This window comes from Bufo gargarizans, chromosome 7 (genome assembly GCF_014858855.1).
Source record: "Bufo gargarizans isolate SCDJY-AF-19 chromosome 7, ASM1485885v1, whole genome shotgun sequence".
NCBI lineage: Eukaryota > Metazoa > Chordata > Amphibia > Anura > Bufonidae > Bufo > Bufo gargarizans.
Window position 1 is genome coordinate 166,917,849 of NC_058086.1, and position 72,089 is coordinate 166,989,937.

Genomic DNA, 72,089 nt, shown 5'->3' on the forward strand with positions numbered 1-72,089 from the left:
GAATGCCGATAAGGTTGTATGAGCCGCGCAAATCGAATTTTGTGAAGACGTTAACTCCCCGGATCCTGTCAAAGAGTTTGGAGATTAGCGGAAGAGGGTATTTATTCTTGACTCTGACTTTATTCAGACCTCGATAGTCAATACAGGGCCGTAAGGATCCATCTTTTTTGTGCACAAAGAAGAACCCGACACCGCTGGTGAAGATTTCCAGATAAACCCCCTCTCAAGATTTTCCTTGATGTTATCAGACATCGCTTGGCTTGGGTCTCGGGAAGTGAGAGTGGGTAGACTCAACCACGAGGAGGAGTGGCACCAGGCACAAGGCCAATACCTCCTTAGAACGTTCCCTGAAACGCATATCTATCCTTGTGGCCAAGGTGATCAGTTCATTCAGAGTAGACTGTCGGTCGCGACCAGCTAATTCATCCTTAATCCGGTCAGAAAGACCCTCCCAGAACACCGCCAATCGAGCCTCATTGTCCCATGCAAGTTCGGCAGCCAGGGTACGAAACTGGATGGCGTACTGCCCCACAGACGAGGAACCCTGTCGTAGACGCAGCAGAGCTGATGCAGAGGAGGACGTGCTACCGGGCTCTTCAAAGACCAGCCAGAAGGTAGCCAGGAAAGACTGCAGATTAGTGGTCTCTGGATCTCCATGTTCCCAAAGGGGTTTGCCCAAGCGAGGACCTTATCAGACAGCAGGGACACAATGAAGGCAACCTTGGAACGCTCAGTGGGAAACTTCTGCCCATGCAACTCAAAGTGGATCAGGCACTGGTTCAGGAATCCACGACAGGTTTTTGGATCTCCACCATAGTGGGAAGGCAGAGGGAGTTGCACACCAGCGGCACACAAATCCGGATTCACTGGTGTGGGAACTGCACGAGTAGCAGTGGCTACTCGTGCAGTTCCCACACCAGCCTTATTTTTTTGTGGATCTGTGTTTTGCAGACAGCAAAATACATACTATCGTGTGCATGAGCCTTTACATTGCATGTGGCTGGACATTCCCCCATTCCATCAGGAACAATGCCAAAATGGGCAGAAACGCACTCCTTTGTAGCAGATTTGCATGCGCTCCACCCCTGAGGTCCGGTTTGTAGGACCAGCTCCATGCTGCCAACCCTGCTCTTAAAGGGGTTGTCCTGAGTGTTTAATACTAATGATATAACCTCAGGATAGGTCATTAGTAGCTCATTGGTGGGGTCCGACACCTGGGGGGCCCCTACGATCAGCTGTTTGAAGAAGCTGCTACACTCCAGTGAGCACCTAGGGCTCTTCCTAGGCCAGTGACGTCATGTTCATTGGTCACACGGCCTAGGCACAGCTCAGTCCCATTCAAGCAAAAGGGACTGAGCTGCTATCCAATGGACGGCGCTGTGCTTGGTATGCTGTGAGGAGGCCTCAGCGCTCACTAGAGCACCGCGGCCTCTTCATACAATTGATTAGCAGGGGTCCTGGATGTTGGACCCCCACTAATCAGATACTGGTGATCTATCATTGGAAAACCCCTTTAATAGTCATAACAGTCCATCAAGGATTGTTTCCAGACCTATGAGGGACCCTCTCCATTGAAGTCTATGGGGGTTACAGAAAGAGCTGCGTAGGCCCCTAGTTCCCCATTATCTCAATACGTGGGGGCTCATATGGCATAGACATAAATACTTAAGGGGGTATTCCGAGTACAATAAGCCCAGGGGAGGACAGATGAGGATAGGATATGAGTCATAGTAACAAGAATGGCGGCTGTAGTCACTGCTCACTTTGACGCTCCCCTCGGTCATGCAGTGATAGGAAGGGCGCCCCTTTTCTCCATGGGGAACACCCTGGTCTTGGGGTTCTACTGCCTGATGGTGGTTCGGGGTGTGCTGGGTGGTGATGAGGTGCAGGGTCCCGTGCAGTGGCAGAGGAGGCCATGATGAAGCAATTGTGCAGTTCTTTGCTGGAGATCCAAGTTCAAGCACATCAATTACAGATCTCAGCATGCACAGAGTGGCAGATGTTATACAAGTGCACTTTCCACAGTTCTTACAGGATATACCGGTGCAAAGGTAGGTAATAGGCCAAGATGTCTCTCTAAAGTGATTTTCCTAACACTACACTTCGCTAACTGAATCTTGCACAAGCAGATATGTCGTGTTCTCTTTCTTCAATGCAACCTCAGGGCAGACCCTAATGTCAGACTACACTCTGCACCGTTTTTAACAGGTTGCTGTACTTACAATGTACATTTCCACAATGTTCTCTGTGAGACATGGATAGTTTCTCCTATGCAGGCAATCTTTCTCTCAAGCGTGTCCAGGGACCGTAAGACTTTAAGGTCCTCACCTGGCAATGGAGACTTAGTGCAGACAGCAATTCTCCACAGAACTTCTCTCGACACCTCCTCTTTCATATCTGGCATGCTTTTTGAGTGTGCAAAGTTCTATTCTGGCTTTGCTCTGGCTGGCAACTGATGCAGGGATGGCTTTATTTTCAACTTGGATTCTTAAAGGGGTATTAAAGTTGTTTCAAATAATCCCCTATCCACAGGATAGTGGATAACTATTAGCTCAGTGGGAGTCCTACCGCTGGGATCCCCACCAATCACAAGAAGGGGCCCCGTACCCCCTACACCGCATTGAACAGCGCTCGGCAATCTCTAGAGCTCCCATAGAAATGAATGTAGCGGCTGCTCCGCTCATTTTCAGGGGACTGAAGGGGGTATGGGTGATCAGTGGGGGTCCCAGTGGTAGCATTCCCACCGAGCTAATAGTCATCTTCTATCATGTGGATATGACGGAATGCGAAACGGAAGCCTTTGAAAGGCATTCCGTTTGCTTACTGTCCTAATAGAAGTCTATGGGAATCAAAAGACAGCACTTTGTTTTCCGTCTTGCATAACGGGACCCAGACGGATCCGTTATGCTTTCCCATAGACTTATATTAGGACGGAAAGGAAAACGGAATGCCTTTTAAAGGCTTCTGTTTTGCATTCCGTCATAATACAAGTCTATGGGCAGAATAACGGATCCGTCCTTCCGTCTTATGGATTCTGTTATTTTCCGTTATAACGGAAAGCCATAACGGAATCTCTAACGCTAGTGTGAACCCACCCTTACTCTGCTCTGTTCATTTGGATCTTCATGGTAATCAATAAAATGCCAGAACTGCAGTAAAGACTGACACACAGACAGAAGAGAGGGCAGAGCAGAGAGAGTTGGGGGGGGGGGGGGGGGGGTCTGTTGCAGCTACATAATAACGGTGTAGATTTTTATGAAATTCAGGGTTTGGGGAAAGCTGAGCCCCAATATAGTTACACAATGTTTGGTGGAATTTTTTTTACCTATTTTATTCAGGAATTTTAAAACAACAGAAAATAACTGGATGGATGGAGGACGAGGAGGACGATCCTGTGATCAGAAGTATTCTATTTACTGATTTTGTACAATATGCGGAGCTGTCGCCTTCTGTTAAAGTCATTACAAATATGATGAAGCCATTTCTCTGTTATATCTGTTCCTGGGAAAGCTGGGTGACAAGCAAAACGGCCTCCATTACCGCTGCCACAGAGGTGGACCATCCGCTTTCCCACAGCCCTGAATGGCAGATCTGCGTCGTTATGCAGCAATAGATATCTAGGCAGATTTACCTTTCAGATGGGGGAGGGCTGTGATATTTTTTGTTCGTCTTTAATTATATATATACATAATTATTATTTTTTTAATTTTCTTATAATTTATTACATTTATTTGCATAGCGTCCCAAGTAGGGATGAGCGAGCCCGGTGAAGTTCCGGTTCGCCGGGTTTGGCCGAACTTCAGGTCAAAGTTCGGGTTCGGGACCCGAACTTGACCCAAACCTGGACCCCATTAAAGTCAATGGGGACCCGAACTTCACTTTATTATTTTCCGTTATAACGTGGTTATAACGGAAAAAAATTGCATTCTTAAGACAGAATGCTAAATAAAATGGACATTGAGGGGTTAAAAATAATTTAAAAAAAACTCTATCTTCATCCAGCAGGACCTGTGGTGACGTCATCACCGCAGGTCCCTTTGCAGGTCCTGAAGAAAGAAGACGTGCGCGATCAAGTGGTGAGTTTTTTTTAAATTATTTTTAACCCCTCAATGTTCATTTTATTTAGCATTCTGTCTTAAGAATGCAATTTTTTTCCGTTATAACCACGTTATAATGGAAAATTATTATTATTAAAGCGCCATTCATTCCATAGCGCTATACATATGATAAGCGGCGCACACACATAATACAGACAATTGCACTAATCATGAACAAGACGAGTTACAGGCCGGTACAGAAAGAGAGAGGGCCCTGCCCGCGAGGCTTACAATCTACATGGTATGGGAGAAGGACACAGTAGGTGCGGGTGAAGCTGGTCATGGCGGTATAGAGGCAGCAGGGTCACTGGTTGTAGGCTTGTCTGAAGAGGTGGGTTTTCAGGTTTCTTTTGAAGGATTCCACTGTCGGTGAGAGTCTGATATGTTGGGGCAGCGAGTTCCAAAGTATGGGGGATGCACGGGAGGAATCCTGGAGGAGATTGTGGGAAGAGGCGATAAGAGGAGAGGAGAGAAGGAGGTCTTGTGAGGATCGGAGAGTGCGTGTGGGGATGTATCGGGAAAGTAGCTCAGAGATGTAGGGAGGGGACAGGTTATGGACGGCCTTGTATGTATTTGTTAGTACTTTGAACTGAATTCGCTGGGCAATGGGGAGCCAGTGAAGGGATTGGCAGAGGAGTAATAGGGTGAGAGGTGGATTAGTCGGGCAGCAGAGTTGAGGATAGATTGGAGGGGTGCGAGAGTGCTAGATGGGAGGCCACAGAGGAGAGTGTTGCAGTAGTCTAGGCGGGAGATGATGAGGGCATGTACAAGCATTTTCGCTGATTCAAAGTTAAGGAAAGCGGGAGATGTTTTTGAGTTGGAGGCGGCAGGTGGTGGAAAGGGCTTGGATGTGCGGTCGGAAGGAAAGGGCAGAATCCAAGGTCACTCCAAGGCAGCGGACTTGGTTGACCGGGGAGAGTGCGCAGCCATTGATCGTGACAGATAGGTTTGTTGGGGGGGGGGCGGGGGGGTGAGCAAGATGGGGGAAAGATGATGAATTCTGTTTTATCCATGTTAAGTTTTAGAAAGTGAGAAGAGAAGAAGGAGGATGATATAGAAGATAGACATTGTGGGATTCTTGATAGTAAGGTGGTGATGTCTGGACCAGAGAGGTAGATTTGTGTGTCGTCAGCATAAGAGTGATACTGAAAACCATGGGACTCTATGAGATGTTTCACGCCAAAAGTGTAGATAGAGAAGAGCAGGGGTCCTAGGACAGAGCCTTGCGGGACACCAACAGAGAGGGAATGAGACGAGGAGGTGGTGCGGGAGTGGGAGACGCTAAACGTCCGGTCTGTGAGGTATGATGTGATCCAGGAGAGGGCCAGGTCAGTGATACCAAGAGAGTTTGCAACAGAAGGGAGTGGTCAACAGTGTCGAAGGCAGAGGACAGGTCAAGGAGAAGGAGGACAGAGTAATGTTTTTTGGTTTTGGCTGTTAGTAGGTCATTGGTGACTTTGTTGAGGGCAGTCTCAGTCGAGTGGTGGGGTCGGAAGCCAGATTGTAGGCGGTCAAAGAGGGAGCAGGAGGAGAGGTGAGAGGACAGTTCAGAATGGACATGTTGTTCAAGTAGCTTTGAGGCTCATGGAAGAAGTGACATGGGGCGATAACTGGACAAAGAAGATGGGTCAAGTGAAGGCTTTTTGAGGATGGGTGTAATGGTGGCATGTTTAAAACCAGAGGGGAAGACCCCAGAGGTTAGTGATAGGTTGAAGAGATGAGTTAGGGCTGGGATAAACACTGTAGTGAGGTTAGGGATGAGGTGGGATGGGATTGGGTCAAGTGCACAGGTGGTCAGATGTGATCTGGAGAGTAGAGTGGAGAGTTTTTCTTCTGTAATGGTGGAGAAGTAGGTTTTGGGAGAAGAGGGCTGAGCGGTTGTGTGGAGGGTCTGTGGGGAATGTGCACTGAAGCTTTCTCTGATGTTGACGATCTTTTGTTTGAAGTATTTGGCAAAGTCTTCAGAGGAGATGAGAGGAGAAGGTGGGGGCGCCGGGGACGGAGAAGGGAGATAAAAGTGTTAAAAAGTTGTTTAAGGCTGTGGGCCAGGGAAGATATGAGAGATGAGAAGTCGCCTGTTTTTCATCAGTGAGTGAGGACTTGACTATGAGGAGGGATTGTCTGTATGCGGTTAAAGGGAACCTGCCACCTCCCAAAACCTTCCCAAGCCGCCAGCAGTACCTGCGTGTGGCGAGCAGCGTGTTTCTGATGATGCCTTTCTTCCTGAAGGCAGATGCAGCAAAAGTACTGAAAACGTTGTTTTATCCCCGGCCTGGCGCGCTTCTCCACACATGCCTGAAGTCAAGGGGGCAGCGGCCTCCTTGCTTCAAGTCACGGTAACCACGCCCCCTGCCCTGCCCCTTCGCTGTGACTGACAGCCGGCAGTTCGGATGGCTTTGCCGAACTCTCTGCATAAGTGCTGTCAGTCACAGCGAAGGGGCAGGGACGGGGGCGTGGTTACCGTGACTTGAAGCAAGGAGGCCGCTACCCCCTTGACTTCAGGCATGTGTGGAGAAGCGCGCCAGGCCGGGGACAAAACAACGTTTTCAGTACTTTTGCTGCATCTGCCTTCAGGAAGAAAGGCATCATCAGAAACACGCTGCTCGCCACACGCAGGTACTGCTGGCAGCTTAGGATGGTTTTGGGAGGTGGCTGCTGATTTTTTGGGTTTTGTTGTGTGCGAGGGGGGGGGGGGGGCAACAGTGTCCAGAGCTGTACTTACGAATAGAATGCTGGAATGATAGTAAGCACTGACACAGAGATCTGTTTCTTGAGGTTACACCTACAGTAAGCCCCGAGGCACAGAGCAGGAACACTTTCCTATATAGCTCATATCTTTATATTTCCCCAGGGAGAGACCACATCTTGTATCATCTAAAAGACCGACAACTCAGCGAGGAAAACCGAGAGCGATCAGCGCTTAAATTAAAATCCTTTCTGCTTTATTTATGAGCTATTAAAGCTGCCACAATGGCTGACGCGTTTCATAGCCGGGAAAAGACCTCTTCTCCAAAACACATCGGACCCAGGGCGGTTTAAAGGCTAATAAATACGGAGAATTTCAATTTCAGGTGCTGGCCTTTCTCTCTTTTATTGCTCGTCTTCTTGAGTGCCATAAGAAACAAGCGTCTACCTCATCCTAACACCGAATATGTCAGAGACTGTGGAATGCTGGGTGACAGCCAGTATGGGCGCTGCAATGCTTGCCACTCGGGTTGTCACCCAGAATCTGTTACTTACAATGTATTTTTTTTCTATTTTATGACTATTTTATTATTATTATTTATTATTAAAGCGCCATTCATTCCATAGCGCTGTACATATGAGAAGAGGTGCACATACATAATACAGACAATTGCACTAAGTATGAACAAGACGAGTTACAGACTGGTACAGAAGGAGAGAGGGCCCTGCCCGTGAGGGCTTACAATCTACATGGTATGGGAGAAGGACACAGTAGGTGCGGGTGAAGCTGGTCGTGGCGGTATAGAGGCAGCAGGGTCACTGGTTGTAGGCTTGTCTGAAGAGGGGGGTTTTCAGGTTTCTTTTGAAGGATTCCACTGTCGGTGAGAGTCTGATATGTTGGGGCAGCGAGTTCCAGAGTATGGGGGATGCACGGGAGAAATCCTGGAGGAGATTGTGGGAAGAGGCAATAAGAGGAGAGAAGGAGGTCTTGTGAGGATCGGAGAGTGCGTGTGGGGGGTGTATCGGGAAAGTAGCTCAGAGATGTAGGGAGGGGACAGGTTGTGGACGGCCTTGTATGTATTTGTTAGTACTTTGAACTGAATTCGCTGGGCAATGGGGAGCCAGTGAAGGGATTGGCAGAGGGGAGAGGCAGAGGAGTAACAGGGTGAGAGGTGGATTAGTCGGGCAGCAGAGTTGATGATAGATTGGAGGGGTGGAGAGTGCTGGATGGAAGGCCACAGAGAAGAGTGTTGCAGTAGTCTAGGCGGGAGATGATGAGGGCGTGTACAAGCATTTTCGCAGATTCAAAGTTGAGGAAAACGCGGATGCGGGAGATGTTTTTGAGTTGGAAGCGGTCGGAAGAAGAGGGTTATTTCAAGGCAGCGGACTTGGTTGACCGGGGAGAGTGTGCAGCTATTGATCGTGATAGATAGGTTTGTTGGGGGGTTGTTAAGTTTTAGAAAGTGAGAGAAGAAGAAGGAGGATATGGAAGATAGACATTGTGGGATTCTTGATAGTAAGGTGGTGATGTCTGGACCAGAGAGGTAGATTTGTGTGTCGTCAGCATAAAAGTGATACTGAAAGCCATGGGACTCTATGAGATGTCCCAGGCCGAAAGTGTAGATAGAGAAGAGCAGGGGTCCTAGGACAGAGCCTTGCGGGACACCAACAGAGAGGGAATGAGACGAGGAGGTGGTGCGAGAGTGGGAGATGCTAAATGTCCGCTCTGTGAGGTATGATGTGATTCAGGAGAGAGCCAGGTCAGTGATGCCAAGAGATGAGAGCGTTTGTAACAGAAGGGAGTGGTCGACAGTGTCGAAGGCAGAGGACAGGTCAAGGAGAAGGAGGACAGAGTAATGGAGAAGGCAGAGGACAGTTCAAGGAGAAGGAGGACAGAGTAATGTTTTTTGTTTTGGCTGTTAGTAGGTCATTGGTGACTTTGGTAAGGGCAGTCTCAGTCGAGTGGGGGAGTCGGAAGCCAGATTGTAGGCGGTCTAAGTATAGGTATATGGAAGAAGATAAAGAACTAGCTGACTGCCTCAATGAATACTTCTGTTCAGTTTTTACAAAGGAAAATGAAGGAAAAGAACCTGAGTTAGGAAGGAAGACTAATGAATCTTTTGATGCATGTGTGTTTACAGAGGAAGAAATTCTAAGTCAGCTGTCTAAAATGAATACAAATAAGTCACAGGGGCCTGATGGGATACACCCAAAGCTATTAAGAGCTCAGCGGTGAACTAGCAAAACCATTAACAGATTTATTTAACCAATCACTGGCAACAGGAGTCGTCCCAGAAGATTGGAAATTAGCAAATGTTGTGCCCATTCACAAGAAAGGTAGTAGGGAGGAATCGGGCAACTATAGGCCAGTAAGCCTGACATCAATAGTGGGGAAATTAATGGAAACCATACTGCAGGAGAGGATTGTGGAACATCTAAAATCCCTCGGATTGAAAGATGAAAAACAGCATGGGTTTACTTCAGGGAGATCATGTCAAACTAATCTTATAGATTTTTTTGATTGGGGGACTAAAATAATAGATGGAGGAGGTGCAGTAGACATCGCTTATCTGGACTTCAGTAAGGCTTTTGATACTGTCCCACATAGAAGGCTTATCAATAAAGTGCAGTCTTTGTGGTTGGACTCCCATATTGTTGAATGGATTAGGCAGTGGCTGAGGGACAGACAACAGAGGGTTGTAGTCAATGGTGTATATTCAGACCATGGTCTTGTTACCAGTGGGGTACCTCAGGGATCTGTTCTGGGACCCATATTGTTTAATATCTTTATCAGCGAAATTGCAGAAGGCCTCAATGGTAAGGTGGGTCTTTTTGCTGATGACACAAAGATGTGTAACAGTGTTGATGTTCCTGGAGGGATACACCAAATGGAAAAGGATTTAGGAAAACTAGAGGAATGGTCAAAAATCTGGCAACTAAAATGTAATGTTGATAAGTGCAAGATAATGCACCTGGGGCGTAAAAACCCAAGAGCAGAATATACAGTCAGTGATACAGTCCTGACCTCAGTATCTGAGGAAAGGGATTTAGGGGTCATTATTTCAGAAGACTTAAAGGTAGGCAGACCATGTCATAGAGCAGCAGGAGATGCTAGCAGAATGCTGGGGTGTATAGGGAGAGGCATTACCAGTAGACAGAGGGAGGCGCTCATGCCGCTCTACAGAGCACTAGTGAGACCTCATCTGGAGTATTGTGCTCAGTACTGGAGACCATATCTCCAGAAGGATATTGATACTTTGAAGAGAGTTCAGAGAAGAGCTACTAAACTGGTACATGGATTGCAGGATAAAACTTACCAGGAAAGATTGAAGGACCTTAACATGTAGAGCTTGGAAGAAAGACGAGACAGAGCGGAGATGAGAGAAACTGCTAAATACATAAAGGGAATCAACAAAGTAAAAGAGGAGAGAAGATTTACAAGAAGGAAAACTGCTACAAGAGGACATAGTGTTACATTAGAGGGGCAAAGGGTTAAAAGTAATATCAGGAAGTATTACTTTACTGAGAGAGTAGTGGATGCATGGAATAGCCTTCCTGCAGAAGTGGTAGCTGCAAATACAGTGGAGGAGTTTAAGCATGCATGGGATAGGCATAAGGGCATCCTTCATATAAGATAGGACCAGGGACTATTCATAGTATTCAGTATATTGGGCAGACTAGATGGGCCAAATGGTTCTTATCTGCAGACACATTCTAGGTTTCTATGTTTCTTAGTTTCTAAGAGGGAGCAGGAGGAGAGATGAGAGGACAGTTCCGAATGGACATGTTGTTCAAGTAGCTTTGAGGCATACGGAAGAAGTGATATGGGGCGATAACTGGACAAAGAAGATGGGCTCGAGGGAAGGCTTTTTGAGGATGGGTGTAATGGTGGCTTGTTTAAAACCAGAGGGGAAGACACCAGAGGTTAGTGATAGGTTGAAGAGATGAGTTAGGGCTGGGACAAACACTGTGGAGAGGTTAGGGATGAGGTGGGATGGGATTGGGTCAGGTGCACAGGTGGTGAGATGTGATCTGGAGCGTAGGGTGGAGAGTTTTTCTTCTGTAATTCTGTGAGGACCGAGCAGTTGTGTAGAAGGGACGGAGAAGGGAGATAAAAGTGTAAAAAAGTTGTTTAGGGCTGTGAGACAGGGAAGATATGAGAGATGAGAAGTCGCCTGTTTTGCATCAGCGAGTTAGGACTTGAATATGAGGAGGGATTGCTTAGAATGGGATTTCTTTCATCGCCGCTCAGCAGCCCTGTTTTTTGGTCAGGTTGGTGCCAGGTTGGTCTGTTGATTTTTCGGGTTTTGTTGTGTGTGAGGGGGGACAACAGTGTCCAGAGCTGTACTTATGGTGGTGTTATATAGGGTGGTGGCAGCATCTGGGTCTTGGAGGGAACAAACAGTAGAGAGTGGCAGAAGAGAGTCAGAAAGCAGGCAAAAGTCGAGAGGTTTAGGTTTCCTGCGGGGGTGTGCTGGTGTGTGGACCGGGGGAGCAGCAGTAGAGACCAGTGAAGAGAAGGTGAGTAGGTTGTGGTCAGATATGGGAAGAGGCGAATTAGAAAGGTTAGATAGGGAGCAGAGGAGGGTAATAAAATCCCCCGAACACCGAACCCGTACTTCAGTGAAAAAGTCCGGGTTCAGGTCCGGGTACCTGAAGTCGCAAAGTTCAGTACGAACCCGAACTTTGTAGTTCGGGTTCGCTTAACCCTAGTCCCAAACGTTTCTCTTTAAATTCATCTTTGCTCAGAGCAATGATTTGACGGTTTTTATAAGACGACCCTATACACGGTGGCGTCCTGTTTCTAGTACTCGATAGTAACGGCTTTCGTCTTTAGATATTCATTCAGCGCTTCTTCACCTGCATAAGAAAAAAAAGCATTAAAAGTAGGATTTTTTTTTTTTATTGGGTGCAGTACCGCGCTAGGACCAGAAGGTGGCAACAGGAAATAAAAAATGTGAAAATCCTCATATGGTTCTGGGATATAAAGCTCCAGCTGAGCGCTGCTGCCCCCTCCTGGGGATGGGGCCCTCAGTATCCGGACCCCGCTGATAAAAAAGGTCTGACATGTCACTATGACAATGTGGCCTCATTCCCTGAGTGGGAAACTTAGTACAAAGTATGATGCGGAATCCATAGCTAATCATATTTGCCATGGATACATGTTTTGCACCCCCCGTATTTGCTTTTCAGGACCCCAAAAAAGCTAGGTGGTACCCCCTATAAGAGACCTATTAGTCTCTCTATTGGTTGTCACCCAACTTTCCCCAGACAAGATCAGATATGTAATATAATAATGCAGAACGACATTGATCCTCACCTAAATCCTTCCCAAACCCGGACTGTTTGAAGCCCCCGAATGGCGCAGCGACGTCGGTTTTGTTGTAGGTGTTGATGAAGACGGTGCCGGCCTGGAGCTTCTCGCTCACGTACAGGGCCTTGCCAATGTCTCGGGTAAATACTCCAGATGCCAGACCAAACTCGGTGTCATTCGCCCTCTTCAAGACCCCGTCAATATCACTGGAATAAAAGGGGAATGATGACCCAGCAGCAGCAGCGCCCTCTAATGGAAGAACAAGTCATTGCAGGACTAGGAAATTAGACAGGACATATCCCTATAAAATAGGGATCAGCAACCTCTGGGGATCCAGGAACTACAACTCCCAGAATCCTCCTCTCACTTCTATAAGAGTTACAGGAACAGCCGCGTAAATGTGCATGCTGGTAGTTGTGGTTTTGTAGCAGCTGGAGTGCGGAAGGTTACAGATCTCTGCTATAAAACATCTATGTGATTCCCCAAGAGACCTGAGGAAGAGGATGCATGTGCATTTAAAGGGATTCCTCCAAAACAGCTCCACCTCAGTCCGTGGGTTGTGTCTGATATTACAGCTGTAATACTGCAGTGCCGCTCACAACCTGTGGACAATAGTGGCGCTGTTGTTGGAAGAAATCAGCCATGTTTTCCCAGATCTGCAGTAGTCTAGTCCTTACATCAGGGGGCGCTATTGTCTGTTTGCCAAGAATGGTTACTCTGTAGCAAATCTTTTTCTATATTCAGTTTCTATGCCGGTCAGGCTGATTATAACCTCCTACCCGTCCGAAAACCTCGAGATGATCATTACGGGACCAAACGACTCTTCTTTAGCGATGAACATGTGATCTGCCACATCTGTGAATATGGTCGGCTCGAAGAAGAAGCCTTCAGATAAAAATAATGAGATTTAGTCAGACGGGAAATGACGATCAGAGGATATTCAGCAAGAGAAATGTGGGGGGGGGGGTCACTTATGGAGGAAGATATATTGATACATTATTACATTTTCTACACTGGATACAACTGTAGCATCCACTCAGTATTAAGGGCTCATGCACACGAACATTGTTTGGGTCCGCATCCGGGCCGCATTTTTTGCAGGTCGGATGCGGACCCATTCACTCCAATGGGGCCACAAAAGATGCGGACAGCACACGTTGCTCCGTTCCGTGGTCCGCAAAAAAAAATGAGCTTGTCCTACCCTTGTCAATTTTGCGGCCAAGAATAGCCATTTCTATTATGGGCAGCATCCTTTTTTTTGCAGATCCGCAATTTGCAGACCCCAAAACACGGTGCGATCGTGTACATGAGCCCTAAGTCTGTACAGGATTTTAACTTCTGGACATAAAGAAGCATGCTCCCATTTACTGGCAGCAAGCAGAGATTTTGTAATGGTGGGGAACTGAAATGCATGGGAATCATGCAGCGTCCTTTCAGACATGTTTTATGATGCAGCTTGATGCGAAGTCTGATGGAGCAGATTTTAGTGTCCCGCTGGTCTCGCCGGCTCGGTGTACATTCCAGCCGCCCTGTGTTCTGACTTTCTCCCCTTCCTGCATTAATGCTGCACATGGGGTTCCTGGCAGGATACCCGCCGCCTGGCGCACAGATATGACCAGACTGGCAGAGGATCCTGACCCAGTCCAGGAATCAGTGAGCGGTGCACAAGGCAGGAGGTGAGCGCCACCTAGAGGTATTTCCCATCACTGACCCTATAGCATGATGTCTATGGATGGTCCCTGTTGTGACTGTCGAAGCACTACAAGTCGCAGCATGCCCCATGAACCAGGGGATAACAGGACATACCGGTTCTGACATACATGGCCACTTTCATTAGGTCTCCTAGCTCAGAGCTCACCTGGTCTTGGGACCTGTTTTCCACCGTACACCAGCGTGGCGCCCTCCGTCACGCCCATTTGGCAATACTCAATTAGTTTATCTAGGTGGGCCTTGTGGTTCTGGGGTCCGTGGTCTGTGGACCTGTCCAGTGGGTCTCCAATCTTCATCTTTTTTACTTCTTCCACCTGGAAAAGTTGCGATTATGGTTGTTGCAGACCAGAAGACGTGTCTTCATGTGTCAGTTTACTCACCACTCTCTTCACAAACTCATCATGAATTGAGTCCTCCACAAATAGCCGCCCGGCAGCGATGCAGTTTTCACCTTTATTAAAGAACACGGCACCCATCCCCTGATGGAACAGGAAAAAAATCATCCATATCACTGCAGAATTTCATACAGACATCAAATAAAGCAAAATGGGTCATTGTGGGTTTAGTCCAAAGCAAAGAAAGAAAAAATGTGCAGGAATGGTCCGGAGCGCCACCTAGTGGCGATGCACCGAATAAGAAGAACTGCTACTGCATTGCCTTTTATCAGCTCCTAATAAAATTCTTGGCCATAAAACCTTACCATCCGTACAGCTTTGTCCAGGTCAGAGTCACTGAAGATGATCAGAGGAGATTTCCCTCCGAGCTCCAGTGACACCTTCTTCACATTACTCACTGCACAACTGAAAGAGGAAAGAAGATACTTAAGCTGGTTTTTAGATAGCCGAAAGCTACTCCCCCTGACAGCCCCATACACATGCATGCTCGGACGGCTGAGCATGCATGTGTTCTCATTAGGGAGGGGGGGGGGGGGGATGCTGCCAGACGCCTCCCATCGGCAGTTTACCTTCCTTATGCTGAAATCCAACAGCCCTAAATATATTAGATGGTCAGTCCAATGAAATCCGGGGGTCCATCTGACATTCATCTAATGTGTATAGCCACCTTAAAAAATATTTAAAGGCACTCTGTATAGTGGCATAATATTCTCAGGATAGGTCATCGATATCAGATCGGCGATGGTCTGACGCCCAGCACCCCAGCCATGAAATATTTGAAGGGGTCACAGCACTTGTGTGGGCGCCGCGTCCTCCTCACTATTTACCTGTGACTGGACCCCAGACACGTATCCCCTATGCTATGGATAGGGGGTACTTTTGAATCTTGGGACAACCCCTCTAATACATGACACCTCAAAACTTCTCAAATACTTCTCTATATGTTCAAAAATATTTTAAGAATCCTCGAAACTCACCTTTTCATGATATGCTTCCCTATGGGGGTGGACCCTGTGAATCCTAATTTCCTGACATCAGGATGATCCGAAAGACGTTGTCCAATAAGAGATCCTAAGTGAAGTGAAAAGAGCAGTGAGTTTCATAGGCTGGGTTCACACAAACGGATGCCTCCGACAGATTCCGTACAGTGGCATCCGTTCACCATAGAGTTCCATTGTAAAAAAATAAAATAAACGTATACTTTCTTTTTACCGGACTGTGCAGGATACAAGAACGTGATGTGCTGCGTTTTTGTAACCTTTTTTTCTAATGTATACGTCAAATGGAGGCATAAAACAGGATGTGAACCCTCCCTTCCCTATAATTTTCACAGTGCATTTTTCTAGAGAAGAATCTGATTTATTTATTTATTTATCTTGTTTGTTTATTGAGAGGTTTGGGTTTGTGATCATGGGTGTACGGCACCTACCAGCTCCAGGCAGGATATTAACTACTCCTTTAGGAAATCCGGCTTTTACAGTTAATTCAGCAAATTTCAGAGCTGTTAATGGGGTCACCTGCCGAAAATGACAATTATAAAATGTAGATTTCTAATTTACACACAGTACAATTTGGCAACTGATTTACATTAGCTGACCTTCAGAAGATGGCATGATGGAAAACAATGTTATAATAAATAAAGTGCATTACATTACTTATCCTGTACTGATCCTGAGTTACATCCTGTATTATACTCCAGAGCTGCACTCACTATTCTGCTGGTGCAGTCACTGTGTACATACATCACTTATCCTGTACTGATCCTGAGTTACATCCTGTATTATACTCCAGAGCTGCACTCACTATTCTGCTGGTGCAGTCACTGTGTACATACATTACATTACTTATCCTGTACTGATCCTCAGTTACATCCTGTATTATACTCCAGAGCTGCACTCGCTGTTCTGCTGGTGCAGTCACTGTGTACATACATTACATTACTTATCCTGTACTGATCCTGAGTTACATCCTGTATTATACTCCAGAGCTGCACTCACTATTCTGCTGGTGCAGTCACTGTGTACATACATCACTTATCCTGTACTGATCCTGAGTTACATCCTGTATTATCCTCCAGAGCTGCACTCACTATTCTGCTGGTGCAGTCACTGTGTACATACATTACTTATCCTGTACTGATCCTGAGTTACATCCTGTATTATACTCCAGAGCTGCACTCACTATTCTGCTGGTGCAGTCACTGTGTACATACATTACTTATCATGCACTGATCCTGAGTTACATCCTGTATTATACTCCAGAGCTGCACTCACTATTCTGCTGGTGCAGTCACTGTGTACATACATTACTTATCATGCACGGATCCTGAGTTACATCCTGTATTATCCTCCAGAGCTGCACTCACTATTCTGCTTGTGGAGTCACTATGTTGCAACTTGTTTCTAGAAATGTCAATGTGCACCCACAGAGCTGAGCACATCTGATGTATCTCACCTGAGCCGGCTTCAGCACCACCGTGTTACCTGCTGCCAGACAAGCTGCTGTTTTCCATGCCAACATCATGAGTGGGTAGTTCCAGGGGATGACGATTCCACACACTCTGCGAAAAAAAAACAACATATTTCATTGCCACATTATGTTATGTTACCAGTATATTATTATCATCTATCTCACATGTACATAGGGCAATATTTAAAGGAGACACACATGAAACCAGAACTGTCTCTTTAAACTAAAACAGCTCATAGATGTCCCTAGAGGGTGCCCTAAAGTGCCAACCATATGGCAGTAAAATGGTGAATAAGTTATGCTAATATATGTATATATTCCCCGCCCCCCAGGAGCCATTGTGGCTACACAGAAGAGCCAAGAGGACCTGTAAAATGTAATCACCATTGCTGTGACTTTCTGGAAACATCAAGAGTCTCCGGGGGCCGGAAACAATGCCTAAGAGTCCACCGGTGACTGAGCATAGCAGAAGGGGCTTCTGGTGGCAGGTAGGGGGCACCACAAGGTTCGATGAGGTGCTGTTGCATTTCCATCAGTGCCTCTCATACATTTTTGTCAAGATGCATCAGTCATGGCATTGTGTGGACCACCCTAAGATATTGGTTGCTCCCTTACAACATGCCAAACCTTTCATGGTAATGTCAGGAAAGTTTCTGTACCAGGCGTGCAGTTTACCCGGGCGCTGCATTCAGCTCTGCGTGGCACACTTACCCAATGGGCTCTCTCTTGGTGAAGGTCAAATTCCGATTCGGTCGAGCTTGATTAATTGGGATGGTGGAGCCCTGGAAAACAATTCCATGCAATATTCTAATTATCGCTAAGTACATGGAATAGCGCCCCCCTATGGTCAAATTGCCATGAAGAATATAGGATCCTAAGCCGATTTCATCCTCTTCTGTTCCCATTTGCTCTCTTTGCCTAATGTTGACATTGTAAATCTGTCCTGCCGTGGTCCTCAGATGTCACAAGTCAAGTCTTCTGGCAGCTTTAGGGTCAAGGGTTGACCGTTACCCAGGTCCCAATCTATTGCAGACTGCCCCGTTGCCTCCCCTCACACCTGATGCTATATAGATCTAAAATGGTGCCATGAGGAGAGGCTGTTACTTTCTCGGGCATCACCTGAATTTTATCACACCAGCCGGCAAAGTATCGGAAGGTCTGTATGGACATCCCCACGTGAGTCTTCAGCGCCAACGTGTACACGGCGCCCGAGTCTATGGACTCAATGGTGGCCAGCTCTTCCTGGTGCTCCTCCATGAGGTCAGCAAGCCTGGGACAACACAGAAGAAAGGGACACTGGGAAATAGACTTTACAGTAGCCTCCCCCCACCCACCATACCGTCTCCCCCCACCCACCATACCGTGCCTAGCTGTAAGTGCCATAGGTAATGGTGCCTAAAAATCTGTTCCATACAGTAGACTGAATAGCACTGTACAGTAAATACCTCCATACTGTGAAAAATATGCTGTGTGAACCTGGCCTAAAGATTTTTGGTGGTCCCAAGCCAGGGATGTCAGGTCATCTGTGGCACTCCCACTTTCAGCAAGACCAGCAGATGACCCCTATGCAACCTAAAGGTGGCCATACACATGGGCTGAACCCACCAATGGGATCGGCAGACCATCTTCTTATAATATGTTCACTGCTGTTCATGCAACTACTGTCGAGGCAAAGAAGGATTTCAACATCTCCAATCCTTTGTTCCCAAGGCAGTCAAGTCACCTTCAGAGGAACAGAGTTGTCTAGAGGGGACAGAAGTGTCTGGAAATGGCTTTATTCCCCATCAGGAATACATGTACCCCCAGCCAAACCGAGCATGCATCCGTACGTGGAGATCAGGACACTTGTTCAGCCTTCAGCTATTGAAGTTCAGACACCCAATATACCTGCCCTGACCTCCCACAGGTGCTTACAGGAACATGCAACGGAGCTCACCTGTAGATCAATCGGCCCCGATCCCTTGCATTCATTTTGCCCCATTCACCGTTCTCGAAGGCGTCGCTGGCAGCAGCCACAGCTTTATTGATATCAGACACCTGGGCCAGGGACACTTTGCAAATGGCCTGTTAGAAGGAAACATGGATGAACCCGGGGGTCACCTGGCCATACTGGTCCTCGGAGGAAGCTCCATACTGGTGGGAGGGGTTACCATTGGGAAGCCCCTGCAGAGCCTTCACTGTCTCTCAGCTTCATCCAGTTAGGAGAATTTTTTTATTTTTTTTTATTACACTTACCTCCCCGTCCGTGGGGTTAATGGTGTCGTAGGTTTTCCCACCTTCCGCATCCACAAACTGTCCATTGATGAAAAGCTGATGAGGAATCCTGATCTTCATATTGTTAACGTCCTTCTCCACCTGCAGAGGGACAGAAAAAGCATCTCTGCAGTGTAAGGACCCCATCAAAAAGTGACCCGTATCTCAGCTTCCTGAACCCCTGATATAGGAGAGGGAGGGGGATACTAGGGGGGTAACTACACAAATTCATGTTCAGATGAGTATTTCCCCATCTTACGTGATCTATGAGTATTTCCTCCTCCGCATCGTCCCCTCGGAGCCTCCTCACAAGCAGCTGAATGAACTCCTCAAACTTGGTGGCCATATAGACGTCTTCATTCTGAAGCTGCAGCCCCTTACACTTCAGCTTCACTTCCTCCACCAGCCTGGAGATGTGAGCGCAGGAAGAGGGAAGATGGTCACCAGGGACGTACACAGGACCCCATTGTAAAAACACCCCCAAAGGGATTTAAGGTGCACGGATAACACTCTATAACCAAACCAGCCATAGTCCATATCTAATACCAGCCATTGTCCATATCTAATACCAGCCATAGTCCATATCTAATACCAGCCATAGTCCATATCTTATACCAGCCATAGTCCATATCTTATACCAGCCATAGTCCATATCTAATACCAGCCATAGTCCATATCTAATACCAGCCATAGTCCATATCTTATACCAGCCATTGTCCATATCTTATACCAGCCATAGTCCATATCTAATACCAGCCATTGTCCATATCTTATACCAGCCATAGTCCATATCTTATACCAGCCATTGTCCATATCTTATACCAGCCATAGTCCATATCTAATGCCAGCCATAGTCCATATCTAATACTAGTCATAGTCCATATCTTATACCAGCCATAGTCCATATCTTATACCAGCCATAGTCCATATCTAATACTAGTCATAGTCCATATCTAATACCAGTCATAGTCCATATCTAATACCAGCCATAGTCCATATCTAATACCAGTCATAGTCCATATCTAATACCAGTCATAGTCCATATCTTATACCAGCCATAGTCCATATCTAATACCAGCCATAGTCCATATCTAATGCCAGTCATAGTCCATATCTAATGCCAGTCATAGTCCATATCTAATACCAGCCATAGTCCATATCTAATACCAGCCATAGTCCATATCTAATACCAGTCATAGTCCATATCTAATACCAGCCATAGTCCATATCTAATACCAGCCATAGTCCATATCTAATACCAGCCATAGTCCATATCTAATACCAGCCATAGTCAATATCTAATACCAGCCATAGTCCATATCTAATACTAGTCATAGTCTATATCTTATACTAGTCATAGTCCATATCTAATACCAGCCATAGTCCATATCTAATACCAGCCATAGTCCATATCTAATACCAGCCATAGCCCATATATAATACTAGTCATAGTCCATATCTAATACCAGCCATAGCCCATATATAATACTAGTCATAGTCCATATATAATACTAGTCATAGTCCATATATAATACTAGTCATAGTCCATATATAATACTAGTCATAGTCCATATATAATACTAGTCATAGTCCATATCTAATACCAGCCATAGTCCATATCTAATACTAGTCATAGTCCATATCTAATACCAGCCATAGTCCATATCTAATACCAGCCATAGTCCATATCTAATACCAGCCATAGTCCATATCTAATACCAGCCATAGTCCATATCTAATACCAGCCATAGTCCATATCTAATACCAGCCATAGTCCATATCTAATACCAGCCATAGTCAATATCTAATACCAGCCATAGTCCATATCTAATACTAGTCATAGTCCATATCTAATACTAGTCATAGTCCATATCTTATACTAGTCATAGTCCATATCTAATACCAGTCATAGTCCATATCTAATACCAGCCATAGTCCATATCTAATACCAGCCATAGTCCATATCTAATACTAGTCATAGTCCATATCTAATACCAGCCATAGTCCATATCTAATACCAGCCATAGTCCATATCTAATACTAGTCATAGTCCATATCTAATACTAGTCATAGTCCATATCTAATACTAGTCATAGTCCATATCTAATACTAGTCATAGTCCATATCTAATACTAGTCATAGTCCATATCTAATACCAGCCATAGTTCATCTCTAATACTAGTCATAGTCCATATCTAATAGCAGCCATAGTCCAGCACTTGCAGGAGCAGAACCTGACAGAATAAAAGTTCATATCCACACTACTCCTGATTATAAAAGCTCCAGAAAAGTTAAGTTTGTCCTGCTCTCCCCAGCCACTACCTAGTGCTATAAGCAGTTTAGCCTAGTCAGAACTGCTGACGGACACTCTTTAATGACATATTGATGGCGATGAGCCCACCTGATTACATCCATAGATGCAGCTCCAGCCTTGAAGAAGTCAGTGGAGTCTTCAATCTGAGGAACATTGGTGAGGATTCTCTTCCAGGCAGCCTATGACACAAACACAGAGGTGGTTTACCTACCGACTTTCTACTGGTCTACTGGATGTTCATGGAGGCTGGTTCTGGACTGACGTACTCGCATTTCATCCGCTACGGCTTGCTCCTCTGGGGACAGCTGTAAGGTTGCATTGTCCGACGACTTAAAGTATTGAGATGCTGGAATCATCTTCCCATCTTCAAACTGGATGTTCTTCACAGTCAGCTGCGATCAAATACAGAGACCTGTGAGACATGGGCCTGGGGTTGGGTGAGGCCTCCTTTTGGGACAATGACGAGCACGTGCCAAGGACTTGCAAGTCATATTCTCCCCCAGGAAGTAAACTACAGAGAAAGAGGAGGTCATGACAATCGGGAGGAATCGTCCCACAGTTGTTTGGAAAGTTGGATAATGGGGGACAGGGGTTCGTTACAGTGTAACAGGTTTGAATATATAATAAGAATATATAATGAACGGCTCATCTTATACAGTAATAATGAAATAAAGTTAAAATTATGAAATAAACTTATATAACTATGTTTAGCTCGATATGACTCTACCTATAATATAGTCCGTGGCATCTCACGTGTCTGGTTCCAACAGACAAAAAAGGACACTATAAATATAGAAAGTGAGTGCCTCAAGGAGTATATATAAAAATAAAAATAAATTACAAATAAACTGCAATATAATGTAGCAATAGCCTAGATACAATTAACAAAAATTGCAGTCCAGAAATATATGCAATAATGCTGGGGGCCCAGCAGCTTATAAGGTGACGCTGTATCTCACAATGCAGGTAACGGCAGGTAACGTGTACTTCACCAATCCTTATAGCCTGTATGTGGATCTGTGGAACTAAAGCGCTCAGCAGACCAAAGATTACCACGGAGCATGAATGCAACTCTGTTCACACTTGCGTTAGGGTATTCCGTTAAAGGTTCCATTTATAACGGAATTCGTAGACGGAATGCAAAATGTAAGCCTTGAAGAGGCATTCCATTTTGATCTGTCATAATAGAAGTCTATGGGCAAGCAGAACGTATCCGTTTCCAAGTCCTGTGGACTCTCCGTATAAATGGAAATACCCTAAAGCAAGTGCGAACCCGGCCTAAGCAGTAGCATGAAAATATCACTAACAATCCAAAAACAGCACTTACAGTTTTTCCATCATTTCCATAAAGCACCAGGCCGTGCTTTGTGACCACAGCTGGTTGTGACGCCCCAGGAATCTCCAGAGGTTCTCCATCTGGGTTTGGTCCATTAGACGTGAAGGAGGAACCGAAAAAAGTCAATTTCTGGATTAAGGAAACAAAAGTATTAAAGTATCTACCTATCTATAATACAAATGATGTGAGCGGTAGAAAAAAGGGAAGGTTGGTGTCCCAGCGGCTGCGGAGACGATCCAATATCCAAATAAAGAAATTCAAAGAAATTCCAGCGCACTACCAAAAAGTAAATTAAAAGATTTTTAAATTACCGTGGTCTGGTGATTATAGAACACTACTTTCAATTTATCTGTGCTGTGGAATTTCTTTGAATCTATCTATCTATCTATCTATCTATCATATATCTCCTATCTATTATCTATCTATCTCCTATGTATCTATCTATCTATCTATCGTCCCCCTCCCCCTAGATGTCCTTCTTTCAGATCTGCACTTACACTTCCATTGACCTCGGTCCAGGCTCCGGGCACCTTATCATTCCCTCGGATGAAGTTGTGTATTGCTTCTGCTGGTTGGTCCCAGTTAATCTACAGATTGGCACAGAAAACACCAGTGAGTGAGGACGACCAGCCCAGAAATTCCATATCTGGACACTAGGATTTGTACAGACCTTTGCATTATCCTTCTTTTGTATTGGGTCATACGTGGCCCCTTCACTTGGTTGTGGGATCCTGGGAGCGGAGCCTTGTGCAATGAGCTGCACGACTTCCACCTGAAAGATAGACCCCTCATGAGCAAAGCAAAGTATCTGCACCTTCACAGAATATTCTATGGTGTTAACTTGCATCAGAGCAGTCACCGCGCACGGTTATTATATTATTGTGTATGTTAAATGTCTCCAGGGACACAGCTGAGAGAGACGTCAGCACCCTGCACGCCCAGCTGATCACCGAAACGCTACATATCCTAAATATATACATCTTTCCTCTCAGCATATGCTGTACGCTCTGAGCCATTCAGATGTGTACTCCCTGCAGCTCCCTCTCCCCTCTCACGGCATGCAGCCACACAGAGAAGCTACAGCTGCAACCCCCTCCTTCCCCTGTCTTCTAATTACTGTCCGTGTGTGTGTGTGTGTGTGTGTGTGTTGGGGGGTGGGTGCAGCTTTAGCTTCTCTCTCTTTGTCTGTGAGGCTGCATGCTGTGAGAGGGGAGAGGGAGCTGCAGCCTCACAGACACATAGAGAGAAGCTGCAACCCCCTCCTTCCCCTGTCTTCTAATTAATGTGCTTCTGTGAGAATACATGATGTGAGAGGGGAGAGGGGTGCAGCTGCAGCTTCTCTCTGTGTGTCTGTGAGGCTGCAGCTCCCTCTCCCCTCTCCCAGCATGCAGCCACACAGACACACAGAGAGAAGCTGCAGCTGCAACCCCCTCCTTCCCCTGTCTTGTCCTTCTGTGAGAGGGGAGGGGGTTGCAGCTGCAGCTTCTCTCTGTGTGTCTGTGAGGCTGCAGCTCCATCTCCCCTCTCCCAGCATGCAGCCACACAGATACACAGAGAGAAGCTGCAGCTGCATCCCCTTCCTTCCCCTGTCTTCTAATTACTGTGCTTCTGCAGACATGTTTTCAGGGGGTTGCTGGTACTTCTCCATCGGTTGCACCACCTGGGGGCCCACATCTCCAGCAACAACATAGTCCCATGTACATAGTGGTTCAATGGTTTGGAATTTCCAATAATCCAGCATGTCAGTGGCGTGCCGAGTTACTGGCATTTTACTATAAAGTCACATGAGGGGGAAAAAAATGCTGAGCATGAACTGCCGCTCGGTCTCTGATCATGTGACCCTGACTCCTCCAGCAACGAGCCAAAAAAAATATTTACTCAGCCTGGAAATAAAACAGGATTCTCATACGGTTGGGTCCATTTCATGTCAAGGATGTTTTACTGTTGTGCAAAGTAAGTACCCCCACAGCTGCTCAGTCCTCTTTAATCTACCCGTCCGGTTCCAATCATACATTATACTCTAGTCACATCCAAAGCTGCATCAATCATTCTGCTAAATCTGCTGTATTCCATGTAGCAGAATTCTGGATCTTGGAGCAGAATATTTAGATAAGAAAATCATGTTAAAAAAAAACGTTCTTAAGCTTGGACTGAGTGAGCACCCCGAAAGTGAGCCACTGAAAGAGTTAATCCTGCCCGACCACACTGACCGCAGCCAGTAAAGGATGCAGAATTAACGCAATCTACGATTAATAACACATGGCTGCTTTCTTCCAGAAACAGCGTCTCACTTGTTCATTGGTTGTATCTGGTATTGCAGCTCTGCTCTATTGAAGCTAATAGGACTCAGCTGCAATACCACACACAACCTGTGGACAAGTGTGGCGCTGTAAATGAAGAATGCAGGCATGTTTTTCTCATGATGAACATTCCCTTTAATATGTGACGAATGATATACCGACCATGCCTTTAACTCCCTCGGGAAAGAGGAATCTGTTGTATAGTGAATTGACGGTGTCATCTGGGAGGACGTCGCACTCTTTCTGCAGGATAATGTCGCCCGTATCCAGCCCGTCATCTGCCCAGAATATGGTGAAGCCGCCCTTCTTATCTCCCTGCATCAGCGTCCTGCAAGAGAAAAGTCATATGAGCGTGAAGGGCACAGTCCGCAGTGGGGCTTGGATACCCGGGCCCTTGTACCAAGGTGATACCAGGGTCCTCCGTGACTAACCCTATGTGATAAAAGGCTATATACACCATGCATAAATGATACAGTTGTGTGGTACGGTATGCTACGTGGCTGTGTGGACTATGGGTCACAAGGAGTTAGGGCCATGTGGCAGTTGTTTCTTTTTGTAGACACTTTGTTGAATGCCATTCTCAAGCTGGCAGAATTCTGAATTCAGCTCTGGATGTAACTAGAGTTAATCTATGGTATACAAACTATCTAAACCCCAAATGTAGGTTTGACCTGTTATGAAATGTACAATCAGAATAATTACCAGTTAATGGCGGAAGCCCCCCGATGTCGCGGCAGGATGGAGGGATGATAGATGACAGATCCATATTTTGGAGCATCGATGACTTCCATGGGGATGAATTGAGAGCAGAATGGAAGGACATTCAGCTCGGCCTCCACTGATTTGTATTGCTCCACCACCTCCGGAAGCGCCTGACCCTTCACTCGCCAGCGCGGGAATTTGAAGACAGGAATGCCATCCTTCTCCGCTTCTGCTCCTACAGATACAAGGAATGAAATGGAAATGATTCATTAGATGGAAAATCCAGTAACACTGGGTCAAATGGACAACCGATGTTACCTCAAAAACGAGACCTCAAAAATGTAAGGTGATAGGGGCCCATCCTAGAGATGAGCGACGTTCTTGAAATCCATTCTGTATCTGATTCATCAAATGTTTTTTATTTTATTTGATTTGTATCTGAATCGATTCTACAGGAATCAAGTATGCTCCAATTGGCCTGCAAATTGGTATATGATACTCTGAGGTCTTCTAGGACTTTCATTATCTCTCTCTCTCTTTTTTTTTTTTTTATACATTTTTGTCGCATGTGTTATGCTTTTTCATATTAGAAAGTTTCCCAAAAAAATCATCTCTTATTGACAGCAGATGGTGTTTAAACATGTTATGGGGGGAAAAAACAGTAGCTTGTTGGGACCAAGCATCCAAAAATGATGCCTTAACAGGGGCAGATCCTCACACATGTTAATGTGAGAAGAAAGACTGTCAGGTTCTGAATAAGGCTGGAAAAAGTCTTCCTTTTAATTGGGAGCAGCAGCAACACAGTGTGAAAGTGGAAAGGGTAGGGTAATAGTGGCATGTGGTGGCAGTAATAGTAGCACAGCAGAACAGACAAGGCTGTAGAAGTGTGTGCCTGTGTTTAGGGGTGGTAGTCGTAGTCGTAGTAGTGATGGCTGTGTACTGGTATTGGTAGTGGCAGTAGGGGATTAACAGCAGGGAGTAGCAGCTGCAGTGGTGACAGCAGCAGGCATATAGTACAGAGCATGATAATAGGCAGCCAGCAGCACAATGACTGCAGCAGCGGTAGCAGCCATATTGTATGGAACATGATGGTAGGCAGGCAGTGGCATGATGGTGGCAGTAGCAGCCATACGGTGCAGAACATGATGGTGGGCAGGCAGACAGCGGCAGTGGCATGATGGCGGCAGCAGCAGCTATGTGGTACATGACATAATTGTAGGTAGGCAGGCAGACAGCACTGTGGCATGATGGCGGCAGCAGCAGCTGTGTGGTACATGACATAATGGTTGGTAGGTAGGCAGGCAGACAGCACTGTGGCACGATGGTGGCAGCAACAGCCATACAGTACAGGACATGATGGTAGGCAGGCAGACAGCGGTATAATGCCCCCCTCACAGTAGTTATGCCCAGATATGTGCTCTCTTCACAGTATCTATGCCCAGATATGTGCCCCTTCACAGAAAGAAAAAAAAACAGTAAATACTCACCTAGTTCCTCCGATGATCAGAGCTCAGCGGCCGATGCTCCCCAGCAGCAGCAGGCAGGATACTCAGCGGCCGATGCTCCCCAGCAGCAGCAGGCAGGATACTCAGCGGCCGATGCTACCCAGCAGCAGCAGGCAGGATACTCAGCGGCCGATGCTACCCAGCAGCAGCAGGCAGGATACTCAGCAGCTGATGCTCCCCAGCAGCAGCAGCAGGCAGGATACAGTCACACAATGCGCTGCTGGGCTGTGTAGAAGGAGCAGAGGCTGATTCCTGGGCCGGCATCGCTCCTCCTACACAGCCCAGCAGTGTGATAGTGGGATCTCTGACCGCATCCTCCCTGCTGCTGCGGAATGCCGACTGATGAGCCGAATGGTGAAGCCGAGAACGGACAGTTCCCTGCCTCACCGTTACAGGCAACTGTCTCTGCATCCTATATATGCAGGGACAGCTAAGAGCGGGAGATATCTCAGCCATTCCGGGACTATGGGACTGCCACCAAAATCCGGGACTGTAGTGCCGGATGCGGAAAGGTTGGGAGGTATGTAAATGGTACAGCAGAGACGGCACCTTCAGCAACTTAGCCAGGTGGGAATTAAGCTTACGCACCAGCAGATTGCTGCCATCAGCATGTAATGATGATGACAACAAGAACACTGCACTGCCCCTGGCGGAGGTCTGTCTGCTGCAAAACAGACCGGGAGAAGGAGGACACTTTTGCTGAGCTAGCTGGTGGCTACCTCTATTTTCCCACAGTAACTGGTGATCCAGCATCATGTGCTGCGATAGAGACCTCTTTGTATTTGAATGCATAAGGCTTATTTTAATCCTGCAGATCTTGCACACGGCGATGGATTTGTCTTCCAGCACTTTGGAGAAAACCTGCCAGGTGGGATATACTCTCACAGAGCTGGCAGCGGCCAAGCTTGGCCTAGGCCTGGCATGTTTTGAGCCTGTGCCCACAGTATAAGCAGCATCACCTGTTTCCAAGCTGACTAAAATAGAAGCAGATGTGGCCCTTCAGTAAACTTAAAACGTTTTCAACAATGCGGGTATAAAAATGATGTTATTGCATTATTGCTTTTGCTCTAACTAACCACTAATCTTGCAGTAATATGCAACAAGTTCAGTAACACAGGTATCATGCACTGATACGCCCAATTACAAATGATACATTTAAAAAAAAAAGTGCAATTGCTCACCTTTTGTTGCAGCTCTATTAAACACAAAATCCTGTCCCTCACTCTGTATATGCTTTCCCTGATAAAAGTCCCTAAAATATACTATCCTTAAAATGTCCCTATCACACTGCATTAGTGGTTTGTGTCTGCAGCTGTGTTTTGGCAGACACTACAAGAAAATTTAGACTAGCACATTCATATACATAATCACAGGTGCATATCCATCAAGCAAACATGGTTGATAATAAAATAACATTTCACATACAAACAATAGAGCTGAGAAATGGGGCTCATTCTAAATTAAAGTGGTATTATACCTACTATAAATGGAAAAATAGAAGCTCTTTGTGTACATTTTTGACGCATTCAAACGTGTGTCGGGCCCATCTACAAGGCGTCAAGGTGCCTTCCGCAGATGGGTACCTAACACTAACAGCCTCTCTTGGACTTACCTAAGCCTACAATTTTCAGGGCAGTGTAGGAACCAGGCATAGAATGATCCCCATTTCTCAGTGTTCTTTGTGCAGTCATTTTATTATCAACCATGTTTGCTTAATGGATATGCACCTGTGATTATGTATGTGAATGTGCTAGTCTAAATTTTCTTGTAGTATATATTGAGGGTAGCGCCTCTTTTAGACTGAGCAATACCCATCTACCTGGGGCTTCTGAGCAGAGTACAAATGTAGCTGATTCCTACACTGCCCTGAAAATTGTAGGCTTAGGTAAGTCCAAGTGAGGCGGTCTGTTAGCGTTAGGTACCCATCTGCGGAAGCCACCTTGACGCCTGGTAGATGGGCCCGACACATGTTTGATCAAAATTGTGCGCAAAGAGCTTCTATTTTTCCATTTATAGTAGGTATAATACCACTTTAATTTAGAATGATCCCCATTTCTCAGCTCTATTGTTTGTATGTGAAATGTTGTGCAGCACTTTTATTATCAACCATTTTGGCAGACGCTGCCATAACACATCCTTCCAGATCACAAGCTGAAGGCAGAATGGCATTCTATGACTTTCCCAGCAAAGAACTTTCCTGAATTCTGCCCCCGATTGGCTGATCATGCTGCCTGTCAGCCTCTGAGCCAATCAGGGCAAGCTCCTCCCCCACACACACTTTCTTCCAGCATCATGTGATTCTCAATCTTCTTCCTCTCTCTTGCAATTCTTCACCAATATTCACAGTAAAATGGTGCTGGGTGCATTTTTACGCAATTTGTCCAAAACTAATCGCAAAAACTTGTTTTTTTTTTTGGCGGATTAATTTTTGTGAAATTTGGGATAAATTTCGACTGCAAATGACTGGTAATTCATGTAGCAATGAAAGTAAATAACGATGGAGGTGATGATGGAGCAAATACCTAGTGGGTCTGGCTTGCCGCCAGCTTTATCAGGAATCGTGAACACTCCCACCACTTGGTGTCCCTCCTTCACCAGCTCTTTATATACTTCTTTACCAAAGATGCTCTGCCCAATCACAGCTATCCGCATGACTATAGTTGTTGTGATGGACTGATGAAGACATATAAAAGAAAAAACAAAATTATGAGGAAAATGATACATTTTACATCACTGACTGCAATATTTACAAATAATAAAATCTGGTAAACCAGTGCTAAGATCAATAGGTGAATGGGAATTGCTGGATAACACAGTAAGGGTACATTCACATGCTCTATCTCTTTTCTTTTTTTGCGGGGCCGCGGAACAAAACTACAGATGCGGAGAGCACATCTTTTGCAGCATCATAAAAATTAATGGGTCTGCATCCATTCTGCAAAATTGCAGAATGGATACGGACCCAGAAATACGGACCCAGAAATCGTATAAATGTACCCTAAGAAAAAGGATCTGTGAATTGACTTTTTATTATTGATTATTTATATATATATTTCATCCTGGGAACAGCTTTTGCCTGTACACAGCATAGCCCTGGGAAGGATAGTGCACGTGTACATAAGCTGCCATAAGAAGTGGCGGAAAGAAAAGACAAATATAATACTGCTCCTTTGTACATGAATATAACTACTATAATACTGCTCCTATGTACAAGAATATAACTACTATAATACTGCTTCTATGTACAAGAATATAACTACTATAATACTGCTCCTATGTACAAGAATATAACTACTATAATACTGCTCCTATGTACAAGAATATAACTACTATAATACTGCTCCTATGTACAAGAATATAACTACTATAATACTGCTCCTATGTACAAGAATATAACTACTATAATACTGCTCCTATGTACAAAAATATAACTGCTATAATACTGCCTCCTATGTACAAGAATATAACTACTATTATACTGCTCCTATGTACAAGAATATATCTACTATAATACTGCCCCCTATGTACAAGAATATAACTACTATAATACTGCCTCCTATGTACAAGAATATAACTACTATAATACTGCCTCCTATGTACAAGAATATAGCTACTATATTACTGATCCTATGTACAAGAATATAACTACTATAATACTGCCTCCTATGTACGAGAAAATAACTACTATAATACTGCCTCCTATGTACAAGAATATAACTACTATAATACTGCTCCTATGTATTAGAATATAACTACTATAATACTGCTCCTATGTACAAGAATATAACTACTATAATACTGCTCCTATGTACAAGAATATAACTACTATAATACTGCCTCCTATGTACAAGAATATAACTACTATAATACTGCTCCTATGTAAAAGAATATAACTACTATAATACTGCCTCCTATGTACAAGAAAATAACTACTATAATACTGCTCCTATGTATTAGAATATAACTACTATAATACTGCCTCCTATGTACAAGAATATAACTACTATAATACTGCTCCTATGTACAAGAATATAACTACTATAATACTGCCTCCTATGTACAAGAAAATAACTACTATAATACTGCCTCCTATGTACAAGAATATAACTACTATAATACTGCTCCTATGTACAAGAATATAACTACTATAATACTGCTCCTATGTACAAGAATATACCTACTATAATACTGCTCCTATGTACAAGAATATAACTACTATAATACTGCCTCCTATGTACAAGAATATAGCTACTATATTACTGCCCCCTATGTACAAGGATATAACTACTATAATACTGATCCTATGTACAAGAATATAACTACTATAATACTGCCTCCTATGTACGAGAATAGAACTACTATAATACTGCCTCCTATGTACAAGAATATAATTACTATAATACTGCTCCTATGTACAAGAATATAACTACTATAATACTGCCTCCTATGTACAAGAATATAACTACTATAATACTGCCTCCTATGTACAGGAATATAACTACTATAATACTGCTCCTATGTACAAGAATATAACTACTATAATACTGCCTCCTATGTACAAGAATATAACTACTATAATACTGCCTCCTATGTACAGGAATATAACTACTATAATACTGCTCCTATGTACAGGAATATAACTACTATAATACTGCTGTTTATGTACAAGAATATAACTACTATAATACTGCTCCCTGTGTACAGGAATATAACTACTATAATACTGCTCCTATGTACAAGAATATAACTACTATAATACTGCTCCTATGTACAAGAATATAACTACTATAATACTGCTCCTATGTACAGGAATATAACTACTATAATACTGCTGTTTATGTACAAGAATATAGAAAGAAATAGTTAGGAATGTAACAAGGGCAGACACAATACGACGTATTTTATAGCTATAGCAGTATAAATGTTATTTCTTGAGCACTTTGCCCTCTCCCTCTAAAGTAAGACACATAATACCGTATAGATGTAACAGGTGATATAAATTCCCTAATACCTTTGACACATACTTTACATAGAGGTGTGTGCTTCGGGCGCTGTCTTATGTTCACCAATCAGGAGCGAGCTCTATCCGAGCCTCCTGAGAGGTTTGCCCAATCAGCGACTCTCATGCAGTTACACCCTAGTTACCCTCGGGCGATGACCCTGACACTTCCACTGGTTTACTTTTACTTATAAACTGTAAAATACATTGAATCAGGCAATGAAATTAGATAAAACTTTTCACCATTCCTGAGTTGACCCTTAAAAGGGGAACACCGACTATAACAAGAGCATAACCAGAACTATTTCCAGAGTTTCCTAAGGCATTAGTTGGTTGCATCTCATTGCTTTGTTATCTGAGACACAATAATTGCAAAAACATAAAGGGGACACAGGGACAATTTAAGGTGCATTAACCCTCAGTGCCTATGACAACACCCACGGTCAACAGTGCCGTCCACATGTTTTGCAGCCCTATTGAAGTAAATGGGTCCGCATCCGACCCATAAAAAACGTGGCTCAGGTGCTGACCCAAAGCACGGTCATGTGCATGAAACACTATGCAACTTTGTAATACACTGCATGCTTCAATTTCTCAGTTTTCAAGAACTCTGGTTGTTGTCAGTGAAAGAGAACTTTCTTGTTGACATCTACAGGTTGATACCTTTCTTAATAAAATTATAGCCAATCACGTAGGCAAACACAAATCTCTCCCCTGTCAAGATTGTATGCTACAATGTATCAGTGCAGGAAAAACATGTACCGGTATACCGTATCTGAATTCCATTGCAGACTAAAGATTGCTCTGTGACCTAAAGAGAATGGACCTCAGGCTGATACAGTTCCCCTGCACTGATACATTGTAACAAACTTTCAGGGCAGAAGAGAGAATTATGCAGACTGCACAGAGGATTGTCCAGACTGGATGAAACTGTAACAAAGCCTGCGCTGTATTTGGCCAGGAAGTGTTTTCATTATCTGGAGGTAAGCAAGATAAATTTCATTCACTGACAACATGCAGAGACCTTGAATATAATGAACCATGGACACAGAATCTGCAACGTTTTCAGTGAGTTTCATTTATATAAAATTAAAAAATCCCTCAAATTTACAAGGGTCAAGAATAAAGCCGTAGGTGTGTACAAATAGTAGACAACCCCCAATAACTCACCTGGATGCAGGACACAGGAAAGGTTCTGCTGGGCTAAGTCTCCCGGCGCAGTGAGAAGCAGGTGAGAGAGAAGCGGAGGAGGAGTCTGCGAGAGGGACAAGATCCAGGGAAGTATCACTGATAACTGCAGTAACACACAGGGCAATGTATGAAGAGGTCACAGCAGAATATTCAATAAAACTCAAGGCCGCAGGTAAAGAGCAAAAGATAAAAAGTATAAAGCGCAGAAAGATATTACCAGGGATAGACACAAATGTCTGCTGCCATAACAAGGGATGGCACCAAAGCACATTCCAATACATGGCCCTCAGAATCACCACCGCTGACAGAGGTTCCTGGTCAGCTGCATCAACATTAATCAAGTCACCTAGTACCCCAGTGATCTCCAATATAAGACTGTCTATCTGTTCCAGAACAAAAAGCAGAAAATTGTGTAACAAAGAAAATACTGATGACTTTGACACACCATAATATTGCCTCCTATGTACCAGAACATAACTACTATAATACTGCTCCTATGTACAAGAATATAACTACTATAATACTGCCTCCTATGTACAAGAATACAATAATGCGTCTTCTTCGGTACAAGAATATAACTACTATAATACTGCCTCCTATGTTCAAGAATATAACTACTATAATACTGCTCCTATGTACAAGAATATAACTACTATAATACTGCCTCAAATGTACAAGAATATAACTGCTATAATACTGCCTCAAATGTACAAGAATATAACTAATATAATACTGCTCCTATGTACAAGAATATAACTGCTATAATACTGCCTCAAATGTACAAGAATATAACTGCTATAATACTGCTCCTATGTACAAGAATATAACTACTATAATACTGCTCCTATGTACAAGAATATAACTAATATAATACTGCTCCTATGTACAAGAATATAACTACTATAATACTGCTCCTATGTACAAGAATATAACTACTATAATACTGCCTCCTATGTACAAGAATATAACTACTATAATACTGCCTCCTATGTACAAGAATATAACTGCTATAATACTGCCTCAAATGTACAAGAATATAACTGCTATAATACTGCTCCTATGTACAAGAATATAACTACTATAATACTGCTCCTATGTACAAGAATATAACTAATATAATACTGCTCCTATGTACAAGAATATAACTACTATAATACTGCTCCTATGTACAAGAATATAACTACTATAATACTGCCTCCTATGTACAAGAATATAACTACTATAATACTGCCTCCTATGTACAAGAATATAACTGCTATAATACTGCCTCAAATGTACAAGAATATAACTGCTATAATACTGCTCCTATGTACAAGAATATAACTACTATAATACTGCTCCTATGTACAAGAATATAACTAATATAATACTGCTCCTATGTACAAGAATATAACTACTATAATACTGCTCCTATGTACAAGAATATAACTACTATAATACTGCCTCCTATGTACAAGAATATAACTACTATAATACTGCGTCCTATTTTAAAGAATATAACTAATATAATACTGCCCCTATGCACAAGAATATAACTACTATAATACTGCCTCAAATGTACAAGAATATAACTGCTATAATACTGCCTCAAATGTACAAGAATATAACTAATATAATACTGCCTCCTATGTACAAGAATATAACTGCTATAATACTGCCTCAAATGTACAAGAATATAACTGCTATAATACTGCTCCTATGTACAAGAATATAACTACTATAATACTGCCTCCTATATACAAGAATATAACTACTATAATACTGCTCCTATGTACAAGAAAATAACTACTATAATACTGCCTCCTATATACAAGAATATAACTACTATAATACTGCTCCTATGTACAAGAATATAACTAATATAATACTGCTCCTATGTACAAGAATATAACTACTATAATACTGCTCCTATGTACAAGAATATAACTACTATAATACTGCCTCCTATGTACAAGAATATAACTACTATAATACTGCTCCTATGTACAAGAATATAGCTACTATAATACTGCGTCCTATTTTAAAGAATATAACTAATATAATACTGCCCCTATGCACAAGAATATAACTACTATAATACTGCCTCCTATGTACAAGAATATAACTACCATAATACTGGTCCTATGTACAAGAATATAGCTACTATAATACTGCGTCCTATTTTAAAGAATATAACTAATATAATACTGCCCCTATGCACAAGAATATAACTACTATAATACTGCCTCCTATGTACAAGAATATAACTACCATAATACTGGTCCTATGTACAAGAATATAGCTACTATAATACTGCGTCCTATTTTAAAGAATATAACTAATATAATACTGCCCCTATGCACAAGAATATAACTACTATAATACTGCCTCATATGTACAAGAATATAACTACCATAATACTGGTCCTATGTACAAGAATATAACTACTACAATACTGCCGCTTATGTACAAGAATTTATTGATTATAATACTGCTCCGTATTGAAATTAAAGGGGTTCTCTGGGGTTCACTACTGATGATTTATCAGTGCATATCCCACTCCCTGGACACCAGACGATCCGGTGTACAAAGAGGCTGCGTCCTTCTGTCAGTGCTTAGGCCTTTTCCTAGGCCATGTGACGTGTCATCTTCTTTGGTCACATGGCCTAGGGACTGTTCAGCCTCATTCATGTGAATGGCACTGAACTGCAATACCAAGCACGGCCACATTACTATGTATGGCGCTGTGCTTGTTAAGCTGCATGAAGGCCGCTGCACTCACTGGAGCGCTGCAGCCTTCTCGAACGGTTGATCTTTGGAGATTCCGGAAGTCAGATGCCCAACTATCTCATAGGGATAGCTATTCATGACCTATACTCAGGATAGGTTAAAACCCGGAGAACCCCTTTACTGTGTAATCATGTACTGCAGTTGCTCGGTGCTTAGTTAGTGTTCATAGTCCTATGTACAAGAATATAACTACCATAATACTGCTCCTATGTACAAGAATATAACTACTATAATACTGCTCCTATGTACAAGAATATAACTACTATAATACTGCCTCTTATGTACAAGAATATAACTACTATAATACTGCCTCCTATGTACAAGAATATAACTACTATAATACTGCCTCCTGTGTACAAGTATATAACTACTATAATACTGCCCCTATGTACAAGAATATAACTACTATAATACTGTCTCTAATGTTCAAGAATATAACTACTATAATACTGCCTCTTATGTACAGGAATATAACTACTATAATACTGCCTCCTATGTACAAGAATATAACTACTATAATACTGCTCCTATGTACAAGAATATAACTACTATAATACTGCTCCTATGTACAAGAATATAACTACTATAATACTGTTTCTAAGTACAAGAATATAACTACTATAATACTGCTCCTATGTACAAGAATATAACTACTATAATACTGCCTCCTATGTACAAGAATATAACTACTATAATACTGCTCCTATGTACAAGAATATAACTACTATAATACTGCTCCTATGTACAGGAATATAACTACTATAATACTGCTCCTATGTACAAGAATATAACTACTATAATACTGCTCCTATGTACAGGAATATAACTACTATAATACTGCCTCCTATGTACAAGAATATAACTACTATAATACTGCTCCTATGTACAAGAATATAACTACTATAATACTGCTCCTATGTACAAGAATATAACTACTATAATACTGCTCCTATGTACAAGAATATAACTACTATAATACTGTTTCTAAGTACAAGAATATAACTACTATAATACTGCTCCTATGTACAAGAATATAACTACTATAATACTGCTCCTATGTACAAGAATATAACTACTATAATACTGCTCCTATGTACAAGAATATAACTACTATAATACTGCCTCCTATGTACAAGAATATAACTACTATAATACTGTTTCTAAGTACAAGAATATAACTACTATAATACTGTCTCCTATGTACAAGAATATAACTACTATAATACTGATCCTATGTACAGGAATATAACTACTATAATACTGCTCCTATGTACAAGAATATAACTACTATAATACTGCCTCTTATGTACAGGAATATAACTACTATAATACTGCCTCCTATGTACAAGAATATAACTACTATAATACTGCTCCTATGTACAAGAATATAACTACTATAATACTGCTCCTATGTACAAGAATATAAGTACTATAATACTGCTCCTATGTACAAGAATATAACTACTACAATACTGCCGCTTATGTACAAGAATTTATTGATTATAATACTGCTCCGTATTGAAATTAAAGGGGTTCTCTGGGGTTCACTACTGATGATTTATCAGTGCATATCCCACTCCCTGGACACCAGCCGATCCGGTGTACAAAGAGGCTGCGTCCTTCTGTCAGTGCTTAGGCCTTTTCCTAGGCCATGTGATGTGTCATCTTCTTTGGTCACATGGCCTAGGGACTGTTCAGCCTCATTCATGTGAATGGCACTGAACTGCAATACCAAGCACGGCCACATTACTATGTATGGCGCTGTGCTTGTTAAGCTGCATGAAGGCCGCTGCACTCACTGGAGCGCTGCAGCCTTCTCGAACGGTTGATCTTTGGAGATTCCGGAAGTCAGATGCCCAACTATCTCATAGGGATAGCTATTCATGACCTATACTCAGGATAGGTTAAAACCCGGAGAACCCCTTTACTGTGTAATCATGTAGTGCAGTTGCTCGGTGCTTAGTTAGTGTTCATAGTGAGATGTCACACATCAGATAGTTCTAGTTAGGGCTGAGTTTCTGTCTCGGTTCAGGTTTTATATTATACAGGTATATGGCGGTATTACTTGTGTCTGGCGGGGCTGTAGTTACTCATTCACAGATGGTGTGACTGGCACAAGGTCGGCTCTCTTATGTACACTGAGGTTTTTCAGGTTTTTACTGTAAAGTTCTGGGGTCAGGGTCAGTGATCCGGCGACTTTCCGAAATAATATCTGATCGGCGCGGTCTTCAGCTGTATTTCTCTACTGCCCATATGGTCCAGGGTTGGACAACCTCCTCTAAAGCCCATGATGGAGCAGAGAACTTCCTGATGGGGGTTATCCTCCTTTTCAGGACTTCCCCTAACTCTGCTTAGTGTAATCATTGGCTCCATGAAATGTTACGGCGCAGTGATGGGGCCCCGCAGATGAGGGAGGACCCATGAGGACGCACGGTTGGCGGGATGCATTATTCTTATAGGACGCTGATCTCCCAGTACAGTCATATGGAGCCATCCCCAGATTTTCTGCAGCAGATAGACCCGTGTGAGGGTCGCCCAGAAGACAGCGTCCATAGGGCCACAGTATACCGTATGGGGGGGCTCTGTGATAGCCCCCCGCTCTGTGGGAGACTCTCAGCTCCTGCCCATGTGTTACTCCTTGTTTTTCCTTCTTTACAATCACTGGGAACCTTGACACAGAAAAACAGGACGGAATTAACCCTGAGATGATAACTGCACCTCCAGCGTGTAGATGGTAGAGCGCCGCACAGCGACCCACCTACCGGCCCAAAGGTGACACTACATAGTACATACCCCCCGACCGGGAACAGAAAAACTGCATTCACTGTGCGCAAGACACCAGACAAATCTATCTATCTATCTATCTCCTATCTATCTATCTATCTATCTATCTATCTATCTCCTATCTATCTATCTATCTATCTATCTATCTATCTCCTATCTATCTATCTATCTATCTATCTATCTATCTATCTATCTATCTATCTATGTCTTTTCTTTCTTTCTCATATCCATCTACTCCCTCCCTCATATTTATCCATCTATATGTTTACCTACAGGGGTGTAACAAGGACCCATGGGGCAAAACCTAGAATGCAGCAACACCATGACCGCCTTCAGTAGCTTGATTATGGGAAGAATATGATTATCCGTCTAAGGACAACATCTGCATGGAATCTGTATGTTCTCCCCGGGTTTGCGTGGGTTTCCTCCGGGTTTTCCGGTTTCCTCCCACACTCCAAAGACAGACAGATCGGGACCTTAGAATGTGAGCCCCATTTGGGGACAGTTGGATGCTAATGTCTGTAAAGCTCTGCGGAATATAGTAGCGCTATATAAGTGCATTAAATAAATAAAAATAAATAAATAAATGTTGGTTTTCATAATGCACACAGTGATGTCACAATGGTGGGATGTTGTGCACAGTGATGTTCACAGTGAAGTCAGAGAACAGCAATCAGGCTTAGGCCTCATGCACACGACCGTTCCGTTTTTTGCGCAAAACAGACAAGAATAGGACATGTTATATTTTTTTGCGAGGCCACGGAATGGAGCAAAGGATGCGGACAGCCCACGGAGTGCTGTCCACATCTTTTGCAGCCCCATTGAAGTGAAAGGGGCTGCATCCGAGCAGGAATAATGCAAAAAGGTCATTGTCTCTTCTATTGTCCATATTTAGCGCATGTCTGAGTTGAGATGAGCCCCTTTAGTTTTTGGGGACCCAGAGCAGCTGCTATGCCTTATAGGTACACCCATGGTCTATCTATCTATCTATCTATCTAAAAACAAAAATAGTCAGCAGCACTCTATATGACACCGGGTGCAAATCCACAAAACGCTCCTGGACAGGGAACAGTGTAGTAGAAATATCAAAAACTGGGCAGCACTCCGGTCTTGTGAAAGTTCAGTGACGTTTATTCACACCCCAAAGCGATGCAGCATTTCCGCGCTCTCAATGGAGCCTTTGTCAAGCTCGTGAACACAGTGCTCTCTGCAAATAGGTGGATCTCATCAGAGTAACAGGATTGCTCATTACAATACATTCAACAAGTATCAATACAAAACATGATTACAAAATTCATCAAAGTGCATCAATATACATAGACCATCATAGTATTAACCCAATGTGTAAATGATGTGAAAATAACTTTAAATCACATGTAGAAACCAGTATTACATACATAAATACTACTGATTATCATATAAAGTGCGGCTGTGCTCAAGTGTGTATCAATTAAAAACGTAAGAGAAGGACAAACCACGTCACGAAATCTCATATTGCGATCCAGCGTTGGCGTCCCCTGGCACATACTGCGCAGGCGCCAAAGTCTATCAGTGAAACGCGAGATCCTGCCGCGTCCCGCGCATGCGCACAGACCGCCTGTACGCGAATGCCGGAACGCACCCAGGGCTCGCGAGTTCTCTCCACTTCTCGCGCATGCGCATTACAGCCGCCTCCAACTCAGTGTTTAACATCTGGCTCCACACTGTCTCCATTGACGACCGCAGGAAGCGGGGATGTAGTTACTGGAGCCATGGCTATAATCAGCCTTGGTTTCCTGTGACGGTGGGGACTGTGCACTGGATTCATCCCCTGTGTACATTTCTCCATAGACATCACCCGGTTCCTGATGGCCACTGTCCCATTAGACCGCGTACGAACCCGTTACCATGGTCACATAGTGACAACCACATTGGTTCTCGATCCTCCGGATTGACATGCGCAGTGGAGTAATTGCCGCTGAGTTGGAGGCGGCTGTAATGCGCATGCGCGAGAAGTGGAGAGAACTCGCGAGCCCTGGGTGCGTTCCGGCATTCGCGTACAGGCGGTCTGTGCGCATGCGCTGGACGCGGCAGGATCTCGCGTTTCACTATCTATCTATCTATCTATCTATCTATCTTATCAGACTTTGTAGGCTATCGAACACAATTGTTTTCATTCACTGTATTTATCCCTCTCCATAAAGTAGAACTCCTCCTCTTATCGAGGCTCCTTTCTTTGTACCTGCAATAGTTTCCTGATTATATTTTTTATCATTATTATATATTTTTTCCTTATACTTTATTATTAGTTTTTGATTGTCCTTGCACACAGCAGCCAATCTGAACAAGCAGAACTTCAGTGCAAAGCATGGAGGATGGACAGAGCACAGCTGTGATACAGGAAAAAGAGAAAGCAGATTCCATTTTCCGCTTAGATCACCCTGCAAGGAATTTGCAGTTCCCGATCACAGCTGAGCTTCGATGTAGCAGAGCTAAGTGTCAGCCAAGACTGAGACAAATGTCTGATATCACCCACGGGGTGTAATGGCTAAATATGGCTTAGACTTTAACTAGAATCATATTTCTTTTTCATGAGGTGAGGTTTTTCAGCAGGACACGGCCCTCACCTCAAGTCTAAGTAATACAAATAATAATGTGAAATTTTCCACTTTAGTGGAAACTATTTAACTAGTGTCATTTTTGTCTTGGCCACTAGAGGGCAGAAGGATACTGTTGAATGTAAAGGACCGCGCATACTGGGCTTGTAAGATACACTTGTCACCAGGGGCCTGGCTATAGGGGTCACAGCAGTCGCAATTGTGACCAGGTGTCATGGTGCCCACAGGGCCCCCCTTGCCAGTGGCACACCGCCAATTATAACGGTGATACAGTTAGATGCTGCAGAGGGGCACAGGAGCGATGTCTCCATGCCTCACCGTTACCTCTGATAGGCTTCAGGTATAGTGCTTGTAGCCTATCAGAGGCCGGCACAGGTGGTGCGATAACTTAATCATCATCACATCACTGTTAGGCCTCTTTCACACGACCGTATGGCTTTTTCAGTGTTTTGCGGTCCGTTTTTCACTAATCCGTTGTTCCGGTTTTTGTTTCCATTGTGTTTCTGTTCTGTTTTTCCGTATGGCATATACAGTGTACAGTAATTACATAGAAAAAATTGGGCTGGGCATAACATTTTCTAAAGATGGTTCCGTAAAAACGGACCGGATACGGTAGACATACAAGATGCACTTCCGTATGTGTCCCATTTTTTTTGCGGACCCATTGACTTGAATGGAGCCACGGAACGTGATTTGAGGGCAATAATAGGACATGTTCTATCTTTCAACGGAACGTAAAAACAGAAATACGAGAACCGGAATGCATACGAAGTACATTCAGTTTTTTTTGCGGAACCATTGAAATGAATGGTTCCGTATATGGACCGCAATACGAAACGCAAAAACTGGCCCGTAAACGGAAAAAAAAAAGAGGCCTTAGCCGCAGGGAGGTAGGTATTTGAGAGTGTTGCTTTTTATTTGGCACCATGCTGTTGGACCACAATGGTGCATTTTGTACTGGCACACATTATGGGGGCACTATGGGGACATTGACTCTACTGGTGGCACTAAGAGGGGGCATTTTTGCACTGGCACACATTTTAAGGAGGTATTTTTGTTGCACTGGCACACATTTTAAGGAGGTATTTTTGTTGCACTGGCACACATTATAATGGGGTGTTTTTATACTGGCACACATTATAATGGGGAGTTTTTATACTGTCACACATTATAAGGCTACATGCAGACGACTGTATGTGTTTTGCGGGCCGCAAAAAAAAATACGGATTACAGCCGTATGCCATCCATTATTTTTTTGGGTGGATCCATTGAAACAATGCCTAAAATGGACAAGAATAGGACATGCTCTATTTTTTGGGCGGGGCTACGGAACGGACATACTGATGCGGACAGCACACGGTGTGCTGTCTGCATTTTTTGCGGACCCATTGAAATGAACGGGTCTGCATCCTGTCCGCAAAAAAAAACGGAACGGAAACAAACAACGTTCGTGAGCATAAGGCCTAAGGAGAATTATCACTACTGGGGGACTATGGGGAACGTAATTACTAGTGTGGGCACAATGGGGGCATTATTACTATCGGGGGATTCTGGCGGATAATTATTTCTATTGGCAAGATTTTTGGGAACACTATTACTGGGAGGGGGGGGGGGGGTTGGGGGAGCAACACAATTAATTTTGGGACCATTATGTTTACTATTTCACTGCCTGTATAGATACTAAAAATAAAATGAATAAATCGTTATTACCGGAGGTGAGGGGCCGCGCAGATGAGCAATGCACGCTGCCCCTGCTGACAATGAGGGATCGCGCGTAGGGCTCTGTCGTATGCGCGGCCCCTCACCGCCAGTAGGGGTTGCGCCCTTTTTTGTTCTTGTTTTATTGTGGGAACCGAAACACGGAATGTTTGCGCGATCTCCCAACACCAGGGAGCATCGCGTCCTTTTCCACGTGCATCACTCTGATACATTGTGTGTTAATAACTGACACATTGTATCCGTTGTGGTTCATATTGCTCTTCAGTGTCGCCTGTTCATATCTGAGGCTCCTGATGATCCGGTGACAATCAGAGAAACGTGTTGAGCGCGATAGATAGAATGGCTTAACAACTACATAACACTTTCAGAAGATGCATTTAGCTAATTAACCGTATTAGATCTGCACTGGTGGAAGCCGGGGTTGTTCCAGGCAGTCACCACACAAATATACCAGACCTCTGCATGTGGTGCTGAACCATACTGGATCCGGGGACATGATCTTTAATCATTACTAGGGATTTACTATCCCATTGATTCTGGTGAACGGACAATTCACATAATCAGAAAATACGGATCTAGCCCCGGCTATTATCTATCTATACCGCTACACTCACAACAACACAGGCTTTGGATTGTTGCACCACCTTATAGCCCCTTTTATAAATATTAAGGGACCTAATAGTTTAGAGGTCCGAGCCTGTGATACGAGGGCAGCTGCCCATCGAAGATTTTAATAATTTACATTTAAAGGGATTCTGTCACCAGGTTTCACCCCTGTCAGCTAAACACATGCTGATGTTCAGGGCCTCACCAGGATTCCTAATGTGGGCTTCTAAATGTGATCCGTAGCCTTATTTTGCTAAAAAACAGGTTTTACTAACCTGTCACTCAAAGAAATAAGGTGCCCAAGGGGATGTCAAGGGATGCAAGGTGCCGGCCGCACCCACTGCCGTTCGTGCCCAGCTCCGCCTTTCCAGACTTCTGTGCCGCCTCTCGCTCTCCCTCCCTCCCCCTCCTCCTGCTGTAAGATCTCGCACGTGCGCACAGGGCTCTGAGAGGCTGGCTCCAGAGTGAAGGTCATACCTGGGTTGAGCGAAGTGCCGGCGCATGCGCACTTCGCTTTAAGAAGCCAAATCGAGATGTTCAAACTGAGTATAACTATATATTTTATCTGATGTGTACTAAATCATACTAACCACTAGATGGCGGAAGACACCCGTTCATGTGCAGATTATTATAATAAGATATTTATCAATTCAGATCATGATAATAAGATAAAAACAAAAGAATATGCAGCTAAGAGCAAACTGGAATTCCAGTTAAAGTCTCAAGAAAAACTCAAACCGCTACCTCATGGGTGCCGCATATCTGCAATTTATGTAAGATGCCTTCTAGTACCAATTTATTAGGGAGACTGAATTATTAGGGGTACGGATCGGGCGATCTGTCACAAAGACCGTAATTGCTGAACAGTGTGTTGTCTTCCTGCCGCTCGAGTTTCGACACATCGCGGATCGGGTTGAAATTAGAGTGTCGCGGTATCCTTTTATGTCCTGAGTGGGAATAACTGAGACACGGCTGGATGATGGCTATGACTGTGGGAATAACTGAGACATGTTTGGATGATAGCTATGACTGTGGGAATAACTGAGACATTGCTGGATGATAGCTATGACTGTGGGAATAACTGAGACACGGCTGGATGATGGCTATGACAGTGGGAATAACTGAGACATGGCTGGATGATAGCTATGACTGGGGGAATAACTGAGACACGGCTGGATGATAGCTATGACAGTGGGAATAACTGAGACACGGCTTGATGATGGCTATGACAGTGGGAATAACTGAGACATGGCTGGATGATAGCTATGACAGTGGGAATAACAGAGACATGGTTGGATGATAGCTATGACTGTGGGAATAACTGAGACACGGCTGGATGATGGCTATGACAGTGGGAATAACTGAGACATGGCTGGATGATAGCTATGACACTGGGAATAACTGAGACACGGCTGGATGATAGCTATGACAGTGGGAATAACTGAGACATGGTTGGATGATAGCTATGACAGTGGAAATAACTGAGACACGGCTGGATGATGGCTATGACAGTGGGAATAACTGAGACATGGCTGGATGATAGCTATGACACTGGGAATAACTGAGACATGGCTGGATGATAGCTATGACAGTGGAAATAACTGAGACATGGCTGGATGATAGCTATGACAGTGGGAATAACTGAGACATGGTTGGATGATAGCTATGACTGTGGGAATAACTGAGACACGGCTGGATGATAGCTATGACAGTGGAAATAACTGAGACATGGCTGGATGATAGCTATGACAGTGGGAATAACTGAGACACAGCTGGATGACATGGCTATGACTGTGGGAATAACTGAGACATGGCTGGATGATAGCTATGACAGTGGGAATAACTGAGACACGGCTGGATGATGGCTATGACAGTGGGAATAACTGAGACACGGCTGGATGATAGCTATGACAGTGGGAATAACTGAGACATGGCTGGATGATAGCTATGACAGTGGGAATAACTGAGACACGGCTGGATGATAGCTATGACAGTGGAAATAACTGAGACACGGCTGGATGATGGCTATGACAGTGGGAATAACTGAGACACGGCTGGATGATAGCTATGACAGTGGAAATAACTGAGACACGGCTGGATGATGGCTATGACAGTGGGAATAACTGAGACACGGCTGGATGATAGCTATGACAGTGGGAATAACTGAGACATGGCTGGATGATAGCTATGACAGTGGGAATAACTGAGACACGGCTGGATGATAGCTATGACTGGGCAGTTAATGTACGGGGTTACAGTCTGTTTAGAAAGGATCGTCAAAACCGGAGAGGGGGGGGGGTCTGCCTTTATGTAAAGTCCTGTCTAAAGCCCACAGTCCGAGAAGATATAAGTGAGGGACATGGACATGTGGAGTCTCTGTGGGTAGAGATACATGGAGCTAAAAACAATAATAAATTACTAATAAGAGTTTACTATAAACCACCTAATATACCGGAGTCCACAGAAAATCTACTACTAAACGAGATAGACGAGGCGGCAATTCATAATGAGGTGGTTATTATGGGGGAACTCCGCAGATATAGACTGGGAAACTGAGACCTGTACATCTCATAAAGGAAACGGGTTCTTGGCAATAACGAAAGACAATTACCTCTCCCAACTGGTTCCGGACCCGACTAGAGGGACGGCCATACTGGACTTAGTATTAACCAATAGGCCTGACAGAACAACAGATGTGCAGGTCGGGGGACACCTGGAAAAAGTGACTAGAAAGTAATAACCTTCCAATTATCATTCAAAAGAGCGTTTCTACAGAGAGGAACAAAAATACCAAACTTCGAAAAAGCTAAATTTAGCCAACTAAGAGAGGCCATAGGCCGAACTAACTGGAACAAAGTGCTCAAAAATAAAAATACAGCCACAAAATGGGATATTTTTAAAAGCATCCTAAAATCTAATTGTGAGAGGTACATACCGTATGGGAATAAAAGGTTAAGGAACAAGAAAAAAACTATGTGGATAAATAGAAATGTAAAGAAGGCAATAAATGAAAAAGAAAGCATTTAAATCACTAAAACAGGAGGGTAGCGAGGAAGCACTGAAAAACTATAAGGAAAAAAATTGAATATGTAAAAAACTAATAAAAGCGGCCAAACTAGAGACCGAGAGATTTATTGCCAAAGAGAGCAAAACTAACCCAAAAGTGTTCTTCAATTATATAAATGGTAAAAAAGTATAAATCTGAAGGTGTCGGCCCTCTACAGAGCAATGAGGGGGGAGTTGCAGAGAGCGACGAGGAGAAAGCAAAGCTATTAAATATTTTCATTTCCACTGTATTCCCTGAAGAAAATAAACTGTCAGATGACATGCTGAATGTTTAAGTAAATTCCCCATTAAAAGTGCCCTGTCTGATCCAGGAAGAAGTACAGCGGCGTCTTCAAAAGATTAAAATAGACAAATCGCCAGGACCAGATGGCATACACCCCCGTATCCTAAGAGAATTAAGTAATATCATAGCCAGACCCTTTTTCTGATATTTAAGGATTCTATACTGACAGGGAGTGTTCCACAGGATTGGCGCATAGCAAATGTGGTGCCAATATTCAAAAAGGGTCCAAAAACAGAACCCGGAAACCAGGGGCGTACATAGAAATCACTGGGCCCCATAGCAAGAATCGAAATTGGGCCCAATTCCCCGTTTATAGCCCCTCCCACTACCCATTCCAGGCCTCTCTCTTTGTTCCATGAACTATTCTTGCTGCTGCGTTTTATAATTTATGCCTTCAGGGCCGGATTGGGATTACAAAACAGCCCTGGCACACAAAATAGGTATAACAGATGCAGTGTGTACAGATATATAGTATATACAGCAGTGTACTGATATGTGAGGTACGAGGTATAATAGATGCAGTGTACACAGGTATATAGTATATACAGCAGTGTACTGATATGTGAGGTACGAGGTATAATAGATGCAGTTTGTACAGATATATAGTATATACAGCAGTGGACTGATATATGAGGTACGAACTGTAATTTATACCTTATACCTCATGTCAATACACTGCTGTATTTATTCTATACCTCTACACACTGCATCTATTATACCTCGTACCTCACATATCAGTACACTGCTGTATATACTATATACCTGTGCACACTGCATCTATTATACCTCGTACCTCACATATCAGTACACTGCTGTATTTATTCTATACCTGTACACACTGCATCTATTATACCTCGTACCTCACATATCAGTACACTGCTGTATATACTATATACCTGTGTACACTGCATCTATTATACCTCGTACCTCACATATCAGTACTCTGCTGTACATACTATATACCTGTACACACTGCATCTATTATACCTCGTACCTCACACATCAGTACACTGCTGTATATACTATATACCTGTACACACTGCATCTATTATACCTCGTACCTCACATATCAGTACTCTGCTGTATATACTATATACCTGTACACACTGCATCTATTATACCTCGTACCTCACATATCAGTACACTGCTGTATATACTATATACCTGTACACACTGCATCTATTATACCTCGTACCTCACATATCAGTACTCTGCTGTATATACTATATACCTGTACACACTGCATCTATTATACCTCCTACCTCACATATCAGTACACTGCTGTATATACTATATACCTGTGCACACTGCATCTATTATACCTCCTACCTCACATATCAGTACTCTGCTGTATATACTATATATCTGTACATATTGCATCTATAATACTGTGTAATATATGCAGTATATATATATATATACACACACACACACAGAGCAGTGTATTGATGTGAGACATACAAGGTATAATACTATAGATACATTGTTTACAGAAATATGTGGTCAGTTACACATTATGGTCACTGTGTGTGTGAGGCACATGAGGTAGTGGTCACTGTATCTGTCTGAAGTATTATACATGAGTGAGCAATGAGTAAAAACAGGGCATGGAGGGGGGGGGGGGGGTCAAATGATGAGAAGTGGAGGGCCTCTCTTACCATTCCATTCCAGTCTGTATGGATCAATGCAGAGCTGATTGTGAACTTCTAATACTTGCTGTTAGGGGTTGAAGGACCTGTGATGATGTCATCATAGGTCGTGGCAGATGTACCTTTCAAAACTAGGAACTACACCATTTTTGGTGCAGTTTCTTTGCTACATCCTGCAGGACCTGAGACGTTGAAGATGATGTCATCACAGGTCCTGGCAGATGCACTGTTCTAACCTGAGAACTACACTTTACACTGTGCAGTTCCCTTACAGGACCTGTGATGACGTCATCAAAGGTCCATTAGCTTCAGAAAGATAGACAGAAGTAATTAGGTGGCGGGGCCTCTCCTCCCCTGCGGGCCCCTCTTCCTCACGGGCCCCATAGCAGCTGCGTGGTCTGCCTATGTGGTAGGTACGCCACTGCTGGAAACTATAGGCCGGTAAGTTTAACCTCTGTCGTGGGTAAACTGAAGGTTTTCTGAGAGATGCTATCTTGGAGGATCTCAATGAAAACAAGCAAATAACGCCATATCAGCATGGCTTCATGAGGGATCGGTCATGTCAGACTAATTTAATCAGTTTCTATGAGGAGGTAAGTTCTAGACTTGACCGCGGCGAATCAATGGATGTCGTGTATCTGGACTTCTCCAAAGCATCTGACACTGTACCACATAAAAGGTTAGTATATAAGATGAGAATGGTTGGACTGGGAGAAAACGTCTGTAAGTGGGTAAGTAACTGGCTTAAAGAGTCTCCTTAGCAAAGCCCTAACAGCATTGCTCAGGAGTCTGTCTGCCGTCTTCAGCATTTTCCTGAGCTCTTGTACCAGATCTCTCCAGGACTTTGTTTAGGAAATCCCATCGAACGCTATCAAACGCCCGGGATGCATCCGGAGCTGCCATTTCTCTATCTTTTACATTTACTGTTGCCTATGTATATTGTGTTCCGTTTTGGCATAAATCCTGCCTGATCTCAATGGACAGTTTCCTGAATGCATTGCGATAATATTTTTACTGCCCTCCTAGGTTACTTTCACACTCGAGTTTTGGCTTTCCGTTTGTGAGATCCGTTCAGGGCTCTCACCGGCGGTCCAAAACGGATCAGTTTTTCCCTAATGAATTCTGAAAAAGGATCCGCTCAGAATGCCTCAGTTTAGTCTCCATTCCACTTTGCTTGCAGCGTTTTGGTGTCGGTCTGACGAAACTGAAAAGGATCCGTCCTCTCACACAATGTAAGTCAATAGGGACGGATCCGTTTTCACTGACACAATCTGGCACAATAGAAAACGGATCCGTCCTCCATTGACTTTCAATGGTGTTCAAGACGTATACGTCTTGGCTATGTTACAGATAATACAAAGGGATCCGTTCTGAACGGACGCAGACGGTTGTATTATATGAACGGATCCGTCTGTGCAGATCCATGACGGATCCGTACCAAACGAGAGTGTGAAAGTAGCCTAAGAAAGACAAAATAAGTACCTATAAAAAAACTACCAGACCGCATGAAGTTAATAATACAGTCGTGGCCAAAAGTTTTGAGAATTACATAAATATTGGAAATTGGAAAAGTTGCTGCTTAAGTTTTTCTAATAGCAATTTGCAGATACTCCAGAATGTTATGAAGGGGGATCAGATGAATTGCATAGTCCTTCTTTGCCATGAAAATTAACTTAATCCCCAAAAAACCTTTCCACTGCATTTCATTGCTGTCATTAAAGGACCTGCTGAGATCATTTCAGTAATCGTCTTGTTAACTCAGGTGAGAATGTTGACGAGCACAAGGCTGGAGGTCATTATGTTGGGCTGATTGGGTTAATGGCAGACTTGACCTGTTAAAAGGAGGGTGATGCTTGAAATCATTGTTCTTCCATTGTTTAAAGTCTACAGTCGTGGCCAAAAGTTTTGAGAATGACACAAATATTAGTTTTCACAAAGTTTGCTGCTAAACTGCTTTCAGATCTTTGTTTCAGTTGTTTCTGTGATGTAGTGAAATATAATTACACGCACTTCATACGTTTCAAAGGCTTTTAGCGACAATTACATGACATTTATGCAGAGTCAGTATTTGCAGTGTTGGCCCTTCTTTTTCAGGACCTCTGCAATCCGACTGCGCATGCTCTCAATCAGCTTCTGGGCCAACTCCTGACTGATAGCAACCCATTCTTTCCTAATCACTTCTTGGAGTTTGTCAGAATTAGTGGGATTTTGTTTGTCCACCCGCCTCTTGAGGATTGACCACAAGTTCTCAATGGGATTAAGATCTGGGGAGTTTCCAGGCCATGGACCCAAAATGTCAACATTTTGGTCCCCGAGACACTTAGGTATCACTTTTGCCTTATGGCGCGGTGCTCCATCCTGCTGGAAAATGCATTGTTCTTCACCAAACTGTTGTTGGATTGTTGGAAGAAGTTGCTGTTGGAGGGTGTTTTGGTGCCATTCTTTATTCATGGCTGTGTTTTTGGGCAAAATTGTGAGTGAGCCCACTCCCTTGGATGAGAAGCAACCCCACACATGAATGGTCTCAGGATGCTTTACTGTTGGCATGACACAGGACTGATGGTAGCACTCACCCTTTCTTCTCCGGACAAGTCTTTTTCCTGATGCCCCAAACAATCGGAAAGAGGCTTCATCGGAGAATATGACTTTGCCCCAGTCCTCAGCAGTCCATTCACCATATTTTCTGCAGAAGATCAATCTGTCCTGATGTTTTTTTTGGAGAGAAGTGGCTTTTTTGCTGCCCTTCTCTGAACGATCTCGACCAGGAGTCCGTCAGGTCCCGGGGCTTTATTGTTTGCTGCATTCTTTACCTCCTCTTGAAGTTCCTATAGGAGAATCTAAAACTAACATTATCAGGGGAAAGAACGGGAAGATTGTTATTCAAGTATGAATCCAGTTTATCTATAATATAGCTCTTTATAATATCTATACAATATGTCCCCAGTCTCCGCTGATTCCTGTGTCTTAGCACCGTTCTCCACAATCAGGCTTGCAAGATTTTTGGGGTGGTTTATTTATTTTATTAAGTTGTCTTGCTAGACATTGACCCCCCTTCAATCTAATGATATCTTCTTCTCCTTAGCTTCCTCCACCAGTATCTTGCTACAGTGCCTTGCAAAAGTATTCACCCCCCGTGTTTTGTTACATTACAGCCTTAAGTTCAATGTTTTGTTAATCTGAATTTTATGTGATGGATCAGAACACAATAGTCTAAGTTGTTGAAGTGAAATGATAATATATAAATAAAACTATTGTTTAGAAATAGAAAACAGAAAATTGTCCTGTGCGTATGTATTCACCCCCTTTGTTAGGAAGCCCATAAAAAGCTCTGGTGCAACCAATTACCTTCAGAAGTCACATAATTAGTGACATAATGTCACCTGTGTGCAATCTCAGTGTCACATGATCTGTCATTACATATACACACCAGAGGCTGCAACACCTAAGCAAGAGGCATCACTAACCAAACACTGCCATGAAGACCAGGGAACTCTCCAAACAAGTAAGGGACAATGTTGTTGAGAAGTACAAGTCAGGGTTAGTGTCACGGACGGTGTACAGGAAACAAGGCAAAGCAACATGCATAAATGACTCGCTGGATCCAACAGCTAAGGAACCAAAGGGAGACCCCTGCAGAAGACCTGGCACTTTCCCTGGCTTCTCAGCCTATGCAAAGATCCGAATGGTGGAGGTTTGCATATCCACGTACCTTGACTATATAACCCCTGAGCACCCTACAATAGTGAGGGGACACGACCACCGGCCCCCTACACAAGACACGGAGGGAGTCAGGGTCACCTGGGATCCAGCAAACAGAAAATAACAGATAAATGTTCAACACTTAACTTTGTAGCAGACAGGAGAACAAGATCAGCATGCACACACACTCCAGGAAGAAGTATAAGCCGCCCAGAAAAGCATTCTGGGGAGGAATTTAAAGGGAAGCAATTAGTCCAACACATGACAGCTGAGAGAGGCTAATGAGATGAGGAACTGAATACCACAACAAAGAAACTCAAGGAGGAGGTTCTGAAAGGCCTCTGTCAGAGCTTCTCAGCTGTCTGGTTGTGACAGTACCCCTCCCTCTACGAGTGGACTCCGGACACTCAGAACCCACCTTCTCAGGATGGGACCTATGGAAAGCCCTGATGAGACGAGAGGCCTTAATGTCCGTCACTGGGACCCACATCCTCTCCTCAGGACCATACTCCTCCCAATGAACAAGGTACTGAAGAGAACCGCCGACAAGACGAGAATCCACAATCCTAGAGACCTGAAATTCAAGATTCCCATCAACCATAATCGGAGGAGGCGGCAAAGGCGAGGGTACAATGGGTTGAACATAAGGTTTCAATAAGGACTTATGAAAAACATTATGGATCTTCCAAGTCTGAGGAAGATCAAGACGGTATGCAACAGGATTGATGACAGACAGGATTTTGTAAGGCCCAATAAACCTAGGACCCAACTTCCAGGAGGGAACCTTCAATTTGATATTCTTGGTAGACAACCACACCAGATCACCAACATTCAGGTCCGGACCAAGCACACGTCTCTTATCAGCCACACGCTTATATCTCTCACTCATGCTCTTTAGATTATCCTGAATCTTTTGCCAAATAGATGACAAAGACGAGGAGAATCTGTCCTCATCAGGTAAACCAGAAGACCCCTCTCCCGAGAAAGTCCCAAACTGCGGATGAAACCCATATGCACCAAAAAATGGTGACTTATCAGAGGACTCCTGACGACGGTTATTTAAAGCAAACTCAGCAAGGGACAAAAAAGAACACCAATCCTCTTGATTCTCCGCCACAAAACAGCGCAGATATGTCTCCAGATTCTGATTGACGCGCTCTGTCTGGCCATTCGACTGCGGGTGGAAAGCAGAAGAGAATGACAACCGAACCCCCAAGCGAGAACAGAAAGCCTTCCAGAATCTGGAAACAAACTGCGTGCCCCTATCAGAGACTATGTCTGAAGTAATACCGTGCAATTTGACAATGTGATCAATAAATGCCTGTGCCAGCGTCTTAGCATTGGGCAAACCAGGAAAAGGGATGAAATGCACCATTTTGCTAAAACGGTCCACCACCACCAGAATCACAGTCTTCCCCGAGGAACGAGGCAGGTCCGTTATGAAGTCCATGGACAGATGTGTCCAAGGACGGGAAGGAATGGGTAAGGGAAGGAGAGGACCTGATGGCCGTGAATGAGGGACTTTGGCACGAGCGCAAGTCTCGCAGGCTGCCACAAAACCCTCAACCGACTTACGAAGCGCAGGCCACCAGAATCTCCGAGCGATGAGATCCAGTGTGGCTCTTACCCCCGGGTGCCCAGCAAGGACCGTATCGTGGTGTTCTTTAAAAATCTTGTGTCTTAAAGCGAGAGGCACAAACAACCTCCCAGGAGGACAAAGATCAGGAGCCTCTGACTGGGCTGCCTGCACCTCTGCCTCCAATTCAGGAAAAAGAGCAGAGACCACCACACCTTCAGCCAAAATGGGACCCGGGTCTTCAAAATTCCCGCTTCCCGGAAAACAACGTGACAGGGTATCTGCCTTCACATTCTTAACTCCAGGGCGGAACGTGACAACAAAATTAAACCTAGAAAAGAACAAAGACCATCTGGCCTGTCTCGGGTTCAGACGCTTGGCTGACTCCAAGTAGGCCAGATTTTTATGGTCAGTAAACACGGTAATAGGGTGTCTGGCTCCCTCTAGCCAATGGTGCCATTCCTCAAAAGCCAACTTGATGGCCAACAATTCCCTATCTCCCACATCGTAATTTCTCTCTGCGGAGGAGAGTTTTCTTGAGAAAAAGGCACCCGGTCGCCAATTGGCAGGAAGGGAACCCTGAGACAAGACCGCCCCCACACCCACCTCAGAAGCATCAACCTCAACTATGAAGGGTAACGAAACATCAGGTTGCACCAAGATGGGAGCGGAAGCAAAACTCTCCTTGATATCAGAAAAAGCCTTACGCGCCTCTACTGACCAAGAAGAAAAATCTACCCCCTTTCTGGTCATATCAGTGAGTGGTTTAACAATAGAAGAATAATTCAAAATGAACTTCCTGTAATAATTGGCAAAGCCCAAAAAACGCATCAGCGCCTTCTGATTCTCAGGAAGCTCCCACTCAAGCACAGCGCGGACCTTCTCGGGGTCCATGCGAAAACCAGAAGCGGAGAGAAGAAACCCCAGAAATTGAATTTCTGGAACCGCAAACACACATTTTTCCAGTTTCGCATATAATTTATTCTCCCGCAGGATGAGCAAGACCTGACGTAAATGTTCCTTATGAGTTTTGAAATCGGGAGAAAAAATCAAAATGTCATCCAAATACACCAATACAAATTTTCCCATCAAATGATAAAAAATGCTGTTCACGAAATGTTGAAAAACGGCTGGGGCATTCATCAAACCAAAAGGCATAACCAAATTTTCAAAATGGTCCTCAGGGGTATTGAAGGCCGTCTTCCATTCGTCCCCTTCTCTGACCCTGACCAGGTTGTATGCCCCTCTTAGATCTAATTTGGAAAAGACTTTAGCCCCAACAACCTGGTTAAACAGGTCCGGGATAAGAGGAAGCGGATAAGAGTCACGAATTGTGATATTGTTCAGCTCCCTGAAATCCAGACAAGGTCTTAAAGAACCATCTTTTTTCTTAACAAAGAAAAAACCAGCGGCAACAGGTGACTTCGAGGGTCGTATGTGTCCTTTTCTCAGACTCTCAAAGATATAAGCACGCATAGCGATCCTCTCAGGTTGGGAAAGATTGTATAAACGAGATTTAGGCAGCTTGGCGCCTGGGATGAGATTAATAGGGCAATCGTACTCCCTGTGCGGGGGCAAATCCTGAACTCCACTCTCAGAGAAGACATCCGAAAATTCAGAGAGAAAAGATGGTACAGTCTTAGTAGCAACCTCAGAAACAGATGTCGTGAGGCAATTCTCTCTGCAAAAGTCACTCCAACCATTTGCCTCGCTTGCCAATCAATGGTGGGGTTATGTTTAGTGAGCCAGGGTAGCCCCAACACTAGAGGGGTAGGCAAACCGCTAAGGACGAAACATGACACATCCTCAACATGAGCATCACTCACAATTAAACGGATATTGTGAACTATGCCCTTTAATGATTTCTGAGAAAGTGGAGCGGAATCAATCGCAAAAACCGGAATATCCTTTCCCAAAGTGCACACCTGGAAACCATGAGTTATTGCGAATTGACTATCAATGAGATTGACCGCTGCTCCACTATCCACAAAAATCTCACAAAAAATGCTCTTGCTCTCTAGCGCCACCCTAGCAGGCAGGACAAAACGGGAACTACAAGCAAACGGAAAATCTTCAATCTCCGCCTCAATCCTGCCAATAGCAACAGACGGAACATTTTTAAAAGATTTTTTCCTCTTTGTTTCTTTATTATTCCCAGAGAACTGCCTGAATCTCCTAGAGGGACAAATATTTGCCAAATGATTAATACCTCCACAACAAAAACAAACCCTCCCATGCGGGCTGAATCTTCTATTGTCAGAAGCAATCAACCCCAGCTGCATGGGCTCCTGCTCAGAAGGGGCTGACAGCGACTGAGACCCCTGCGCACAGAATGGGACCGCTGCACTGTCCTGGGACTGAGTATGACAGGAAGGGGACATCTCTCCTCTCTCTCTAAGACGCCTGTCAATACGAACGGCCTGAGACATAGCAGAGTCCAAAGAAATAGGCCTTTCATGAAAGGCAAATGCATCTTTCAATCCCTCTGAAAGACCATGGCAAAATTGACTTCGGAGCACAGCATCATTCCAACCAGTATCAGCTGCCCAACTCCGAAATTCTGAGCAGTATATTTCTGCGGATTGTTTACCCTGGCATAAGAGACGTAGTCTAGACTCCGCCAGAGCAATACGATCCGGATCATCATATATCTGACCCAGGGCTAAAAAGAATTCATCCACTGAACGGAGGGGCCGTGCCCCCTCCGGCAGCGAAAAGGCCCAGGACTGAGCGTTACCCCTGAGCAGCGATATAATGATCCCTACCCTCCGTTCCTCATCACCAGAGGAATGGGGAAGAAGGCGAAAATTGAGTTTGCAAGCCTCTCTAAAACGCACAAAATTCTCACTACCCCCGGAAAACGTATCCGGGAGCGAGATCTTAGGCTCAGAACAAACTCCATGAACGCAAGCTGAACCGGTCACTTGAAGCTGAGAAAAAGTCCTGCGGAGATCAGCTACCTCCAATGAAAGACCCTGGAAGCGTTCAGCCAAAAGTGAAACCGGATCCATGCTTGAGACGGTTATGGCGGCTTATAATGTCACGGACGGTGTACAGGAAACAAGGCAAAGCAACATGTATAAACGACTCGCTGGATCCAAAAACTAAGGAACCAAGGGAGACCCCTGCAGAAGACCTGGCACTTTCCCTGGCTTCTCAGCCTATGCAAAGATCCGAATGGTGGAGGTTTGCATATCCACGTACCTTGACTATATAACCCCTGAGCACCCTACAATAGTGAGGGGACACGACCACCGGCTCCCTACACCAGACACGGAGGGAGTCAGGGTCACCTGGGATCCAGCAAACAGAAAATAACAGATAAATGTTCAACACTTAACTTTGTAGCAGACAGGAGAACAAGATCAGCATGCACACACACTCCAGGAAGAAGTATAAGCCGCCCAGAAAAGCATTCTGGGGAGGAATTTAAAGGGAAGCAATTAGTCCAACACATGACAGCTGAGAGAGGCTAACGAGATGAGGAACTGAACAGCACAACAAAGAGAACTCAAGGAGGAGGTTCTGAAAGGCCTCTGTCAGAGCTTCTCAGCTGTCTGGTTGTGACAGTTAGGTTATAAAAAAATATCCAAATCTTTGATGATCCCCAGGAGCACCATGAAATCTATCATAACCAAATGGAAAGAATATGGCACAACAGCAAACCTGCCCAGAGCCGGCCGCCCACCAAAACCCAAGCAGGGCATTAATCCGAGAGGCAGCACAGAGACCTGAGGTAACCCTGGAGGAGCTGCAGAGTTCCACAGCAGAGACTGGAGGATCTGTACAGAGGACGGCAATAACCCGTACGCTCCACAGAGTTGGGCTTTATGACAGAGCGGCCAGAAGAAAACCATTACTTTCAGCTAAAAACAATAAGGCGCGTTGTGAGTTTACGAAAAGGCCTGTGGGAGACTCCCAAAATGTATGGAGGAAGGGGCTCCGGTCTAAGGAGACTAAAATTAAACTTTTCAGCCATCAAAGAGAACGCTATGTTTGGAGAAAACCCAACACATCACATCACCCAAAGAACACCATCCCCACAGTGAGACCTGGTGGTGGCAGCATCATACTGGGGGGATGGGACTGGGAAACTGGTCAGAGCTGAGGGAAAGATGGATGGTGCTGAATACAGGGATATTCTTGAGCAGAACCTGCCCCACTCTGTGCGTGATCTGAGGCTAGGACGGAGGTTTACCTTCCAGCAGGACAATGACCCCAAACACACGGCTAAAGGAACACTTGAGAGGTTTAAGGGGAGACATGTAAATGTGTTGGAATGGCCGAGTCACAGCCCAGATCTCAGTCCAATAGAAAATCTCTGGTCAGACTTAAAGATTGCTCTTCACAAGCAGAAACATCCAACCTGAAGGAGCCGGAGCAGTTCTGCAAGGAGGAATGGGCAGAAATCCCAGTGGTCAGATGTGGCGACTGCTCATAGAGACTTATCCAAAGCCACTTGGAGCTGTGATTGCTGCAAAAGGGGCTCTACAGAGTATTGACTTTAGGGGGGTGAATAGTTATGCACATTGACTTTTTCTGTTATTTTGTCCTATTTGTTGTTTGCTTCACAATAAAAAACAAACATCTTCAAAGAGTGGGCATGTTCTGCAAATTACATGATGCAAATCCTCAAACAATCCAGGTTGTGAGGCACCAAAACACGAAAAAAGTGAAGGTGGGGGGGGGGGGGGGGTGAATACTTTTGCAAGACACTGTATATTCCCTCCGAGCTATAATCCGGTCCTGTCGGCAGCCTCAGCAGAACATTCAGCTTTCTTTCTCATTTTTTATTCTCTTTTCTTTTTCTCCCAGCTGATTCTTTTAATTGATGCTTCCTTTAAGAAAAACCTTTCCAGCCTCCCAGACTACACCCCTCAGTACCAATCCTGCATTCTCCTTAAAGAAGCTTCAATTACTCCTCACCCAATGTATCCAACCAAAATGGATTTAGTCTCCAACCCTGTCTTACCCTATATGACCCTACTCCAACTGCCAACCTCATCACTGCATGAGCAGAAAAGCCTCTCGCTCCACACCCTACAGGTGAAACTCGAAAGATTTGAATATTGTGCAAAAGTCCATTTATTTCAGTAATGCAAATTAAAAAGAATTGCATTCATGCAGCTTAAAATTAGAATTTTGTGAAAAGGTTCAATATTCTCGGCTCAAAGTGTCAGACTCTAGTCATCTAATTAATCCATACCCCCGAGCAAAGGGGACCTGAGATTGTGACTTTGGGGTTTCATAAGCTGTAGACACAATCATCCAAATTATAACAAATAAAGGCTTAAGATATCTCGCGTTGCCTGTAATGAGTCTCATATGTTAGCTTCAACTTTTTAAGTTGCATTACTGAAATAAATGAACTTTGCATGAAATTATAATTTTTCGAGTTTTACCTGTATATCTTGTGCAAACCCTGAGCATAACTATTACCCAAAATACAATCTATTCTACATACATATGCCCGAAAAACACAAGTAACGTCTCTCATTTTTATTTCTCTCGTTCCAAATTTCAACGCAACTCAGTTCTTGACAAAACCTGAGTTGCTCTATAGCATATGCAGTAGTAGGTCACTTGCTAATTATTGCTACAGCTCTGTAATGTCTGTCACTTGCTAATTATATTAGAAGCATTATAGCAGGCATCCTCAAACTGCGGCCCTCCAGCTGTTGCAAAACTACAACTCTCAGCATGCCCGAACAGCCTACAGGTATCAGCCTACAGCAGGGCATTGTGGGAGTTGTAGTTTTACAACAGCTTGGAGGGCTGCAGTTTGAGGATGCCTACATTATAGTTATGGCACTTGCTAATTATTGCTACAACTCTGTAATATCTGGCACTTGCTAACTCTCTTCAGAGCACTAAACTATATGGTATGTAACTTGCCAATTATTTATCTAGCTCTGTAATGCCTGTCACTTGCTAATTATCTTGAGAGCACTATAGTATATAGTATGTCACTTGCCAATTATTTATCTAGCTCTGTAATGCCTGTCACTTGCTAATTATCTTGAGAGCACTATAGTATATAGTATGTCACTTGCTAATTATATCTATAGCTCTGAAATATCAGGCACTTGGTAATTATTATCAGAGTACTATTATTTATGGTATGTTACTTGCTTATTATTTTTACAGCTCTGTAATATCTGGCACTTGCTAACTATCTTCAGAGCACTAAACTATATAGTATGTAACTTGCTAATTATTTCTCTAGCTCTGTAATGCCTGTCACCTGCTAATTATCTTGAGAGCACTATAGTATATAGTCTGTCACTTGCTAATTATTGCTATAGCACTATAGTATATAGTCTGTCACTTGCTAATTATTGCTATAGCACTATAGTATATAGTATGTCACTTGCTAATTATTGCTATAGCTCTGAAGTATCAGGCACTTGCTAATTATCATCAGAATACTATAATCTATGGTATGTTACTTGCTTATTATTTTTACAGCTCTGTAATATCTGGCACTTGCTAACTATGTTTGGAGCACCAAGCTCTCTAACTTGACCCATGTTATATATCTATGTGTTACATGATTTAGAACATAGAAAAGCTCAGAGATCAATCTCTTTAATCTGAGACAATGTAACAATTCGTTATCTTTTCTTCTTTACATTTTCAGCGTGAGATTTGTTGCTCGGTCACAACCAGTGCTAAATATTTTCCCTGCACCTGACACCGGGACAATTCTGTTTTTTTTTCCATCTGTTTGGGATCAGACTGTGAGGACACCAGGTCCCAGGGCACTTCTAGGAATTGGATGGCATCAGTGTGCCGAGGGAAGGAGGAGGGGGAAGGAGTCACCTGAAAAATACGCAACAAAAACAAAGAAAATGCTCTCTCATGGTTGCATTTGGCTGGTGCACGGCTACTTTAACCCATTCAATGCCAAGACGCTTTAAGAAAGTAGGCATTATGGGGCACTATGGCCACGCTGAGGGGCACATCAGCCATGGGGTGGGCACCTCTGTCGCCTGATGTAAGAGCTCACCCCCTCTGTAGCACAATGAGTATCGCTCTATATCGGGGTCTGGGGGGGACTGTACGGTACCTTGGGCGCCAGGACCTTTTGGGAGAAGCTGACCAGCACTCCACATGGTGATCACAGCTCCCTAAGGCTGGGTTCAGACCTGAGCGTTTTACAGCGCGTTCCTACGCGCTGTAAAACGCTCAACAAGGAGAAACCAATGATTCCCTATGGGAATGGTTCACACCTGGGCGTTTTGCAGCGCGTACGATCGCGCTGTAAAACGCCCGACGCTCAAAAAAGTACATGAGCGACTTTGGGGCGTCTTGTCGCGCGTTCCCGTACATAGACTTCCGGGAACGCGCGACAATGGGCGTTCGCATACTACTGGAGCCGCGTATGTGAGACGCCGGAGAATCGCGCATACACAGCGCTCAGGTCAGGACGCTCATGTCTGAACCCAGCCTAAGGCCTCATGCACACGACCGTTGTGTGCATCCGTGGCCGTTGTGCCGTTTTCCGTTTTTTTTCACGGACCCATTGACTTTCAATGGGTCAGTGGAAAAATCGGAAAATGCACCGTTTGGCAGCCGCATCCGTGATCCGTGTTTCCTGGCCGTGAAAAAAATATGACCTGTCCTATTTTTTTCACGGCCAACAGTTCACGGACCTATTGAAGTCAATGGGTCCGTGAAAAAACACTGATGCACACAAGATTGGCATCCGTGTCCGTGATCCGTGTCCGTGATCCGTGTCCGTTTTTTCCTATCATTTCAATGGCAAACTTGACTTAGATTTTTTTACATTCATTCATTTTACATGTCCGTGGATCCTCCAAAAAACAAGGAAGACCCACGGACGAAAAAACGGTCACGGATCACGGACCTACGGACCCCGTTTTTGCGGACCTTAAAAAAAAACTGTCGTGTGCATGAGGCCTTAGGCAGAGTCACCCAGCTTTCCCAGACTCAGATTTGCCATTCAGGACTCTGTAAAAGCTGTGTGGGGGTGGCAGTCATGTTTTCTGGAAGACAAACTTCCAACTAAAAGCATGTTGACCGAATGGGACATTACTGGGAATTTTTGGATTTAAAGGGGAAATGATGTTCCGGTGAGTTTTCTATGTGATTAGATTATCCTTTATAATCAGTTTCACCATCTGACTGCAGCTCTGATCCAAGTCTCCGCTGGGTCCTGGCCGGGACTGCAGCTATGTCCATGGTTACCGCTGTGCAGAGCCGGCCGCTCTGTGTCCCATGACCAGGCAAGCGGCCAGCTCCCAGCAGGATCAGTGACCACAGCTGTGCCCAGCGCAGTTCTGTCACATCACCACAGGGGGCAGTCTATTAATGGACCACAGGTGCCTGTGACCCTTCTAAACTTAACTCCTGAAGTCCTGGCCTGGAAGACACAGAGTAGTCATTGCTTACTCCTCAAAAATGGCTCCTTAAAATCTCTAAGTCATCTTCTTCTGCTGTTTTCTCTCTGTTTTTGGAAAAGCTGGGTGACACCCAATATGGCTGCCACCACACCTCCCCCATAATTGTCCCTCAACTGTTCCAGAACCCTAGGGTGGGATGTATGACCGCATTACCTGTCAAGATCTAAGATTTAATCTGCTCCGCGGAAAGCTGGGTGACAAGTTATATAAGTGTTATTCCATAAAGGCTGTGACCCAGCTTTTCTAAAGTGCTGAATGGTGCACCTGGCCTGCAGCAATATGGGAAGCACATAATGCAAGCGTTAATACACTGTATACTGGTGAGACTGGTAGTGACACAGCATACTGGGACTTGTAGTGACTGGCGCAGCATTCTGGGACTTGTAGTGACTGGCGCAGCATTCTGGGACTTGTAGTGACTGGCACAGCATTCTGGGACTTGTAGTGACCGGCACAGCATTCTGGGACTTGTAGTGACTAGCACAGCATTCTGGGACTTGTAGTGACTAGTGCAGCATTCTGGGACTTGTAGTGACTGGCGCAGCATTCTGGGACTTGTAGTGACTGGCGCAGCATTCTGGGACTTGTAGTGACTAGCACAGCATTCTGGGACTTGTAGTGACTAGTACAGCATTCTGGGACTTGTAGTGGCGCAGCATTCTGGGACTTGTAGTGACTGGCGCAGCATTCTGGGACTTGTAGTGACTAGCACAGCATTCTGAGACTTGTAGTGACTGGCGCAGCATTCTGGGACTTTTAGTGACTGGCACAGCATTCTGGGACTTGCAGTGACTGGCGCAGCATTCTGGGACTTTTAGTGACCGGTGCAGCATTCTGGGACTTGTAGTGACTGGTGCAGCATTCTGGGACTTGTAGTGACTGGCGCAGCATTCTGGGACTTGTAGTGACTGGCGCAGCATTCTGGGACTGTTAGTGACTGGTGCAGCATTCTGGGACTTGTAGTGACTGGTGCAGCATTCTGGGACTTGTAGTGACTGGCACAGCATTCTGGGACTTGTAGTGACCGGTGCAGCATTCTGGGACTTGTAGTGACTGGTGCAGCATTCTGGGACTTGTAGTGACAGGCACAGCATTCTGGGACTTGTAGTGACTGGCACAGCATTCTGGGACTTGTAGTGACCGGTGCAGCATTCTGGGACTTGTAGTGACTGGTGCAGCATTCTGGGACTTGTAGTGACAGGCACAGCATTCTGGGACTTGTAGTGACTGGCACAGCATTCTGGGACTTGTAGTGACCGGCACAGCATTCTGGGACTTGTAGTGACTGGTGCAGCATTCTGGGACTTGTACTGACCGGCACAGCATTCTGGGACTTGTAGTGACCGGCACAGCCATTCTGGGACTTGTAGTGGTTGGCGAAGCATTCTGGGACTTGTAGTGACTGGCACAGCCACTCTGGGACTTGTAGTGACCGGCGCAGCATTCTGGGACTTGCAGTGACTGGTGCAGCATTCTGGGACTTGCAGTGACTAGTGCAGCATTCTGGGACTTGTAGTGACTGGTGCAGCATTCTGGGACTTGTAGTGACAGTCACAGCCACTCTGGGACTTGCAGTGACTGGCGCAGCATTCTGGGACTTGCAGTGACTGGTGCAGCATTCTGGGACTTGCAGTGACTAGTGCAGCATTCTGGGACTTTCAGTGACTGGTGCAGCATTCTGGGACTTGTAGTGACCGCCACAGGGGGACTTGTAGGGATTGGCATGTAGTACTCTGTACTAGTGACTGAAATAGCATGCTGGGTAGTTACTGGCACCTAACCCTGCTGGGAGTTGTAGTGCTTAAAAAGGCCTCAGTGTGCAGAAAGATACACAGGTTTCAGCACAGTATCTGGCATTTATGTTTCATGAACCCCTTCGCCTGCAGTGAATTGAACCAGACTCTTCTGGGTCCTTGAACCACGTCTTGAGAAACCTCATGTCTATTTCCAGGATTGTATCAGAAGTCGCACAACGGTCTCCTGTCAGACGCTCTGCTGCTGGAGGAAAGAATCACGATAAAAATAAATGTCGCCAGCCGTGTCTCGTGCCACTTCACATTCTAAGGTGCGACTGAGACCCTGAGATGCCTTAAAAAAGAAGTTCCCCCTAAAATCCCTTGTAAATATCATTTATTTCTCCTCTTCTGACACATTCAGACGTTTGTTGGATATATCTACTCCTGGGAAAGGTGGGTGAAAATAACCAACATGGCTGCCATACGTGTTTACAAAGAACTTGATACACAGCTTTCCAATACTCCTGAACGGCCGCTATGCAGAGATACCTCGTGGCCATGAACTATTAGGCTCACTTGCTATTCAGAAGGCTTGGAAAGCTGGGTGACGGCCATATTGGTTGGTGTTCAGACTGACGTGTATATGTCATTTCTGCAATTGTCTTCCCTGGTTCCTTGGCGATGGGCGACCGCATTGCTTTCAGACTTGTAACGCTCGGCTCGCAGTGACTGGTCATGTGAATGTCTTTGAAATTGATCCGCTTTTCCAAGCCAAACAAGGCTGCAGTGGGATGCGGTGTCCCTGGACGATCTGCAGCTAAGAAAAAACACAGAGAAACATTACACTGCAAGGAACCCCGACTCTAAACCAACTGGCATTACAGATCTAATACTTCTCACAGCTGAGGGTTTGCTACAATTGTATTCAGCCTCAGACAATCCTCTGTGAGCGAAACACTTCCGCAGCACTAATCGTTCTCTTGTCCTGATACTTTGATACAATGTATCAGTGCAGATAACACGAATCAGTCCGTGCACAGGCTGCGATTGTCTACACTGGATACAATTGTAACAAAGCTGCATTTCCTCTCGATGTCAGTGTAAATGGTCCGTTAAAGGGGCGCTCTAATTTTTTCACCAAGCACTTTCAATGATTGTCTCATGAAGACAGCCCCTGTCTAAATGGTCTTTTAGGGTATATGGACATCATAGCATATGTCCTCTGCTCAGGACCCCCTTCTGTGAACCAGAACAGGGATTGGCACATATTACATCTAGAGATGAGCGAACTTCTGTTTTAAGTTCGGCGTCTAAAGTTCGGCTTCCGGTTAGCGGAGAATCCCGATATGGTTCCGGATATGGATTCCGACTTCCGTTGTGGTCCGTGGTAGCGGAATCAATAATCGGCCATTATTGATTCCGCTACCACGGACCACAACGGAAGTCGGAATCCATATCCGGATCCATATCGGGATTCTCCGCTAACCGGAAGCCGAACTTTAGACGCCGAACTTAAAACAGAAGTTCGCTCATCACTAATTACATCCCTTTGCTCTAGCAGATTCGGGGGGGGCCCTGTATTATATGGATGGCTATTCATCTGATGGATACCAAGTTATACAATATTTCCATTGCGGCGGGGAAATGCCTGACTGCAGGGGTGGATTAGGAACTTAAAGTAGCCCTGGAAAAAATTAAAAGTGGTCTCATTTTGTAGTGGGGCTCAAATTGATGGAAGGCAGGGTCAAAACAAATAGACAGGGCCAGCAATACCATATTTGGGTACATTGTACCGCCCCAGCAGAGCCAAATACCACAGTTAGGCCTCTTTCACACAGGGCGTCATCATTTTTGCCCGGATAAGATGCGGGTGCGTTGCGGGAAAATGCGTAAGTGCAAAACATTGTAATGCGTTTTGCACGCGGGTGAGAAAAATCGGCATGTTTGGTACCCAAACCCGAACTTCTTCACAGAAGTTCGGGTTTGGGTTAGGTGCTGGGTAGATTGAATTATTTTCCCTTATAACATGGTTATAAGGGAAAATAATAGCATTCTTTATACAGACTGCATAGTACAATAGCGCTGAAGGGGTTAAAAAATACAATTTTAACTCACCTTTATCCACTTGCTCGCACAGCCCGGCTTCTCTTCTGTCTTCTTTCTTCAGGACCTGGGTAAAGGACCTGTGGTGACGTCACTGCGCTCATCACATGGTCCATCACGTGATCTTTTACCATGGTGATGGATCATGTGACGGACCATGTGATGAGCGCAGTGACGTCATCACAGGCCCTTTACCCAGGTCCTGAAGAAAGAAGACAGAAGAGAAGCCGGGCTGCGCGAGCAGTTCGGTTCCAAGGTACAACTTGGAACCAAACCCGTGTTCGGAAAATGCTTTTTTTTTACAGTAGAAATTAATTTATGAAGTTATTATGCAAAGTCTTGCAAAGTAATAACTTCGGCTCATCGGAGCCAATACATTCTAATACTGTACGGAGCACTCGCTCCGTACAGTATTGAAACAAAGTTTTTTGCCAATCGACTTCGGATGTTTCATCCAGAGTTGATTCACTCATCCCTAGTCATCAGTATAAAAGTTCAGAAAAACCCCTTTAACAGTTTTTCTCATAAATAGAGTGAGCTCAATACTGGTGAACCTACTGCAGAAACAGAAGATATGACTGGTATTGGGCACATAGTGGGAGATGGCACAGCAGTGAACTGATCCTCCTGCTTGTCATATCAACTTCCTGAAGCTGTCACCTCACTACCTATAGAGTTACATAGCTTCCACTGGGGATAGATCTGTCTGCAGTTAGCTCCCCCTAGTGGTGACTGGAGACAGTAAGAAACATATCATTTATAAAGTCAGAAAAATCCCCATAGAAATATAACATGTAAATAAGCAGCACAAAAACAAAAAATGGATTAGTGGACATAAACTTGAATAAAGGTAGAGTATGATTGAGTATAACTTTGTTGCTATATTTTTCTGCTTATTTTATGGGTAAATGTTCTTTAAAGATTACAGTGAACGGGGTAGGTCTAAAACTCTGCGTCTATCCTGGGACAAAATAAGTTTAGTGTATGAAACCGTTCCCAGAAAACTTGCCATCGTTACGTGCAACTTCACTTGCACAGTAAATTCTCAGATCTCCATAGAACATCATGTCCTGTGAGAAGGAATCTCAATACTCAAAGTGTACCTTGTCACAGGGTCCCTTTTGCCAAGCCAGAGAAGGTAATAGAACCAGCCAGAGAGTCATTCACTGCATGAATGAAAAAAATAAATCAAATTTGGACTGAATAAAAGCAAATTCTGTTAAAACAAAAAGGTAATAAAACTAAATAACATGTTGTAAAATATATGAATAATACTAAACAATGGTATAAACAGCATAAAATGAACCAAAACAAAAATAGGAAATGTAGTAACCTAAAATAAGAAAATAATAATAAGTAGCATAAAATGAAAACAAAATAGTAAATACAAAATAGTATAGACTAAAACCATAAATAAATACATCAAATAATAAATTCAAATAACACAAAGTAAAATATATAATGAACTAGTAAATACATAAAATCATAAAACAATATAAAATGATAGATAAATAAAATAATAATGTAAAAATATGCATTACAATAAAAATAATATAAAAAAAAACCCTGCCTGCTGCTTTTTCTGATATTTAATCAGAGGAGCCTAATAATGGATTATCTTGGCTCAGTCTAATTCTCAGAAAAAAGGAACTTTACTACATGTTAAACTGTATAAACCCTGGTATACCTATAATGCAGTGCTGCAGTTTGGCTTCATAAAATAGGGATCCTTGGTTTTATTTTTTTAGCAAGTGAAATCACATCTTTATGTCTGAATATTTTAAAGGCTCATTTTAAGAAAATAAACAGTTCTGTAGTTTTTCCATCAATAAGTCACATATAGGTTTGTTAGGAAAAAAAAATCTAAGCTCTGGTCACATACTGACATTTCCAGGTCACTGTAGAACTTTCCGTGTGATTCATCAGCCATCAATAAGTGTTTCTGTGCCACTGTACAGAAAAGTGGTAAACTGGCATCTAAATGATATCAGTATTCTTACATTTCAGTTTTTTTACACTGGATAGTTACATACAGTAGATACGTAAATAGATAGACCTACAGGTAAAAAGATAGATAGATAATAGATAGATAGATAGATAGATAGATAGATAGATAGATAATAGATAGATAGATAAATAGATAGATAATAGATAGATAATAGATAGATAGATAAATAGATAGATAATAGATAGATAATAGATAGATAGATAATAGATAGATAGATAGAAAGATAGATAGATAATAGATAGATGGATAGATAGATAGATAGATAGATAATAGATAGATAGATAGATAATAGATAGATAGATAAATAGATAGATAATAGATAGATAATAGATAGATAGATAAATAGATAGATAATAGATAGATAATAGATAGATAGATAATAGATAGATAATAGATAGATAATAGATAGATAATAGATAGATAATAGATAGATAGATAATAGATAGATAGATAGATAGATAGATAGATAAATAGATAGATAGATAGATAAATAGATAGATAGATGAATCCCAGTCTAGGATCTTCAGGAAATTAAATGATTAGAAATGATGAGATAGATAGAATCAAAAACTCCACGACAGTCCCAAAAATGTAAATCAAAAGAGGTGTTCTTTAATCACCAAAGCGACGTTTCAGTCCTCTTAGGCCCCTTTCACACGGGCGAGTATTCCGCGTGGATGCGATGCGTGGGTTGAACGCATTGCACCTGCACTGAATCCGGACCCATTCATTTCTATGGGGCTGTGCACATGAGCGGTGATTTTCACGCATCACTTCTGCGTTGCGTGAAAATTGCAGCATGCTCCTCTTTGTGTGTTTTTCACGTAACGCAGGCCCCATAGAAATAATTGGGGTTGCGTGAAAATCGCAAGCATCCACAAGCAAGTGCGGATGCGGTGCGATTTTCACGCACGGTTGCTAGGTGATGATCGGGATGGGGACCCGATCATTATTATTTTCCCTTATAACATGGTTATAAGGGAAAATAATAGCATTCTGAATATAGAAAGCATAGTACAATAGGGCTGGAGGGGTTAAATAATAATAATAATAATAAGTTAACTCACCTTAATCCACTTGTTCGCGCAGCCGGCATCACTTCTGTCTTGATCTTTGAGGAATAGGACCTTTGATGACGTCACTACGCTCATCACATGGTCCATCACATGATCATTTTTCCATGGTGATGGATCATGTGACTGACCATGTGATGAGCGTAGTGACTTCACCACAGGTCCTATTCCTCAAAGATCAAGACAGAAGAGATGTCGGGCTGCGCGAACAAGTGGATTAAGGTGAGTTACATTTTTATTATTATTTTTTTAACCCCTCCAGCGCTATTGTACTATGCATTATAACCATGATCTGTGAAGAAGTTCGGGTCTGGGTACCACAGTCAGTTTTTAAAATGAACAACGGAACGCAATCACAGTCAAAACTGACTGCAATTGGGTACCTAGTCGCGTGGGTTTGCCGCAATGCACCGGGACGCATCCGGACCTAATTCGGACATGCTCGTCTGCAAGGGGCAGATCCGCAAAACACGGAAGGCGTCCGAGCGCGTTCCGCAATTTGTGGAACGGACAGCCTTTAATATAAATGCCTATTCTTGTCCGCAAAGCGCGGACAAGAACAGGGCAGGTTATATTTTTTTAGAGGGGCCACGGAACGGAGTAACAGATGCGGACAGCACGCGGAGTGCTATCCACATCTTTTGCAGCCCCATTGAAGTGAAAGGGACCAAAACAATGGCCGTGTGCATGAGGCGATAGATAGATAGATAGATATGAGATAGGAGATAGATAGATGATACATAGATAGATAGATAGATGATAGAGGATAGATAGAAGATAGATAGATAGATAGATAGATAGATAGATAGATAGATAGATAGAGGATAGATAGATAGATAGATAGATAGATAGATAGAAATCTGATCTTCATTCGTTTTTATATAGGGGTTTTTTCAGCAGTTCAACATCAGAACTTCAGAAGAAATTGAGATTTTTTTGTTAATCACCATTTCAAAGATAAATGGCTTCACCATCTCCAAAGAAAGAAATTCTGCAGCAGCTGAGGCTTCTCATAACATGTGCTAGATTGCCTCATTGCAAATAGAAAGAGCTTTCTCAAAAGAGGTTCTGCAGCAGCTAAGACACAGTAATGCATGGCATACTGTACACTTCAGATTCTGTAGGACCTGTATTTATAGAGATTGATTGGATTGGTAAGCAGCTTCCCTATCTGACCCTTTACTGTACATTACATTATAATACGTTGCATTGAGTCTTATATTTAGCGGCTCCATTATAGGCAGCTCTATGTACCGTAAACATAAGTAATTGATGGCCTTGGTGCTCTATACTACATCCTACAGTGGCTTCATTCTCAGAATTTTAAATTTTTTCCCCCCTATTTTAACACATGAAATATTCTGTTTTCATACCTGGAGAGATATAAATAGCAGATATTGATATTTGTCATTAGAGTTTCCCTGCACTGCTGCTATTTTGCCCCTGTGGTCTTCTGCTGACCGCAATGTTGACTCGCAGATGACCACAAAGGAATATGGGAAGAAGAGTGAAATAAATAGACAGTATGTGTTTGGGACTGATGTAAAACTCGAATCTGTTGTAGTCAACATGAAAAGTAACGTATTCGATCCTTAAACACAGAAAAAGCACAATATTTACTAAACTGCCTTGTTATGATTCATCTAACGGGTGTAGCAATAAGGGACAAAAGGACTGTAGTTGTAAGTGGGCCCATATGCTATATAAGAGTATAGCAGCCACATATATGTACAAAAATATAACTACTATAATACTGCTCCTATGTACGGGAATATAACTTCTATAATACTGCCTCCTATGTACAAGAATATAACTACTATAATACTGCTCCTATGTACAAGAATATAACTACTATAATACTGCCTCCTATGTACACGAATATAACTACTATAATCAAGCTCCAACATACAAAAATATAACTTCTATAATACTGCCATTATGTACAAGAATATAACTACTATAATACTGCTCCTATGTACAATAATATAACTTCTATAATACTGCCTCCTATGTACAAGAATATAACTACTATAATACTGCCTCCTATGTACAAGGATATAACTACTATAATACTGCTCCTATGTACAAGAATATACCTTCTATAATACTGCCTCCTATGTACAAGAATATAACTACTATAATACTGCCTCCTATGTACAAGAATATAACTGCTATAATACTGCTCCTATGTACAAGAATATGACTACTATAATACTGCTTCTATGTACAAGAATATAACTACTATAATACTGCCTCCTATGTACAAGAATATACCTTCTATAATACTGCCATTATGTACAAGAATATAACTTCTATAATACTGCTCCTATGTACAAGAATATACCTTCTATAATACTGCCATTATGTACAAGAATATAACTTCTATAATACTGCTCCTGAATCCTCAGGATGGTTATTCAGCTGAACGCTGCGGCAAAACACGGGAGCCAAAGTTTTGTTTCTACCGTCTCACTTTATAAGTGGCCATGTGTACTGCTGGGGAATCTATAAAGACCATGTTTTTCTACTGCACACATTATAAGTGGATATTAGTAGTACTTGGGGCATTTTTTCTCATGGCACACATTACGGGTGATTTATTACTACTGGGGGGCACTATAGTAAGAAATTATTACTTCTGAATCACACTAGGGAGGCTTTGGTACTACTAGGGGGCAAAACAGTGGGCATCATTACTACTGAGGGGGTATATTTACAAACTATG

General features: G+C 43.7%; 1 protein-coding gene across 1 annotated transcript; it reads right to left on the minus strand.

Moving 5' to 3' along the window:
* Window positions 1–11,371: 11,371 nt before the first annotated feature.
* Window positions 11,372–33,327, minus strand: ALDH1L1 (aldehyde dehydrogenase 1 family member L1). Its single transcript, XM_044301010.1, has 23 exons — window positions 33,250–33,327; window positions 29,603–29,753; window positions 25,576–25,810; window positions 25,036–25,201; window positions 23,244–23,345; window positions 23,071–23,160; window positions 22,565–22,702; window positions 21,504–21,629; window positions 21,325–21,416; window positions 19,183–19,330; window positions 18,906–19,025; window positions 18,607–18,734; window positions 17,790–17,940; window positions 17,382–17,452; window positions 16,656–16,761; window positions 15,631–15,718; window positions 15,179–15,272; window positions 14,507–14,606; window positions 14,187–14,285; window positions 13,955–14,120; window positions 12,876–12,981; window positions 12,103–12,302; window positions 11,372–11,642 (listed from the first exon to the last, which is right to left on the minus strand). Exons 2-23 carry the CDS (start codon window positions 29,730–29,732, stop codon window positions 11,587–11,589), a joined length of 2,712 nt encoding a protein of 903 aa, XP_044156945.1. The 5' UTR covers window positions 29,733–29,753; window positions 33,250–33,327; the 3' UTR covers window positions 11,372–11,586.
* Between the last annotated feature and the right edge of the window lie 38,762 nt (window positions 33,328–72,089).

Coding starts and splice junctions, on each gene's coding strand:
- ALDH1L1 (XM_044301010.1), bottom strand. CDS start 29,732: ATGCGGATAGCTGTGATTGGGCAGAGCATCTTTGGTAAAGAAGTATAT. Junction 23,346..25,035: donor CCGAGGGAGTTAAAGGCATG/GTCGGTATATCA, acceptor TCTATCTTTCAG/GTGGAAGTCGTGCAGCTCAT. Junction 12,303..12,875: donor ATCTCGAGGTTTTCGGACGG/GTAGGAGGTTAT, acceptor CTTTTATTCCAG/TGATATTGACGGGGTCTTGA.